This window comes from Pezoporus flaviventris, unplaced genomic scaffold, assembly GCF_033815535.1.
Source record: "Pezoporus flaviventris isolate CSIRO_AGI_PZ_B2104156 unplaced genomic scaffold, CSIRO_AGI_Pfla_v1 ptg000092l, whole genome shotgun sequence".
Taxonomy (NCBI): domain Eukaryota; kingdom Metazoa; phylum Chordata; class Aves; order Psittaciformes; family Psittacidae; genus Pezoporus; species Pezoporus flaviventris.
In genome coordinates, this window is record NW_026892640.1 from 668,374 (window position 1) to 740,462 (window position 72,089).

General features: G+C 42.3%; 2 long non-coding RNA genes across 2 annotated transcripts; one reads left to right on the forward strand and one right to left on the reverse strand.

Moving 5' to 3' along the window:
* Positions 1–8,750: 8,750 nt before the first annotated feature.
* On the reverse strand, positions 8,751–18,248 carry LOC133280923 (uncharacterized). The gene is made up of 3 exons (XR_009747308.1): positions 18,064–18,248; positions 16,859–17,077; positions 8,751–12,477 (listed from the first exon to the last, which is right to left on the reverse strand). It is a non-coding gene; the product is annotated as an uncharacterized LOC133280923 (long non-coding RNA).
* A 214-nt stretch (positions 18,249–18,462) lies between these two features.
* LOC133280924 (uncharacterized) lies at positions 18,463–55,993 on the forward strand. Its single transcript, XR_009747309.1, has 3 exons — positions 18,463–18,760; positions 54,874–55,036; positions 55,593–55,993. It is a non-coding gene; the product is annotated as an uncharacterized LOC133280924 (long non-coding RNA).
* The last annotated feature ends 16,096 nt before the right edge of the window (positions 55,994–72,089 follow it).

A 72,089-nucleotide genomic window follows, 5' to 3' on the forward strand; every position in this document is an offset into this window, starting at 1 on the left:
ATAGAATACAAGGCCACAATTCTGGATTTCCGAAGGGCCAACTTCGGCCTCTTCAATCAATTGCTAAGGGAAGTCTCATGGGAAAGGGTACTAGGTGGTAAAGGGGCTCAAGATAGTTGGTCAGCATTCAAGGACCACTTCTGCCCAGTGATAGCTCAGGATCAGAGTATCCCAATGGGTAGGTGTCGTTGTTTAAAACCAGGCAGAGGGCTCATTCATTCACTTCCCCCCTTCTTTCCCTCCCCCTACTCCCAGAGGGATGGTCAATGGGGCAGAATCTAGCTGGAGGTCTGTGACTAGTGGAGTCCCTCAGGGGTCGGTGCTGGGTCCAGTGCTGTTTAATATTTTCATCAACGACCTGGATGAGGGAACTGAATGTACCCTCAGCAAGTTTGCTGATGATACTAAACTGGGAGAAGTGGCTGACACCAGAGGGCTGTGTTGCCATTCAGCGAGACCTGGACAGGCTGGAGAGTTGGGAGGGGAGAAACTTGATGAAATACAACAAGGGCAAGTGTAGAGTCTTGCATGTGGGGAAGAATAACCCCATGTACCAGTACAGGTTGGGGGCTGACCTGCTGGACAGTAGTGAAGGGGAAAGGGACCTGGGGGGTCCTGGTGGACAGGAGGATGACCATGAGCCAGCAATGTGCCCTTGTGGCCAAGAAGGCCAGTGGCATCCTAGGGTGCGTTAGAAAGGGTGTGGTTAGTAGGTCAAGAGAGGTTCTCCTCCCCCTCTACTCTGCCTTGGTGAGGCCGCATCTGGAATATTGTGTCCAATTCTGGGCCCCTCAGTTCAAGAAGGACAGGGAGCTGCTGGAGAGAGTCCAGCGCAGAGCCACAAAGATGATTAAGGGAATGGAACATCTCCCTTATGAGGAGAGGCTGAGGGAGCTGGGACTCTTTAGCTTGGAGAAGAGGAGACTGAGGGGTGACCTCATCAATGTTTACAAATATGTAAAGGGTGAGTGTCAGGATGATGGAGCTAGGTTTTCTTCAGTGATGTCCAGTGACAGGACAAGGGGCAATGGGTGTAAACTGGAGCACAGGAGGTTCCATGTGAACATCAGGAAAAATTTGTTTACTGTGAGGGTGACAGAGCACTGGAACAGGTTGCCAGGGGGGTTGTGGAGTCTCCTATGTTGGAGATATTCAAGGCCTGCCTGGACAAGTTCCTGTGTGATGTACTCTAGGTTACCCTGCTCTTGCAGGGCGGTTGGACTAGATGAGCTTTTGAGGTCCCTTCCAACCCTTGGGATTCTGTGATTCTTGGTAAATCTGTGCCTTCATAACTACTGCTTACTTTTGTTTCTCTATTGCAGTTTCCACTAAATTGATTTTTTTCTGTTTCTGCACCTTGGAAACTGAATTCTCTGCCACGTAGCACCTTCTGAGTGCAATCGCTGTACAGAGACATCAGGTCAGAGTGGAATGGTACAGATGCAAGACATAAAACATGTATTGGAAATTTTCCGTCCTAGCTAGTTTTGGGGAGAAAATGTGGATTTAATGAAATACAAAATAAGTACAGCACCAACTGGCAGTAAATGCATTATTGTTACTAAAAATGCACCCCACAAAATTTTCTGATGTTGTCTTTTTTTTCTTCTTCTTTTTTTTTTTTTTTTTAACAAAAGGCAATATTTTCCATTGAAACACCTTCTTTCCTTCATTGCTGCTGCCCTGGTTTTAGACCAGAGTAGTTTGGGCTGTATCTCCTGTAACAGGCAGCAAACCCGTCCCTATTCTCACTTCAAGTGTCACTGCTCACAGTCGTTACTTGAAGCTGCACTCGAATTCATCTTCTCTCATTTGTTCCCTACTTATTGATAAGGAGTGGAACAAGAGATGGCTGCTTTCCCATGAGCAAGCAAATAGTATGTCTACAAAATCAGGGTTACATGTTTTCAAATACTTTTTCTGGCTCGGGATCTATGGTATGTAACAAGGGTTTCACTGCGTACTAACAATGTGGAGATTGCTCAGAGGGGTGAAATAAAAAGATGGATTAGTTGACTTTTTGGGGATCTGAGTGTTAATTGGCTCCCTAATAAAATCATCTAGTTAAACTGTCTGCTCAGTGGTATAGCGCGGCAGTGAGGGAATTTTTGAAGGCACCCTGCTAAGCTGATTGTGCTTCTAGATAATTAATTGAAATGAGGAAAAATAGCACATGCAAAACAAAAGTAAGAAAAGGAAATAACAGATTTTCAGCTGTTCTTCCTACATAAAGTTGCAGAGATTAACTCACCTGATAGGAAAGTAAGTATCCTACTGAACAAAGTGTTTCTTCTTCTCAAGCAACAGGTTTGGAGAGCCTCATATTTCTGAAGGCGCAAGGAGGAATTATAAAACCATTAAAATGCTTTGAACAAATATGTAAAGATTTTATGTACATTTTAGTGGGTTTATAATATTTTAAAATTTTGGGAAGGTAGTTTTAAAAATAAGTTTAAAAGTTCCTGTTCTTTCCGGTTCATTTCTTGTTGCTCATATTTGTTTTTTGCCTCCCTGTACAGTAGCCCTCTTGACATATATTATCCAAGGACGATTTATCTTTCTTTCTAATTGTTTTCTAAGTGTTTGTATTTATCCCATTGGTCATCCTCATTAGATTATCCATACTTGGCTATATTCTAATATTGATTTTGTTTCCTTTCATTCTGGTATTAGTTACAAATTATACCTTTATTTTTGCTTGGAATGTTTTCAGGTGATTGATTACTGAATGAAGTGAGTGCACCCACAAGCTGTGGCTTGATTTAATCCACTTAGTGCCAAAGATTTTGGAGCATGCAAACTGAAGTTACAGCACCCTCTGCAAATAAAGGCAGTGGATGTTTTTTCTGGATGTCAGAGAGCTGTGCCTCTGGGTCCACCTCTTGGTCTTGAGTACCCATTCTCACCAAAGTAGTAAGTTAAACCCCAGTTTCTGTTGTGCCAGTGGATTTCTGTGGCTCTCAGAGGAGAGTGAGCTGTTTGCAAACCCTTGAAGACATGAGATGTATAAATTGCAGGCTCTTTAGGGAACATGATTCTCTATGTGTGGGGGATTTGTTCTCTTTATAAAGAAGAAGGGAGTAAGGTTTGATAAGAGGCACTCACATGTATGTAAAACAGTGACTTGGGGTCAGTAGGAAAAATGGTGTATCCTATTATAGCTGAACTGTCCTCTGAAGTCACTTCCCCAAAGATAACACAGCTTGCTTTTATGCAAATGAACTTGCTGTGAGTTTGACATTGAAGACAGTGAGCTTGGAATTATTTTGACTGTTTCCAACCTTTGCTATGAGCTGGGTAACAAATAGATTCAGCGTGTGCTGCAGCAGACTTGATCAGAGACGATGGTGACAAGCAAAGTTCTCTGAACCTGAGCTTACAGGCAGGGTCAGCTGCAATGGCAGGAATTATCTGAGGTGTCCATTACCCTGGCTTCTACACTGTCAGGTGTGGTGTAGAAATGAGAAGACCATTGCAAGCAGAGCTTGCAAGGGGTTGTTGATAACCCTTTCATTCCTGAGGTTTGACAAGCCCTTACAATCGTCATGTCATATGCATTCCTCCTCCTAGCTTTTTGGTTGTTGTAACCACACAGTGCAGAACCTTCAGTGACAAGAGCCATAATTACCTCCATCTCCTCCTGCTGCTGCAAATGAGCAGAAAGGAGAGTTCAGTAATCAATTATCTGAATTTTGGAGAGAACCAGAGCAATGATAGTCTCCTGTTTCCTGGAGATTTCAAATGTGCCTCCTTCCTTCACAGGCAGATGCAGCCCCAGCTGAAACAGGGAACACGGAGAAAAAGGAGGGAACATGGAGGGGGTGCACACTTGACCTGGCAGCCTACAAAATGCTGGTACAGTCCTGAAACTACCCCTACCTGAAATTATACTTGTCTCACAAAGAGTCTGGTGTGTGGATGAGAGAGAGCTTAAGAGATTAAACATCTCTGAAGAGCCGCCTTCTTGTTACACATGATGAGCAGGACTCACTTTATGCATTTTACCTGTCAAAACCTTTTGAAGTTTGTGACTCAGGAAGTTAAGCTTGTATTACTGGTTCTGTTAGTACTTTACACAACTGGTTCCCAGACTGTTTCCCTCCTCTTACCGACTCTCTCCGTCATTTGGCCTTAGTGTCATGTTCCTGCCTTTCCCTTGGTGACCACCATTGTATTCCACCCCTGTGAACACAACCACTGCCTTCTTGTAGGAATCTAGCAACTCTCGAGACCCTCATAGCATCCCAAAGATGCAGTTGCTCTAGAGGGTTGTGGGAAGAAGGTATGGTAAGCAGCTGGCAAAATTTTTCAGTTAAAAATGCAAATGACCAGTGTCACTGAATAAGCTGCCAAGAGCTAGGATATTTATTTAGCTCCATTTAGGAAGCACATACTAATGCACTTCAGTGGGATATCTGCTTGTGGAGCAATTTTTAAGGCCGCAGTGCAATACACAGTCTTACTAGAGGCAGTGACAAGTACATTTATCAATGATAGCAGCAACAAACCAAAGTAAAACACAGTCATTATTACTTAGTCCAAGTTTTAATGCAGCAAAACGTTAAACATGTATTTAAGCCCCACAGGGCTTCCCCCGGTGCTAAGATAAGCACAATTAAGAGATTTGTTGAATTGATGGCTATAACAGGTACCTGCAGATACAAAACTCTGGTACTTTGTCTCTTGCTACATTTCTGTACAGTCCATGTCTCTGTTACATTACATAAGAGATTAGGCTACAAAGAAAGTTAGAAAGAAACTGTAGAAAAAGTCTCTGTTTTCATCAGATCTCTTTTTTATTGTTATTAAAATAAGAAGAAATACAGGGCAGTATAACCTGACAAAATGTTGTATACCGTAGCTCTTTATACAGACTAGGGAAGAAGCTTCCTCTTTAAGTCTTATTTTCATAGCCTTGAATCCCCCTTCTCTCATAAGTTTCTCATATTCCATAGAACAATATGAAAGTATGAAAGTTAACTAATTTAAATGATATAAATATGCATAGCCATTATCTGTAAGATTTTATGGGAATAAGGATAAAATATCAGCCTTAAATTTCAAAGTGTACAGTAGTCAGTTCAGATAGGGCTTGGGTTATATTTTTTATTTAAAATTCTTCAAATCTTTTATTCTCTCTGTATTAAATCCTCTGTATCAAATAGATCACTACATCTTCAATACTTAATTATCTGCACTATAAAAAGAAATCCCCTTTAACAGTTAGGAAAATATTTAAACAGCTCTTTTTTCTTTAAAGAACTGAAACATGATGTACAATGTATGAGCTAATCTTCTACTGATGTATACATGGAGGTCCAAATAAGAGTAAGAGACTTGCTTTCTCTGATCTTGGCAACTTTTGCATTCAGTTTTTAGGCCATCATTTTATGGATGGTTTGGGACTCCAGACAGATTTAGCTGCATGAATTTACTTGCAGAGTCACAGCCTTATCAAGTAGTAGCCGCATTTCTTTACTTTCACAGAAAAATCTAGGTTTGTTAGACCTAAACATGACCACCATCTTCTTTCTCATGCTTGAAGTCACAAGCAGAAGCTTTTGAAGTTGGTGAGGGTGGGATCCTTACCTAAAGGATCCTTACCTAAAGCCTGTGGTGAAACAAGAGAACTCTTTGAGTTCAGATATTCCTGAGGAAGAAGAGCTATTTGCATCCCCTGGGAAGCAGAGGAGTCTGAACTGGACAGGAGTGGGACAGAAAAATGGAACTGAATTTTTTCACTGATGTCAGTAATGTGTTGCCTTAAGGAGATGTGGCAGAAATGTGGTTTTGGAGGTTAGTCCTATTTTTGAAGGTATTCAACATCTCTGTCTTAGACCTGCTAAGGGTCTGAGACGAATGAAACATGGAGCTTCTGGAAGTTTCCCAAGATATACTCAGATTGTGGAGCCAGCTTTACTTGTCTCCTTCAGAAGGGAATGACCTCTCCATGTTGTATGTATTCTCATCAGAGCGTTTTCCTGGTTTACCTGCTGTATAACCATTTCTAGCTTCTCTGACATCCCTTCTCCTTGGCATATACCCTTTCTACATAAAATGGTGTAGTCCTGGAGTGCGTCAGAGGGGACCACACATAGTAAGGTTGGCTCTTTACAGGTTCCAGTACTTTGATTTGATGGATGATCCCACATCAGCTTGGAGCGACCATGATCAGGTATTTAAAAGAAATGCTTGCTGTGCAAGCCACAGGACCTCAGCAAGGCAGGCTTCCAGGGAAAAAAATGAGTTTGGAAATAAATTGAAACATTATAGAATTTAATCTAGGAAGGCAGACAGTGAGAGGGAGTGGGAGTTTTGACATAAACTAGAGGTTTCTAAGGAGCCAAGAGCATTCTTAGAGTAAAACCTGCCTATGCTTTTGCATTTTGATTTCTCTTCTTTCATAGTTCTGAATAAATCAGGTGTAGGCTTACCTTGGGGAGAGAAGAAGGGAAAGTGGTATAAAGGGGTGAATTGTGAGAGCTTCAGTCACCTAATTTGCCCACCTTCTCCTTCAACATCACCTGTACATGTGCAGGGAGAGGCTTCTCACTGCTGCTTGATCCTAGGTACAGGCAGCTATAGGCAGCTGCACAGCAGCTGAGCCAGGGGTCATTCTCCCTCTTCACAGCCCTGCATTCCACTCTGAGGTCGAGCCAGCAGAGCAGAGGCTGGTGGAGGAAAGGGATTTCCACATTCTCACTGAAGTTGCACCCTCTCCTGAAAGCAAACACAATCCAGATAGAATTAAAGTTCTGTACTATATTATGGAGCTGTACAAGAGTGTCTGCTGAAACATCCTCCTCTGAAGCACCACACAAACTATTGGTATACTTGATAAGCTTTGCTCTGATGTCTCCTGGCTCCCTGGTGTGGAATGCATGGGGCAGCCTTGCCCATGTACGTTAACCCAGTCCCCTTCTTTTGCCCTATAGATTAATTCCCAGGACCAGGGATTTATTAACAGCTTTATTAACAATGGCAGTCCTTGCCCTGGGTCGTCATTGTGGGTATTGAAGTGCTCTATGTAGATTAAAGGCACAGGAAGCCTGACACGTCTTTTGCTACCCAGAGGGTGAGGTACAGCCTGATGAGCCCTCTGGGATGATGTGCTTCCCTTCCCGGCCTCCATCAGCATGTGCTGAGTGGTGTCACCCCCTCCTAATGCCCTTCTGCAGGAGGTGGCAGCAGAGGCAGGGTGATACTGGGCAAAGCTGGTGCAGAGGGAAGCTACACCTGGAGAAGTGCTTTGGCAGGGCACCAGCAGTGATTGACTTGCTGGCCTGGAGAGACAGGAGAACAGAATATGCAGGGGATTGGTGGGGAGGGAACAGAGAGCTAGGTGTCATGCAGCAAGGAAGAGTCTTGACAGATCCGTGCTGGCATTTTGTATTTACAAGCCATATTGTGACTGGTGAGCTCCACAATAAAATCCCTACTGACTGCAGAGGCTGCAGAAATGACCCTTTTTTTTGTTAGGGGGAGAAAGTACAAACAAGAGAGGGAAGAGGAGAAATCATATTTCTCAACTCTTCATCTAAGCAGTGTCTTCATTGAAAGAAAAATCTCTCCATCGTTCAGCGCTGTGCTAGCTTTCTGTGATGCAAAGTGAAGGGGACCAGCGTGGGAAGAGCCACTCAGCACTTCAGAGGCTCGGGGAGTATCTCTGTGTGGCAGGTATAGCTGGTGAGGAGTGGGGAGGTGGGGGTAGAGGTGAGCTTACTTGTATTTCCAGCAAGCTACAAGGACCTCAGCTTGCCTCTACCACTTTTATTGTGATGGGCTTTAAATTAGGAAGTAGCTTTGGGATCCCACTTGTCACGCTCAGCAGTCACAGTTCCTTGCTCACAGGGGTGTTCGGGGGAGAAATTACATTTATGTGTGTGCAAGGAAGTGTCAGAGGGGGAGGTGTTACTGCCATACCGGAGAAGTCATTCTAACCTGTCATCCTGCAATGCCATCCTAACCAGCTGTGACGGACACACAGACATGAGGATGGGTTTTAGGATGAGGTAGCTGGGATCTGGGGAGGCATCCTGAAGCGCTGGTGCAAGAGCAGCAGTCCCAGTTCCTCAGAGCAGTTTATCTGTTTCCAAGTCACTACTCTGGAGGTGACAACCCCCTTCCCCTGACTCCAGGGCAGAGCTGTTACACTAATGCCTTTGGTCTGCCATCAGAAGGGAAAGAGCTGTGTCAACACAGAAGGTGCTATTTGCTGACAGGTTGTTGGAGACAAAGGAGACACAGGCAGGAGCAAGAATAAAAACAGAAGTTCTCAAGTAAAATATGGGCAAAAAAGAGAAGATTGATTGTTTAAGTCACAAAAGATAGAAAAATGAAGGGAAAAGTAAGAAGACTATTAAATTGAATATGCCTGCCCTTTAGAATAGCATTGATAAAGGCTGGGGATGTGAAGTGTAAAGGTTGAGACATATCTAACGGAGGGTCACATCTGATGAAACGACAATTTATGGTTAGAGAATAAAATAGATGCTGTGGATGACGTGGGTATCATTTCTAGACTACCAGGTATTAGGAGGCTGGAGGGAACACACATCAGTAGGTACATGAAGCAGGTGTCTGAAGACCATCCAACTATGAAAAGGAAAAAATAAAAAAGCTCCTGCTTATTGCTTTACTTGCTTCCCCATCCAGTCCTGCTTGCTGTAGGGAAACCAAATGGAAAACTGAGTAATGCAATATACGGTCTGTGTTCCCCATTGCCATTGACAATATGAGAAACAATACCTTACTGATGTCTTAGGTTTTTAATGAAGATGCTTGTTAGGCTTCACAGTCTAAATGCAAAAGAAGTGTTTGTTCTCCAAACACAGCCAGGTCAGGATGGGGCAGGGAAGGGTGAGCACAATTAAAAGAAACAAAAATGGTGAGAAAAACCTGGATAGTGACTGAACTAATCAAGACAAGGATGATTACACTGAATGAGCAGACTTCGCCATATAGACATATTAATATTGCAAATCATGTCAGCCAGTGCAGTGGCCCAGCCTCTTGGTGGCTACATCTGTTTCTTTTCTATTAGCTGCAGCATCAAATACAGTCATCAGGAAACGGACACATGCACTCTCATCTCCGGAGTGCATCGTACTGTACTAACTGGAGCCCACAAAAAATAGCTAGATTATTCCCTCGTTCTCCCCCATTTTTTTTTGCCTGTCACTGTTCAACTCTGCACATACCTGCGCTCTGAATCATATGGAACTTTTTCCTGCATTGTATTTTTTTTACTGAAATGTTTCCTTCAAGTCCCATTCAGTGCAATTGCCTCTTACCTCTCACCCCATCAAACTGAGAGTAAATGCAAACCCCAGAGTATAATTTACAAAGACATACTGTTGAATCCCGCATCGGACTCTTTTGCTTGAAGCCTGTAATTGTATCCTGTAGAAAGCCAAACCTAATTTGCTCATTCTGGAGAGCACTAGGTTGTAAAAAATCGAACCAAACTGCTGCACTTAATAACAGGAATAGCTTTCTGTACCTGATGGAGAAGTGATTTGTGTTACGTAATATATGTAATTACTATGAAATTATGGTTTTGTATTATAGGATATCATAGCCTTCAATGAGGCAATTTCATTGCAGCTTTCCCAGGGTCTCTCAAGTGTTTGGTTTGGAGAAGGCGGTCAGCACAACAGTCTTTTGCCAGAGTCCCAGCATCACTGAAGAAAACAGACCGTAATTAAGTGCAAATGTGTACCCCCTTCTTGCAATCACTGAGAGTGTTGGGGTGGTGTTGAGTAGTCTGCAACTTGTTTTTACAGACTCACAAGGGAAAGCCTGATGTATACAAAAACCACATGACCTAGTGAATTAGACTTGCCTCTCACACCCAGATATATCAGTGATTGCCTGATCACTGCAATATTTGTGGGGATGTCTATCTCTGTAAAATGGTACTGATGGTTGCTCACCTACATACGTCTCTGAGAAGGTCAGAGAAACAATGTCCTCTCTGATCTGTATTACTGAGAAACGCAGTGGCTCTGCACTGCTGTGTGATGGGCTCCTCCCTAAGGTTCTCTGCTGTAGATGTTATTCGTAAAGTCTCACTGTCTGACTAGTGCTTCGCTGAAGGGTGCAGTAGCTCAAGATTACATGTGGACATCTTTCTGCGCTGAGGAATTAAGGGTTTGCTACCATTCTGTACCTGTTTTGATCCCAGGAATCAGAAGTGTTTATGTATACAAACCTGTATTGGTGTGCATGTCTGTGCATGTGTGTGTGTGTGAGACAAAGAGGTGGTGATGATGAGCACACCCTTCTTCCTTGGATTCCTCTAGGGATTTTCTGCATGATGTTCTGAAGTGACGGTGAAGTTTCACACTTCAGAGTCAGGGTTTACGTGGTTACCAGTGGGCTTTACTTGTAGTCATCTGGGCTTTCTTTTCTCTTTTCTTCCGATGGTAGGCTCTTTGGGGTTTTTCTTCTGCAGACTTCCAAATAACAGGGCTTATAGCCAGAAATCACTGAAAGCTGACTTGGGTCTTCCTGAGCTAGCTCAAAATGCTGTTGTATTGGCTGAGTTCAGCACTAAGTTATACTTTCTTTTTTGCTGTCCTTTGGGGCCTAGAAGTGAGTTGGCTGCCCAACAAGGGATATTTCTCCTAGCATTGTAACTTTTTACTTGGTCTTAGGTCTGACTGATTTGGTGTGACGGAGATTTGTTGCAAGAAAAGCCATAGCTTCCTGGGTTTTATGAAGTTGGGCCAATTTCACTGAAATACCTCCCAAAGGAAATTACTCTCTTCTTCCTGAATTCTTTCTGTCTGCTATGAATCGTTCACCTCCAGGAACCCATTGTTCCCAAGTTTGGAAGTTTCTGCATCTTTCAAGTGACTTCACACTATTGGAAGCAGCAACTTCTCTTACCTCATTGTGCTTCTAAGACTTAACCTGTGAAGTTCCTGGCAGCTTCCTGCTCTTGTGTCGTCACCATCCTGTCACAGGGGAGTTTTCAGCCACTGCCTCATCCTGCTTTGCATTTGTATGTGCTTCCCGGTGTGAATTGGTTTGGTGTCTTAGGGAAATAGTGCAAGACCTTCAGAGAAAAGAGGAACCCACTCAAGTCATGCCACCCAAGTCAGCAGACTTTTCTTCCAAATAAAGAAAAAAAGGGGAAAAACCCCAAAACCAAAACGACACTGAAGAAACCACAAGCCATTCAAAAGAGAATTATAATTTCAGAGAAAAATGGAGTAACACCCGTACTACTGTTTGCAGCTTCTTTCAGCATGGGAGGGAAGTGTTGCTTGTAGTTCAATCATAAGTGATAATTGGAAAATAGATGTTACAGTTTCAGCCCTTTTGTGACAGAAAGCGTGCGACTGAATTACGTCTCCTGATGACACAAGCCAGGCACAAAACACTTCATGCAAACGTGCTCTGAGGACAGCCTGTTTAGGTTATTTCATCCTTGAACTTTTTTATCACTCTTAGTACTGGCAGATACTTTTCCCTTCTCAAATCACTGTCCTTCAGCCTTTTCCCACCATATGCCTACCCTCTTTTCCACTCCTCCTCTTCTCCTGTGGCAGTCCTTACCTCTTGCTTTCCACTGGTATCGCAACAGCCCTTCTCTCACATCCACTTCGTGTTATCCCTGCATCAGTGCATCTCAGATCTCTATGGCAATGCATTTCAAATTACTTTCTCACCTCTGCCTGCCTCCCTAGTGTCTGCCTTTCCAGATACCATTGCCAGTCACTTAAAATCATTGTGGCAAAAAACGTGTTCCTTATTCATATTCCTCGTTCCATGTTCCCCAGATGCATTACCTTGATTTTCCCCTCTCTAACTCTGCACGTTCAGGACACTGCTAAATCCTAATCCTCAGTCCTTTAAAACTAAAATTTGTCTTCTTACTCCCCAGTTCCCAAACCTGCTGTATCAGTCTGGTGTTGCTTAGGGGGAAGGTTTTGTATAAGCAACATTTCTTGCTAGAAATATAGAACAGAAGTGTTTGGGTTTGACTTTTTGGGACCCAAGAATGAATCTTCAGACTACCAGTTAGGGGGAAATATTAATAAAACCCCTCATTTTCACTTGAACACAAAATAAATTTAATCCATCATTAGGTAGAGAACCCTACAATGTAATTTTAGAGTTATTTTTTATAAGGTTGTAATAGGTATAGCCCCATTCCTAACGCGCTGCAATTAGCTGTGCTGCACATAGATGCACTGTAAGAAAGAACGGGGAAGTTGCTTTTTCTCATTCAGCCTAGCTTGGTTTCAACTGTGCCCTAAGGCCTTGGTTCTTACCCCAGCAGATGCGTAGGTCACTGTCAAATAGCTCTGGGTTTGGTTGCTTGTTGCATTGTGCCATATGTCAGCTGCTGTGCCTGTGCAAAAGCTGATGCAAGCTTTTGTGCTCTCTTAATGCCTCTGAGGTAATTCTCCCCTTACGTGAACTATGTTTGGTTGCAATTTCGCTGCTGAGCTTTGCAAAATTGAGCTGTAATAAAACAAAAAAGAGAAAAAGGGGGTGGTAGCTGTCAAACGGGAAGTAGTGAACAGCAAGCAAAACGGCACTGTCTTTTATTCTGTCCTGATGCAGATGGGCATCTTTGGGACAGCTGTAGAAACAGGAGTGAAATGAAAGTCTAGGGACTGTGTCAAGGGCCAGCAGTGCAGCATACCTGTGGCTGCTGCACTACGCTCCCCAGGGGAGCACGTCTCTGAGCAAACGCCACTGCTCTGTACTTTTTAGGCCTGTTGTCTGATTTGGGGATGGAGTTTGAAGCAGAATACGAGGCAGAGTTTGCTGGCGAACAAGTGAAGAGTGGGAACTGCGATGTACTTGGCTCTGAAAGGGATTTGCCCATTCCTGGAGCTGGGAGATGTGAGAAAGAGGGAAAAGCAGCAGTGCTCTGAGTAGTTGTTGGGCTTACTTAGGAGAAGGCAAGCCTCACTCTGCTTGCTAATGCACTAGCTGTGCATTGTTGCAGGCTTTGGGAAACTCAAAACGGAAAACTCTTCTAAAGCTGAGCCTTTGCTTTCCACACACAATCTGCATTTCCTTTCAGAGGACCTTTTGGGTCTATTTTCCTGCACTGCCGAAAGAGGGTTTTGTTTCCCTCATGATGTTTTTTGAATTCCTCAGATCCTGACAAGAAACCCAGTAGGAGCCAGGGATCGCACTGGTCCTGCAACCCACTGATGCGAAAGCAGTGAGCTGCATGGCTGTGTGCCCCACAACGCCCACAACCCAAAGGAGTCACCTCCTGTTTCCACTTATGCAGCTCTGGCTCGATGTCCCACCTTCATAAGCTTTTTTTCTTTTCTTGCAGCCCGAAATATCCTCTACCTCCTGCAGATGTCCTCTTGAGGGGAACTACAAGTCCTCATCCATTAACGCAGATTCCTCATCTACATTCATCTACAGGTTTCAAAAGCCTGAAGGTAAACTTACTTTTCCTCCCTCCTGCCCACACAGCTAGGTGCTCCTAGAGAGGGAAGAATTCAGATTGGCAACTGCTGACTGAGATGCTTCCTATTATTTTGCTTATCTTCCTGTAAGCGTGTTCAGAGCAAATGTTTAGTACGCTGCAGATGATGTAGTTACTGATAATGGATCCTTGCTGCTAGGGGACGTGCAGTGATTTACCTTCATCAAATTAAATCAGAACAGGTGTTGCCAGCTCACTTCTGAATCAGAAGGTGAGCAGGTGCCACTAAGTTGCATCTGGCAGTGGGAGCAAACAAACCTAGGCCAGAGAACTGTTGAGTCAGGTGATTTTTAATTTGGTGCACACCCTGAGCAATTAGAAGCAGCTTTCCAAGGGTTCTTCTGCACATCGCTCTCATACAGAAATCAGAATTTGCATTAGAGAGCATTGTGACTATTGCCTTCGACACATAAGGCACTTTCTTTGCTTTTTTAACAAGGAGCTGTGCATGTGGAGATTTTCCAAAGTGAGATTCCTCCTTTTGTAAAGGCTGAGGATGGGAGACCACGGGGGAAATTTATGCTCCGCTGTAGCAACTCCACAGATCGGTGGCTGTGGGTCTGCTTCTGCGTCGCAAACTGTCTCCAGTGCAGAAGTGGAGGGTTTTCCGTAGCAACGCCCCGACTCTTCATCACTGCTTACAGGTGGAGGGGTCAGGGCTAGATGTGCAATGAGACCTGTGCTTCTTCCTTAGAAGAACACATCAGGCCACTACACTGGTAATGATCAGAGTGTCTGTATCTGACCCTCCGTATTTGGCTAAAATCAGCATCTTTGAAAGCACGGATTAATTCCTCTCCCTGCTGTATGTAAAAGCATTTTTGACTAAGTCATTTTCAACCAAACAGTGTTCAGCCAGGGCAGTAAATCACACAAACAATATTAATCACTTTTTGGTCATGTTTAATGGCCTTAAATTGCCTTAGAAATTGCTTCACCTAATTTTATTTCAGTGGGGCTCTACAAGGGGTCCAGCTGCAAATAACCTCTCAGAATCAAGGCTGAATTACTGCAGATACCTCTGTAAAGGTAAGAAGGCAGATCCTCAGATCATATAAATTGGTGCAGCCCTGCTGATGACTGTGATGTTATGGTGATTGATACCAGCAGGGCCATAATACAGCTAAAGTAAATGGTCTGCAGATTTAAATGCCTGCTGCTAATGGGTCCCATGGTAAATCAATGGCTCACTTGTTAGTTTCTCTTTAAAATGGACTCAGAAGGTGTATTAATAGAAAAAAAACAACAGAACAATACCAGCTTAGCCAGTGGCCAACACGGGTAGCACTATAGCCAGTTTATTTCACATTTGCATTTAGACATATGGCCTGATTTATTACCATAGAAGATGCTTGTGCCAGTATGCAATAGGTCTAAGATAAAGTCTGAGACCCAGAACAGCCCAGCAAGTAACTTCATGTCTATTTTTCAGCCATCTTAAAGTGAGGCAAGAAACAGTGAGTGCCCTTCCAGTGGACCTGGATGGGAATGAACCTCCTCGCCCTATCGGGGTATTCAAGAATTCCAGTATTTTTCCTATGTCCCACCAGGGATGAAAGGTCCTTTTAAAACTTGGATGAAAATCTCCAAAATAAAATCAAGATGGGGCCAAACTAAATATTTGACTTTAATAATGTTCAAAGAGTATATTTTGATTGTGACCTCTCTAAGCAGTTGCCTCTTTTTAGTACAAAAGGAACATGGGGTTTTTGCTTGTTTCCTTCAATTAGGAAACAAAACTTTTCACTTTAAAAAATGTCAAAACAGCAATTCTTGATCATTCAGAGGTTCTTCTGATTTGTTTTTAAAGCTGAGAGACTTGAAAACAAACCTCTGCCATCAATCAATTTCGGTTTTGACAGATGACTGCTTTCTTTCTGTTGTGGGGGAGGGAGAAGAAGAGTTTAGTCCCGATATTCCTGACCACTTCTAGTAATTTTTACTTCTGTTTTGAAAGCCTGCTGCCTTACATAGGCTTTAGCCCAGTTAAATGAAGCTGCACTGGGCAATGGGGATGCAGTTTTTTAGATGCCTTTATAAGCTCATTTTCAAATGCGTACTTTAATCTTCCTTTTTTTTTATCAGTGACCAACATGATTTATAAAGCCTCGGAGTGATTTATATTCTGTTCACATGATTTAGTGTCCTTAGTGAATGCAGTTTGGTTGAAAATGGCTTAATGAAAAATGGTTTCTTTACAGCATAGATGGAGCTTAATCCGTGTTTTCAAAAATCAGTCTGATTAAAGCCTTATAAGGATGAGATGAAGGCACTGTCTGTTGCCAAGGTATCTGCTAGAAATGTGGTTCTCAGGGAAAGGCCTGAAGGCTTTACATCACAAAAGTTACTTTCCAAAAGACTGTGGTGACGAGACAGCTTTGGGTTCCCAGCTCAGACAGCAACGCAGCAAGGCTTTTAGGGGAAAGCAAGGAAATAAAACCAACCTGATTAAAAAATTAAGCCCCAGAGAAGACCAGCTCACCTGGTATCTCATACCAGGTAAGGTCACTGCCTTTCGCCTAGTTGTTCAAAGTCCGTGCATTTGGCCCTGGGGAGAGGATGTGAAGGTCCTGCCCAAAGATGGGTTTCCTGTCCACAGCTTCTGAGCGGCTGTCCTTCAATGGGAGCTACAGATTTGCAAGTAGTTTTTGGTGAGGTTTTAAAGAAATGAGCTGCACTTAGGCTGACGTTGTCAGTGGGTGGTGATTAGTGATGTGGTTTGTTTAAAAGTGCCTCATCTTCATTTTTGTAGTTGTTTACAACACATTGAATGGCTCCTGGAAGGCATTTGGGCTCCATGAAGTGAAATGGAGTCAGAGGATTTATAGGTTTCCTTCTATTGGAGGCTGTTCTGCAAGGCAGGCTTTTCAGGCCCACGATATACCCTGAAGCCTTACACTTTTTTGGTGGTACAGGCCAAAGTCTAAGGAAGGCTGAGCCATTTCTTCAGCTGTGTCCGCTGACATCATGTTTGTTACAGGCACTTCAGCACAACGGAGCACTCGATCCTGGCATGTTTCTGTGGTCATCCCCCAGGAGCGGTTTTCCCTACCTGATGGTTTTATTTTTGCACACAAGCTTGATGATGCAGGTAGGTTTCTGGGTTTCCCCATTGTTTTCAGGTCAGGCACTCACACATGGATGTTATAAGCTTGTGCCTGATTTTGACACAGCCAATATAAACTGTAACTCAGCTGATCTTAACTAAACCATAGATCTGCATACAGCATGATGTGAAAGTAGAAGAAATTGGCCCTTCTCATACCGCAATCCAAACTATTCTTTTTTTTCTGGACTTCCATGGAAAGAAATGCCTTTAATGAAGTTGCATGTTTGTTCACTTCTAAGCATATGCTTAAGTGCTCTCCACAGTAAGGATGAACTTACCTGCCTCAGTGCTGTCCTGAGGAGAAGCTTAGATGAAACAAATGGTGAGATTATTTTCCCTGAGGCAGCAGAACTTTGATTCACTTTTCACCTTCTTCTCCAGCAGCATGTTTGTTTTCATTGAGCTCTGGCTTGAAGTCCTGTGTTTTGGCAATAACAGGCTTGACCGCTCTCCCCCACCACTGCCACCTCTGAAGCAAAGTCTGTTTTTTGTACTTTCTGTGTTTGGAGATGGGGGAGTGGAGGAGTTGCTGATAGAGGTAGCCAGTGATGGTCACTAAATGTGTCTGCTCCGTTGAAAGTAAGGCAGCATACAACAAATGTTAAAGGGAACAAAATGGATTATTTGTTATCCCTGGGGGAATTCTACCCTTAAAGCGATGTCCCAGAAACCCAGATGGAATGTTAAATTAAAGCCAAAGGCCCCCCACAAGTGTGTTAGCAGAGAAAAAGCTCCTTATAGCGAAGACCTTTGAAAATTAGAACTGAAAAATAATATTCTAGAAAAATAAAAGTTCTCCTAAGAAAACAGAAAGCAAGGAAATTAAAAGCACAATAGGGACCAGCCACAGTACTTAGGATGCGAAGGCTCTGTCAAGCAAAATGCTGTTAACACAACCCCCTGACTTTTTCCACTGTACATGTACACATGCACACACTTTATTTGAAGTGGCCTTAAGTTTGCCTTGAGATCACCAACTGAGTTTTAAATTAACACAGGGGTGTCACACTGTCATGTACCATCCTGATGGCCTTCTGGAAGAAGTGTTCTCTGCGTTCAGGAAAGGAAGGGTGAGTGCTTTCTATCTCTCTTTCTTTTTCCCTGAAAAGTGTAAAGAAATTCAACAAAACATTAGGGAGAAGCACAGGTATCAGTCAAGAGTCTGAAAAATGATTTAATTTTTCTCTCTGCTTTTGGGGTTACCTTGTCTGTCTCCTCCCTCCTCCCAACTGATCCACATTGTCCTACATGGCACAGCACTGTGTTTAGTAAAGAGGCTTCTTGCTGTGTTGATTTAAACACCAGCAAGGTTCTGCCCCATTAAATTCAGCGAGGATTCATCAGTAAGGTACAAAGGACATGGCTCTTTCCTTTACAGGCCAGAGGATCCGCATGACCTAAACACGAAGCCGTGGAATGATAGACCTGGAAAGTTATTATAAAAGTAGACATAGCATTAAGGGGAGTTGTGCTGACTTACTACCTTGCTGATAGGCCCCAAACTCCCTCTGTGTGTGTGAAAATGAACTATCTTTGTATTTGCTCAGCCATAAGCCTCCTTGCTGAGTTTGCTGATAAGTTTACCAGATATTGCCAAGTCAGGTGTTGCATCAGTGACATCTGGATTGGCCGTGACAATCTCCAAGTAATGTGGCTTGTCCCAGTGTCCTGAAGTCCTTTGAACTCAGCCTCGTACCAGTTTTTTCTGCTGGGCACAGGTCTTTTCTTATTTTTTATTCTCGAGCTGCCATGAAACCCATGTATGCATTTTCAGAGGGTTCCACAGAGGGCACATAAAACCCCTGTTCCTGTGTCAGTGTCAGATCCCACAACTGGGAGGTAAAGGGAAGGAGGGCATTCTTCCCATTATAGTGATGCCTACCATCCATCCGTTACTGAAGGAAAAAATAAATTAAGAATCTTGTTAGACTGTTAGGTTCTGATTCATTAATAGTGGCTATACTATGTGTTTGGCTGTTAACTGAGAGAAAATGAAGGTCCATGAGAGAGCTGTGTATCGGCTGCCAATGACTGAGTACAAAATGGGTGTCATGTCTGCAGACAGGCAGATTCTTTTCAGGCAGAAGTGAAATTCACTCACCAGATGCACCATAAGGATAATGAAAGTGGATCTAGACACATGTCTACCAGGCAGTGAACTGACACCATCGATCCATTTGGTGAGAGTCATGAACAAGCCTTCAAATTGCAGGGCTGTTTTGTTACCGACCAAATCAAATCACTGATAGAGCACTTACAATGCCTATTCTCTGTTTGCAGTCGTACAATGACTCATCTGGGTCACCAGGATTAGTAACGTAACAAGTCCTTGTGTAGTTATGAGCTCAGGGTCCTCAATCTAAAATAAACGATGTGGGTTTTAAAGGTATTTTTTAATATCTGTAAAATAATGCTTTAGTAACTCAGACTGATTCCTCAGTATTGCAAATTAATGCTGACATCCTGGACAGAAAGACTGAATATCTGCCTTCCTTATCATAGTTATTTCTAAGAGTCTAAACCATGATATTAGGATTGTGCCATGTGGAAGACATGATATCCCAGAGCCATAATGACTCTTTTTATATGAAATGAAGTATGTTTCAAACTTTGTTTGTGTATCAGCTCAAATCTGTCCTAGAACTTGACATGGAATGCATACTGAACAGTAAGATTTCTTCAGTAGTATATAGTTATGGTATCTATTCAACAACCTCCCAGTAGGTCTAAACAGAAATTCTTAATCCATTCTTTAGAGTTTGGAACAGAGTTTTTTTATGGACTGTATTTGTTGATGAATTAAAGTTGTCGTGTTCATCTGCTGAACTCAGAAACTGATCAGTTTTTAAATAGGTATTTGGACAGTAGATGGCCTAGGAGATGTTGAAGTTGTTAGAGTGCTTAAAGAAAAGTTGTTGGTTATTCAGTGAAATGAATCAATACTCTGCCAAATCTGTAATGAATCAACACCTCAGCATGAGGTTAGGAGTATCCATATTCTACAAACCCCGTGGTGTGTTGTCTTTTGGAGTAGGCATAAAACCCGTGAATAAACTGACTATTAGTCATTGAAGAGCCCCAGGGAACTTTAAGCTTAGAGATCTTGTAACAGATGGTCTGGGCAGAATTCTAACTAACTCATGTCTGATATTCATCTGCTGGTGTAAATCAGCACTGCTGCCCTGGGTTTGGTAATGCAGTAGGGATTTGTATCAAAAAGCTCCCTGGCCCTGCTTGCCTAACCCATCCCCTGTTCTTTTAGCTGAATATGCTATTCCTTTTCCCCTCCTCTACTGCAAACAGAAAGCAGACTGATTCCCAGCTAATGGGAATCAGTCAGTGTATCTTCTGAAGGTCTCCTTATTACCTGTGGTTGAGTTATCTCCCAGGTATTCTACACATTTCAAGAATTTTGGTTGTTGAGAAGCTCAACATGGCCCAGCCCATGTGCTCACAGCCCAGAAACCCAACCATATTCTGGGCTGCATCAAAAGGAGCAGGTCCAGCACGTCAAGGGAGGTGATTTTCCCCTTCTATTCCACGCTTATGACACCCCAGAGTACTGCGTTCAGCTCTGGAGCTCCGCATAGAAGAAGGATGTGAACGTACTTGAGCAAATCCAGAGGAGGGCCACAGAGATGATCAGAGGGCTTGAGCACCTCTCCTGTGAAGAAACAGGGAACTGGGGTTGTTCACCCCAGAGAAGAGAAGGCTCCAGGGAGACCTTAGAGCAGCTTCCAGTACCTAAAAGGGACCTACAAGAAATCTGGAAAGGGACTTTTTACAAGGGCATGTAGTGACAGGACAAGGCATAATGGCTTTAAACTGAAAGGGAGTAGGTGAGACATTAGGAAGAAACTGTATTGTGAGGGTGGTGAGGCCCTAGCACAGGTTGCCCAGAGAAGCTGCGGCTGCCCTGTCCCTGGCAGTGTTCAAAGTAAGGTTGGACAGGCTTGGAGCACCCTGGTCTAGTGGAAGGTGTCCCTGATTATGGCAGGGGGTTTGGAATTAGATGATCTTTAAGGTCTTTTCCAACCCAAATCCTTCTATGATTCTATGAACTTCCATGGGTAAAAAAGTGATACAAAAGCATAATCACCTGACCTTAAAGCAAGCTGTTTTTCTTTATACGCCAGTAGGGAAATGGAGGGCTGAAGTAAATGTCAAGTTCTACTAAATCACACTGTTAGCATTTTAACCTGGTGTATATAATTCAGCAAATTGCAGAGCAGTGCATAGTCAGGCTTCAAATCTCGCCCGCTGCTACTGAAAAATTGTCACTCATAAGAAACTACCTAACTGCTAGTTACTGTGCCAGAGTATCTAAAATGCACAATTAATTATGGGGTAATAATTATAGTATCTCAGATACCTTTGCTGATAACTGAGCTTGACTTTTCAATAGCTGGTACTTCTCCAGTGTCATGATATCCAGCTAGACTACTGTGAACCCTCTGAAGATAAAGCAACCTGCATGCAATTTGGTTCTAAGCCACCACTTAGCATTAAATTGTAGCCTTCTGAGGCTTAGGCATAGTGTGGTGTCATCTGGCATCTCCTGCCATTGCAGAAGTCTCTCTAGAGTCTTCACAATACTTCCCAAGAGAATAAGTAGTTTAGAGGCATTACCTACAACCTAGCTTAGACCTGCTTCACTGCACTAAGGGATCTGCCCCTTTCACAAATACATAAGAATTATAGGTATTATGTAGGCTTATTCTACAGCCGCTTCTTCTTTTCTCTCTGGTTTATGGTGCATTTTGTCCTTTTTTTCTTCTTGCTTCAGATAAATAATACTGAGCTTCTGTCTTAACATTTTCCAAATGAATCCCGACTGAAATGCAAGCATTCAGTGCAATCAGTTGATTGTTTTAATACATTATCATTCCTTATTTTTGAGTACCTTTGATAAAACTTACAGAATCGGTAGCCTGGAGAGGAGTGAGGAGTCATGTCATCTCTAGATCAAGTTTGTTACATGGAATTGGCAAGGCAATGCCTTTTTCATGAGTGCTTCATGACATGGACCTTTCAATAGACTGGATGTGCCTAAAGCAGATAATTGGCAACCTTTCATTTACCCTTAGTTTTACTTCTTTTTGTTGTAAAAGGAAGAGGAGGAGGTTGAAGGTGATGAAAATTAATTATCCTTTGGGTTTAAGGAGGCCACTGAAGATTGTGAGAGAGGCTTCCTAGAACCAGGTTACTCATGAAACTCAGATGCAACAGTAATGTTCAGGAGCCAGAAGTCCCACTTTTTTTTGTGGGCCTTTCCTTATTTTTGGGTTTTTATTCCCACATGGGGTGCCAGAACCACCCTTTGGCAGCCGAGGGTGCTCAAATTTTCATCTGCCACACAGTTCACAGCAATGATTAGCCTCTCAAATGTGGAGCTCACACCTCCCACTTGGCCCCTACTAACTGCTTCCCATGCCACCCCTAACCAGCACAGCCCCTTGTCTTTTTCTTTTTGGTCTGGCACCACAGCACATGCATTATCTTGTTCCTCCAGTGGAACCATGTGGAGCCTGCTTTGAGGAAGAATATTGGCAGCAGAAGGAAGGGAGGGTACTACCTATTGTTGCTTTATCACACTAGTTTTTATACTAATTATTGTAAAATGCTGTGCATCAGAGGAGCTGTATCAGTAGCATAAAAGTTGTTAATACCATTCTTCATGAGTGGCACTGTTCTGTGAGGGACAGTGGATCTTCCAGAGGCGAGATGGAGTTCACCCGAGAAGACTCAATGTTAAATAACTTTCACAGTGTTATTATTTTTGTTACTGTAGTGCGTGGAAGTTGTAGTAACAGAACAGCCCCCCGCTGTGTTAGGGACCTTGCAAACAGAGTACAAAAAGACACTGTTTTTCCCAGAGAGTTTAAAACTAATTAGCCTTCTCCATTCCGGACATGGGCTCTGTACCTACAGCAAAGAAAAATCTTGTTTGCTTATTTATTAAATTTAGAATAGACAGCTCAGTTTATTTTTCCATTAAAAAGATGATGCCAAACTGAGTGCTAACATACATGAACTACAACCCCTCTGGTTTAATAGGGGAGGAAGGAGGTAAATGCTTGTGATTAATTTGGCTCATCCTGGTTGAAAAACAATAGAGATTTGTCTTAGCTGGTCTTAAGTAGAGTGGATACTTTAAACACAAGCAAGCTACCTCTCAGGCTGTGGATGATATATTATGTAGAATATGGTATGAAAAATTAGCCAGCACATTTACCAGACCCTCTAGGAAGCCCTGTGATTAAATTTAACGTAGCTGACCCTGTTGTCCTACATCTAATGAGCCAGAATTGATAGAAATGTCCTTGATCCAGCTGGTGGTTTTTAGTGTCAGATTCTAGTGTTACATAGTTTATCCACCTTAACCCCACCAGTGATGCAATTGCTTAATGCACTGACCTGTCACCTTTCAAATGGTATTTTTGTTCTGCTTGGTGTAAAGTGAAATTAGACTCAGCTGCTTGCATAGGCAACGATATGTGGCTTTAGCCTAAAAAAGCAAAGTCTGGGTTTTGCTCTGAGACCTGTACTCATGCAAAGGTGAGGGCTGCCCACTACCCAGTACAATAAATTTTGCTTCATAAGTGGTGGGAAGCATCTTGAGGACAGCTTCTGCAGGAGCTGCCTGTGGCAAGGTGGTCAGTTCAGTTGAGCCAGATTTTCTATCTTTTCCTTTAGGTGATGGTCTTCATAGGGTGGACACTGCAGGCAGAACAGTACAATACTGCAGAGCAGTATTTTAAAGATGTTTAGATGTCCAATTTAATTTTGAGATGTAGAAATGGCTCTGACCCTGCAGTTTTGAAGTCACTGCTACTTAATCATTGACAGTGTCTATACAATCAAACCTCTGCAGCAGAAGACTTTGAGTGTTACTACCAGTGTGCTACCTACTCTCCATTGAGTCAAAATAGCAACTTCTGGAGCTGGTTTGCTGGTCCTACAATTTTTGTGTGCTAGTTATTGCAGGAATTGTTCTGTATAAAGGCACAGGTGTTCATGGAGGAATTAAGTCTGTTTGGTTTTGGGAATGGCAAATATTTTGACCGATACCATGTTTTAAGAAGGTTTTAGTTTTCAGAGAGTCTCGGGGTCTGCTAGCTTCATTTTTCTAGTATTTATTTTTCAATTGGGATGGTGATTGAAATCCAGGAGTGGCTTTTTGTTCTTGCTGTTGTTTCCTCGGCTTGTTCATTTGCTGTTTGGCAGTCACAGTAGTGCACATCTCCCCAGCAGCTTTCTTGAACTCTGGGTTTAGAAAAAGCTGAAAGGCCTTGGTCCAGCATAACACCTGATTGATTGTGTTCTGTTAAGCAAGTGTGTTTTCTGTCTGAAGATAGAGAGGTTGTTCTTATACTCCAAGTTAGAGTCTAGAACGTTTAAGTAGGAGCATAAGCCCCTCAAAACACTGCGGTAGGGTTTCTGTTCTCATCCATAAATGGTAAAGGACCTGAGAAAACCTCCCTAATTCGGCATAAGGACCCTCTTTGAGTTCATCCATGTCTGGAGCTGAGGCAAATGAAAGGGTTATTTTTCTTGCTAGGCAGCATTTCAGTGGTGATACTGTAACTGTCAGACTGAAGGAGATGATGGAAGGAGGGGCACTGAAAGTAAATGTCAAAGGGATAAAATATGGATAGGAGTAATTTAATTTTCCTTCTTTGTTGGGTCTTTTCATTTCATCTCGAAAGTGAATGCAAGCTCAGCTCCCAGATCTTCGCAAAATCATCCAGACATAATATAATTTGAGAAAATAAGTGGTCCACATTTTCTTGATGTGACGACATATGGATATTAGCATTTTTTCATTTCTCTGATCGATATACATAAAACATGCAGCAGGAAAACAAGTCATGCAATAAGACTCAGATTATTTTTTAATATTGTCAAGATTTTATCAGTCATCAAATGAGATAAAGGAAGGAGAAGTCAGTTTGAAATTGCATTGGACAGCAGCAAAACAGACTCTCTTCTCTTCTCTATTTGTGTCATCTTTTGGATTTCTTTTGTGAAGAGCTAACATTTTAGTAAGCACGGGGAATGGAAAAAGAGCAAGACTCTGCCTTGCTTCTCTGCAGTCCCTTTGCAAGAGCTACTCCTTTAATTTCCCAAAGGTTACCAGCACACTAACATCTTTTTTATTTTAATTTGAATTATGAAGAGTAGGAGCCAAGGGATCTTGCCCAAAGATCCTTCTTCCCCGCTCCGAACAGGAAATTCTTCGCAATTAAGAATGTCTAATTGAAAAGCCTTTATGGTTTTTGTGCTGGCTTTTTTGTTGGTTTTTTTCCCTCTTCCTAACTCACTTCATACGTTAGTTTCTCTGACATGGCCACAAAGGATAAAATTTACTGTGTAATTGGATCATGACAGATGAAAAAAGATAATGGTCTGTATTAAGTTATTACTTTGCAAAGTTCCCAAGCATTTGTTCACCTGAAATGGGTCAAGTGTGGCAAAAGAATTAAGGGAATATAATTTGACTTTTCTGTAAGGAAAACATCAGAACACTCTCCTGCCTTCCAGCAAACAGCACAAATAACAAACAGAGGCAAAAAACGCTGATACAATTAAGGAGATAGATACAATACATGTATCTCAAACTTGTAGTTAGGGCTGACTTAAACAGAATTTAATATACCAGACACATTGCATTGCAAGTGGATTCTCATTTCACCAAAACACTAACAGATGTTTAATCAATAAGATGGACCATAAAGGGCAACACAATTAGTAGGTCCAAGAAATGTTCTTGTGTGATGTTAGAAAGCTGTAATTATGGACCAGATCTCATAAGTGTTTTGCACAGATGACACATAATACCAATATTCTAGCTTGCAGGAAAGACTGCATGGCACTTTTAATATGATTACAGGCACAGAGAGATAACAACCCCGATCTTACAGAATGCATTTAAACAAATATCAAAATTGTCACTGAATTAAAAAGAAAGAACAAAAAAAAAAAAAAAAAAGGCAAAAACCAGCTCCTTGGACCCAGTTCTTTTGCCATGTTTAGCTCAGACAGGCACACACAACTCCCCCATCTTCCCCATCATGCCTCCCCTTATACCTTAAAGCAGAAGACTCGGAACTGCACTATCCTTCTCACCATTATCATGGGTGGCCTTGTACAGCTGCTGTGAGCAGTGGCTCTGCCAGCATGAGATGGGACAGGAGGCCTCAGCGGGAAAGGGAGTATCCAAAGCAGATGAGAGCCTCCTGTGGGTGCTCTAAATTACCTTTGAGGAGACAAGACTTCTAGGTCACACTGTTTTTCCATCACGTAATAATTAGGCTTCCAGCTGATCAACAGCACATCATAGTCCCTATTATCATATTATCTTTTACTTAGCTCTTGTGGTAGAAGGGAGAGGTTTCCTGCACTTGGAGTAGCTAAATAAAATGAAAGTCCTAGTTGTGAATCCTGCTCTTGAGTCTCTCCAGCAGAGAGAAGCCATTACTTAGACAAGTGTTCTCCCATCTGCACCACATTTGGAAACTTAACACTCCTAAATTACTGGGATTTCAAAAAATGTTGCCTTTGTGCATGATTTTGAACTTCCATATTTAATGGTTTAAAGGGATCAATACAGCAGTGTTCAGCAATCTGGAATTGCTATACTTAACCTGTAATTACAGCTCTTTACTGAAACTTATAGCTAGGCTGAAACCCTTCAAATCTTAAATTAATCAGACTCAACATAACACCCCTGCCTATAAATTCCAGAAAGGTAGGTTTATTTCAATATAGTGAATCACAGAGGCTTTGGCAACAATCTGAAGAGTGTATTTTGTCCATGGGAAAGGGAAGGAAGAAATAAGGTTGAATGGATCACGCAGAGGGAAGAAAAATCCCCTTTAAAGGCATGTTCTACAGCATAATTAATAAATAGTCAACTGATTGCCTGGTGCAGTGATAGGCTTCATTGTAGCTAATGAAGCTTCATCAATGTATGCCAGCTGCGAATATGACCGATAATTCTTCATGTAAGATTTATAAATAGCACAGAGGAAATACATTGTCAGAAAATATGAACAGTAGCCCTATTAATGCATACTTTTAATTTAGTTATTCCCAAAAAGCATACATCTCATTGCCATGGGCCTGACATAGTGCAAGTCATTTTACCCTGTGATGGATCCTCTAGGTGCATCCCATAATGAGTGTCCTGTTAAGTGCAGTCACAGGCTAACCCATGCATACACATGAGCCATGCCAATGGCCAGCAGGGCCAAAGCCCCAGTGATAACAGCATCTGAACCTAATGAGCCCCTGCTCAGCCCCACTGACTTCACTCTGGATTGCACCCATCTGCCAGTCAGTAGAGACCCCCACTACTCCGTGGGGTGAGGACCTTCATCCTGACCACCTGCCAGCACGGCACCTAAAAGAAAGGAGATATTGGTCCTCAAGGGGGTGTCACAGCTTCTTACCATAAATCTACAGCTGGCACAGGAACGGGTGTGAGGAAGACTGTGAGGATAATGGGGGGGGGGAATAGAGTGCCTGTCTTAGCAGAGGAGACTGGGGAAAAGTTGGCTTGTTTAGCCTGTCAAAATGAAAGCTGAGATGGGGTCTGATTGCTATCTATAAATACATCGGGATGATAAACACCAAGGAAGGAGGGTGATTTAAGCCAAAGGACGATGCTGGCTCAGGAACAAATGAGTCTAAACAGGCAATGAATAAATTAGGAGAGGAAGGATTCTGAGCACCAGAAGAGGGAGGCTCTGGAGCGTCCAGAGGGGACTAGTGGGAGCTTAACTCCTTCTGACACAGCATGTTGACAAGGGCATGTGCCAGCTGTGAGCTGGACTTGGTAAGGCAAATACTCACTTCCCATTCTCTGTCTGTCCCTTCTTAGCTGTCAAACAGGTGGATGGATCTGTCCCTAGATTCAGCCACTCCCCCTACTCAGAGACCTGTTCTGTGCACTTCTCTAGGTAGCATATGTTTTCTTTCATCACAAATGTCAGCAGTCTTCAGGTGTGAGGCACTCTTGGCTTTGGTAGGAACTGTGCTGTCTTCCAGAAGTCAGAAATTTAACTTACTCTGTGTATGAATATACATATAATTTTAAATAGGATGCCATTTTAAACGGTATCAAGTTTCATTAAATAGAAGTAAAAAAGCAGTTAAAATGTCAGAAGTTTGAAAAAACGATGAAGAATTTAATTTAATTCTGATACTGATTTATTTTCATAAAAGCCTTTTTGGAAGCACTCAGACTGAATTTAAAAATATATTTTTATTATTTTTGATTGTTTGTTTAATGACCTTTTTTTTTTCCTGGTCAGTATATAAAAACATAATTTATTGTAACTAACTCATGCGAACAGCTTTAAATGCAATTTCTGTGAATGGGAGCTCCTTCTAGTATTTCAGATGGCATGTGCTACTAAGCCACAATAGCTGGGATATTTTTTTACCTCCATTTTCCTGTCACTACAGTCCCTAATGAAGAGTCCCTCTCCAGCATCCTTATAAATACTGGAAGGCTGCTATGAGGTCTCCACGCAGCCTTCTCTTCTCCAGGCTGAACAGCCCCAACTTCCTCAGCCTGTCTTCATACAGGAGGTGCTCCAGTCCCCTGATCATCCTCGTGGCCTCCTCTGGACTTGTTCCAACAGTTCCATGTCCTTTTTATGTTGAGGACACCAGAACTGCACACAATGCTCCAGGTGAGGTCTCACGAGAGCAGAGCAGAGGGGCAGGATCACCTCCATGACCTGCTGGTCACGCTCCTTTTGATGCAGCCCAGGATACGGTTGCTTTCTGGGCTGCGAGCGCACACTGAAGCCGGCTCATACTTAGACAGGGATGTTGTGTCTAGTCAGTTGCCTAAGATCAGCAACTCCATACCATTTTGTACATTGCGAGTCTTAGGACATGAAGGCGCTGCACAGTGTTGTACAGTAGAAAGACATTTGAGCTAGCTTTAGTTATCTTGGGTACTGAAGCAGAATAGCCACATTAGCATGATACAAAAGTAGAGTAAATTAGCCCTGGAAATGTTGCACCCATTACTGTCACTACCACTTACAATAATTAATGTTATTCATCTCTAGGCAGCAGATTAAAACTGAACTAACCCATTAGTAACTGAATGTCATTGCAACTGGAGGGTTGTTGGATTGCCTGTGTGAAGGTGGTGATTTCATTTCAGTTCCTATTGGCAAGTGGCCATGTTCTTCAAATGAATAATGAATGAATATACAACAAGCAAAATCTTGGCTCCCTGGAGCTCTCTATTAACTAAAATGGGGTAGGACGCAAACTCATCCGTATCAATTATTGAAAACTTTATCATGATACCAGATATTTCTGAGTTTGAATACAGAAAGGACTTGAGGGTTGAATGGATCATGGAGACTGAGGTGCCCCTTTGGAAAACAAAGGTCTTCACATACCCATTTATAAGTGTCTTAGCAGCTGAATGAATGTGTGCTCTGTTGCTGCTTGTTTGTACTGGTTTCTGTTTGTTTATTAAATAATCAGTTTCAATGAAACATACCCCATGAAGAACTAGTCTTGACAGAAATCACCCCTCAGTCGCAGCACGTGGAGTACTATAGTTAGATAGTTTTATGCATTTCAGTGTAAGCACACACTAATCCAGTCTTTAACACTGTCCCCAAAAATATACCAAAGCTTATGTTTTAGAGACTCACTAGTCACAAATTGCTAAGCATGGCTAGCAAAGAAAACCTCAGCCATATTCAATACTATAAATAGCTACTGCAATTAGACAATAGTTAAGTCTTTTTAGCTGATTTACTTCATCTGTCTCTAGGGCAGTTTTCCAGACCTGACCGTTTTTGTCCTTATACTTAGTTCTTATTTAACATATCCATAGGCAAGCTGACATGCTTTGACCCCCCTGAACGTGGTTGCTTCTTGCTTGCACTTTAATGAATGAGAAACAAGCAAGAGCTGAACTCCTTCTTGAAGGAAGAAAATAAGACTCATGCAGTGTAATAAAGAGAACTATGAAGAAGTTCTGTATGAAGTGTAACTCACTGCATTGATTCCTAGGTTATTTGCCACTGTTGAGTTGGGGTTTTAGTTTCTTGAGGACTTTTGTTGTTTTGTTTTCCTTTTTTTTCTCTTTTTGTTTAATGTGACTATTTCTGCACAGTGTACAAGACTAAAAATGGGCCACAATTTTAACACTAATGTGAGCTAACAACATGTAGCTGTCTGCAGAAAGGTGACTATTTGGGGGGGGGGGGGGGGGTGTTGCTAGACAGAGTAGATAAGATGATAAATCAACCTTGTGGGCCTGGCAGAGCGGTGCTGAAGATGAAAGAATGACCTCTCTGAGCTACCTATAGTATAATTATCATCATTTGTATGAATGTGGAGCAGGAATCAGTTCCTTTGCATCGCACTTGCTGGGTGCCTGGCATGCCACTCCTCTGGGAGAAGATAAACACATGGAAGAAAGTCTACTTCTCATTTACTTTCCAGCCATGGCACCTGATTGCTCCATGCTCTCTTTTTTGACCTCCTCAGCATACAGTCATGTCCTATTAGACTCTTAGGCTGTCATGTAAGCCGAGCAAGATACACTCAGATGTGGAATTTGAGGGAAAATCAATAACACACTGATTAGTGCACATGCTTCTCAAATGCTCAAATTTCCAAGCTGAAGTCCATGAGTTCTCAGAGACAGGATGAAAGTATAAATAATTATGAAACTCCTACTGCTTCTCAGAAGCTTATCTCTGCATTTTGCCTACAGTATTAATAGAGACACAGCCTTCTAATTGCATTATATACATGATGCTACATTTGAGTCTTGGTAAAGCACATTAATCAGCCATGTCTACAAATCATGACTGTGGCTTTTTTAGCTAACTGTGGATCTCAGTCATTTAAAATGTAACCCCTGTGTGGTTTGCAGTATTACCCATGCTCATATTCAAGCAAGATGTTCATGCTGCATGCTGCAATATGTAGACTCAGTAATGCTTTCAATATGTGAGGTGCTAATCCACTAAGATGCTCCTGATAATAATTTTTTTCTATGCTTTATTTGTTCTTACTGAATGACTGAAACCCCTGGACTGGGACGTTGGAATATTTGCTTCTGCCTTTCACAATCCTCTTTAGCTCCAGGAGCTCACCCATAGAATGAAGCTTTAGATCAGAGTTTTAGACCCTGAGAAAGAAAGATTTAGCTGTATCAGTGAAGGCGAGCACCATAGGTTTGTCCAGAAGGCTGCTCAAGAGGCAAGAAGTCTTCAGGGACAAATGGCAGGGCACATTATGGTGACAAAGCTGCACGTGTCTATTTCCCACCAGAGGAAGATGGCGTTAAACTCTTTTTGGGATCTCTTTTGTGGAGACTGCCTGAACATAACGGGCTTGTCTCCCATGTGTCCTGCATTCATCATCTCTGCACAGGTCCTAAGAGCCTTCAACACAGCTCCAGCTGGTAGCCAGTGGCTTTGACTATGCCAGTAAGAATATATTAGATTGCTACAGGGGAGATTAGAGTAGAAAGGTATTACTTTTTCTCCCTGTGTTGCAAGGAAAGGATATGTTTCACAGCCTGTGCCAATTGGAGGCAAACTCTCCTGAGACTGCATTCTGTAAAGGAGTTCATTTACAGCAAAATAGTTACCCAGCAGTCAGACCCCCGACTCAGTCGCCATGCTCTTAGCAGTGCCTATTCAGTGCAGCAAGTTCAGTAAGCTGTAGAAAAAACCCACTGGAGAGACATGGGTACTGTATGACTAACTGAAGCTCTGTCAAAGAGAGAAAAGAAGTTTTCTGTCCTTAATGCGGCAGTAAATCCCATATTATACAAAGTGCAGGAGCAATAGAAGTGGAATGGCACCTCACACCTCAACACAAGGTGGTGGCATGACCTAGTGGGTAGGGAAGCTCTTGGTAATCCTTTCTGCTGTTTTCTTCCCTACAGACACCAAAATGCCTCTGAATTCACAAAGTCCTTGTTGGGATTTTCTTTTTCAGTTGTTCCTTTTGACAAGACACAGCTGGCACTTCTATTCAGCATCCATCAGTAAACTGGTTGCAATGCCTTACTGCAGTGTTTTTGTCTCCATTGTTGCACTGCTTTCTGTTGTGCTGGCTGTAAATGAATCGATTTGTGCAATTATCACTGGAGCTGTGAAGTGCCTAACAACAGGCAAAACAGGAGCCTGTGCGCTGTGGCAACTAGATGCACAAAATGATGCAACCAGGTTGGGGGGTGTCATGTCATGCAGCATCTGACGTTTTCATGAGCAGAAGTAGAATACACTCATTGCAGGTATTTGGAGGTATTATAGCAGTAAAGCTCTCAGCCATCAAATTCAGTAAGTATACGAAAGGTACCACTCATAATAAGTTTAACAAAGATTTCTGTTGTGTGCCGTTTGGCTTCAGTGTGAAGTATGTGCATGAGAATCAGTAGAACTGGTGTTTGAAGTAGTCATTGGCTAATATAAAAACCTTACATAAAACTAAGACCGACCAAGCACTATTTTACCCAAATAAATGGAAGTTGTTCAGTCTGCCTTCAAAGGAAAAAATGGCAATCTGAGCACTTTGCTGGCACAAGGGAAACCATGTGAGAAGGCACACAGGGATAGTGCAATTTGACAACAAGTAGGCTTGCATTTGAAGCCTGTGATAGCTGGAAATTAAAAGGGGCCACAAGCTAGACTCAGGTTGTACACAAATGCAACTAAGAGCATGTTGCAGAGATCCAAGCCTCCAAAACACATGCAGAAAATGCAGGGCCACAGTTCAAAGTCATTGACCTCAACTGTTTGGTGTTGTCCAGCTTAATGAGGCTTTTTTTCCTAGCCCAGGTGGTTTTATTTCATGAATAGTAGGTATTGTGCTGGGAAAGAGTTCTTCAGTCTTGGAGCACTGATAAGGAACCCTGTGCTAAGATGCTGTCCTGCCCTTAAAGAGGATCTCAGACTGAGGTATTCATGCGTGCCTGTCTGCATTTAGGATCCAGCACCAGTAGCCACTAAATAAGATTTCTCATGGTTTTCCACTGAATTCAGTGGAACTGCTCATGTGTGTAACTGTTACTCAGCTGTATGTATAGTGTCAGGACCTCAGACATGATGGACAAGTTAATTATAAATAGGTCAAACTGTGATGAAGCTCAAGTTGCAGTTGTAAAGTTTGCATTAGTTATTAAATATTCAAGTTGCTGTCATAGTTGAACTGATTGCTCTAAGGTTACAAAGCAAGTTTCTAATATTTATGACATCTCTTGTTCACTTCTTCTTGACACTGTCTTGAACTAATGGAGACGAGGTGATGGATTTTCTTGTTTTTTTTTTCAAGCATCTATCACCCTCATGGCTTAATATTAGCTTAGTGCTGTGGAAGGCAAGAATGTGGGGATATACACTTTAGGGTTGAAAAGTTTAGGAGCAAACAGTTCTTATTTTGTGGTAGGTACACAGTCAATACAGTGCAAATAAGTCATAACATATGCTACATTAGAGGACCTTTCAAATTTTTGCTTGTTCTGCTTTTCCTCTTTGTCCTACTCCCATCACACCAAATTCTTTCAACTATAGATAATAAGGGGTGCATGCAAGGTAGATTCCTAAATTGAGCTATCATTTATATGACAAACGTCTGTTCTCTTTTGGCTTTTAAGAAGAGAAACAACCTCAGGCCTTTAGATTTGTACTAACAAACAGCTGACACTGACTGCCCCTCCCATCACCACCAGGTTAAATGATGTTCTGATATGTATGAATGCACAAAGTCACAGGTCTCATTTATCTCCAGACCTGAGGCCCCATTATCATGTCAGCCCACGTGCTCAACCTGAAATCCTTAAGGAGAGAAATTAAAGAAAAAGGTGTAAGAGAACAAATACCCCTTAATCAATTGCCCTCTGACATCTCTCACTCAGAGTTTGTAGGTTGCAAAACGAATTAGTGTAATGAGCTCAACATGTACAGCAGATGGCAGGGACATTGTAATAAAAGTAGATGAAATAAAATCTCAAATAATTTGCTATGATTTATAACCATTGATCCCACTAAAGCATTTCTCTTTCTTCAGGGAGGGGAGTAAAAAAGGAAACATTAGCTAGGTGCTTTACTATATACTGTATACTTATTTTTTCCCCAGCGTACTAGGCTGACAAAAGCATTGCGCAGAGAAAATCCCCAAGCATTCAGGTAAAAAGCCTTTTATATAAAAGTTTAAATAAATTTTCTACCTATTCCAAGGAATTTAAATAAGATTTCAAAGTGATATTTTAAACAAAACTTCTTTATGAAGTGATTTTTGGGGAAAAACTACATATCTAAATCTCTCAGCTTTATGGAGCATATCCATCTGCATCAGTCACATTGCATTATGTTGTTTCACAAAATGTTGTAACATCTGAAAGGACATATTTTGCCTGAAAACCATTTTTACTTAAATGGTAGGGTATGTTGCTCACAAGGAAAGCGAGATTAGCTGACAAGGTATGACAATATAAAGCTGAAGGGAAAAGAGAAAAAACAAAGACAGAAACTTAATTCAACTGTCCCTCAGAAATAATATATTCTGAAGCAAGGGGCAAAAATTTCTAAAGAACAGTATGCTTGCACGTGTATTAGCAAGCACTAGAAGCTATCGAAGCCCTGATTCAAGCAAGCTCAATCTCGGATCCCAGCTCAGAAAACCCTTTTTTCTGATGAGGACTGCACGTATGTCATTGTGATCTCTACAGTGAAGAGTTTCATTTATAAAGCCCACTCCAAAGCCCAGAAGATGTAAGAAATAACATCTATAAAAGGTTTAAGCATACGTGAGTTATCTGCTGGTTACGTGCTTCCCAATTCAGGGGACTGTTTGCAGAGCTTAACTCTGTCTTTATGCTAGCATTTATTTAATACAGCTGACCTCGAAGCTGCTTCAGCACACAGTGAAAGCTACACACCAAATTAAAGCTGTCATGCAGTCTTAGGGCCATTTAAAATTCTTTAACCTATTAGTATAGCTGACAATTAATTTAAGTAAAGAGTACTTACACCGGTTAATTTTCAGAGCTGAACGATGTCTCGTATACAGCAAACAGGAGAGTTAGTCAAAGGTGGTTTAATTCCCCCAAACACAAACAGCCGATTTACACCAACAGCTGTACATCTTTCCCTTGCTGAGAGGAGAGGGGTTTGCAGACCCCCCTTGGACAGGCCCCACTGATATAAATATGGGGACAAAGGTTATAAGTCTACTTGATTGAGTGGTGACTGAATAGCGCCAAATTAATATTCCTGGGTTTATTAACAGTAACATCAGCCACATTAGTATTATGTACTTTCCACATGAAGTTTTCCACTAAAGTTCCCAACTGGAGAGTGGTATCTCATTCTGCTAGGTGCTGCACCAGCCCCTCAGAGGGTCATCTGTTGAAGGACAGCACTTGTCTGAAATGAATTTTACTCTCCCAGGAGCAACTACAACCTGTTCAAAGGAAGGGGACATCATTTCTTAGGGAATTTCGGCGCTGCTTCCCCTTTCCTTGATAAAATACTCCCGCATTTAAAAAAAATAAACTGTTTTGTCACTGGTTTAGAAAGTTTTGTTTGAAGCTCTCACAGAATCATTCTGCTTCCTGTGAGTAAAGATTCAGTACTGAGAAATAATGGCATTTTTCTCACTCGAAACTTCAGTGAGAAACCTTTTCTGAAACCTCTCCCTACCAAAACCAAACAAAAACCAGAAGTGACAGGCTGTCATTACAACAATGCAGGAGAGGAAAATGAAGAAGCAAAAGAGGCTGCAGCACAGGAAGGCTGAGGTTTTGCTGTGTTCACCTCCTGGCATGCTATTTTTACCTAGCCTTGAGGTGAGGTACCGTTGTGCCAGGGGAAGTGAAGGTCCCTCAGACGTGTGAGCGAGAAAGGCAGCAGATCCTGCTGCCAGCATTGCCCCAGAGGAGGGAATGGCCAAGCTGGGCAGAGATGAGGGAAGGACAGTTTGAGTGGGTAGGGTGCCCTGGACAAAGCTCCTTACCTTGTGAACACAAAGAGCAGTAACCAGCACTAACTGGCACCCTGATGGGTACTTGCAGCTGAGCTTCCAAGTTTCTTAATAAATTGAAAGTCTGCCCTTCCTTTTGCTGTCAGTGGAGTGATACCTCCTATGACCGTCATGTTTTGTGCTCTGATATGAAAATCTTTCTTGCCCACCACCATTCCCAACCAAGAGGGAGGCACGAGCACCGGTTGTCAGGGAGAGCTCTGTCCTCTGCTCCTTAGCCAGAGTGGGCATCTGGCATGGAGCTAGCTTTATATGAGGTGCCTCAAAAAAAAGGAATTGGGTTCTGTCTGACCAAAGCTTCCTTTCCAGTAACATTTCAAACTGAAATATTATTGAGAAATGACTGCCTGTCAATTCAGAAGGTTCATTTGGAAGCAGATGGGTGGGAAGAAACTTGCTCAAACTGTTATCAAACAGGTCTGTCAGACCAGCGAGCATCACTTCAGAATACAGAGGTTATCTATAGATGTGAAGGGGCTATCTGAGTGTGACCTGCTACTGTATTTTAGGCTACCTCTGTCTTCTAACCCATGCCTTGAATCTGGATTCTGCAAGTGGCTTTTTTGCAAGGTCTTTGTATTCTGTTTTCTTGATGCATCCTCAGGCAAGCAACTATATACCTGCTGTCTTGTTCCTCACAGCTATACCTATGCCACAGCACACTATGGAAGGTTTGCAGCACGAATGGGGAATGCTGCTGAAAAGCCTTTGTTTTCCAACACCCTTTGTCTCATTTAGAAGTCATAATGAAAATGTAAGAGAGGAGCAGAGCTCCATTCTTTCTTTTTTAATTAAAAAAAAAAAACAAAAATCAAGGCAACAGAGGCCTCTGCCCCCAGGCCAATAAAACAAAAAGGGCTACAGATGAACCTTTAGGAATGAAGAATCGAGGGCAAATTCTGAACAAAACAGAGATGCTTTTAATTTTTCATGAACATTTTATCGCTTTATTCTTTTATCAAACATTTTTACTGCCTTTCCTTCCACATATTTAACCTTCTGTTAAAGTTTTTTTTACAGCAGCTTTTAAAAATTAATGTGTTACAGAGAGGCAAAAATACCCCCAAAACCCCACCCTCGCGTAACCACATTTATTCACACTTCAGTGCAGCCTAAGGATGGTGGTTTTATGACAGTCCTTGAAGAATGTCTCCTGGGACATTGCTCCCAAGAGAAGTGGTGGCTTCAAGGCTGGTATGAAATCAAGCTATGATAAAAGCAAGGTAGCATTGGTTGAGTGCTGGGAGTGCTCCAGCTTATTGTCCTGCGCTGTCTGAACCCTCAGCACACCCGCTTTCATGCAAGTAAGTTTTTACAGTAGCTGAAAAGGTTGTCACTCTGAGATAAGTCCTACTTTTCCAGGACTGGACCAACAAAAACCTCCTGTAGCTTGAGTAAATGAGAGAATTGTTTCTCTGCTTTGGGATTCTTAACAGGTCAGAGCAGCAGAAATCACCAGCAGTTAGGAACAACTGAAAATAAGCCATTGAGAAAAAGACAGAAAGAAATAAGGTAAAGGAAGGGAGCCATAGCTGGGTCTTTAGTATTGTTTAGCTTCCAACAAGCCCTCATGGCTCTTTCTGCAACCTTATTTTTCAGACCTCTCCCCTCCCACTGTGTTAATGAGGCAGAAAGTGACCTGCCTGCTTATTTTCTGGCTTCATACTTAGCAACAGGGCAACATGCTGAACAGCTGACTGTGTGCACTGTATTGTGGCTCAGATCCACGCGCTATGTGACTGACGATTGTAACATCTCTGAAATGGTATGCACCAAGTTAGAGATTTCTCTTTGCTTTGGGTAGATAATGGCATTTTCTCTCGAGCAAGCTTTTCTTTCCTTTCTCCAACAGCGTGATCGTCAGGCATCGCGCTGAAGTGGCACATATGTTATTCTAACTAACTCCCTTAAATTTAAGGAGGAACGCCTCTGTAACTGCATGGAGCTCAATAGAAAACCCCAGTGAACTCCACACATTCCACTTCCATCAATATCTGGAAGCTATGAGCAGCTTGCACACAGGCCAGCTCCATTTGCAGGGCAGCTCTGCACTGTTTCTTGGAGGGAGGCTTTTTACCCCCACCTTTCTTTCTCTTGCAGCCTGTGGCCTTTGTCTCCCATGCTTTTTCCCATTCATGAATGTTACTGGGGAGTCTTGAGTATAGACTGAGGATGGTATTGCCAGTGGTGGTGCCTCTAGGAGAAAGTGCCCGGGATGTCGGATCTGTGAGCACCAGTGGTTCTCTCTCTGCCCCTCTGCAGGAAGTTTTTCTTCTGTCCAGCATGTGTTCATCACCTGCTTTACAGAAGCTGACCGTGTTTGCCTTTGGCATATCTGTGTGGCCACAGTAAATGTGCAGGCTCCAGGCGGTGGGAGAAGCGTGTAACTGGGCAGTGGGAGTTGTGGGCAGCTGATGCAGACACAGAATGAGGTGTGCTCATGACCTAAGTGAGCACCCTGTGAGAAGGAACAGCTAAGAAACAGAACAGAATATAACCCATGGTTTGGAGTAATACTGCTTTTGCCCCAGCTCTGAACACAACTGCATCTTCCTTTTCCTCTTTAGCAAAATCCCAGAGAGATTCCCTTGGAGAGCACAGTGGGCTAGGAAGAAGTAAATCTGCAGCTGGAAACCAATTGCTTTCCATTTTATGAGCTTTCCAGCTCCTTCCAAGATCAACACGGTAAAACAATACAGCTGCATACCTGCAGACAGCATAATGGCAGAGCAAGTTGCTCTCACAGAAGAAATGCTGTGCTGCTGTACCCAGAAGACACTTTCAAAACTCCACGAGAGAGCTGTGTGGATTGCTTTGACACAGATAGGAAAAGCATTTCTTTGTGCATAAGGTGAAGTGAAAGCTTTTAAACCATGAAATAAGCTACAAGTTATATGTTTAAGTCTTCTGAGACATAGCAGGCTTCCAAATCAAGTAACAAGCCTTAAACTAGGGGACCCAATCAGACATAGTTGAGAAAGGAGCTGAACCTAATGCAGGATTCCTCTCCCTAGTGCATACTAAATTACATTTCACATCCATATAGCCTCAAGCTTCAGCATTTCTTAGGTCAAAATATATGAACAGGTTAAATTCTGAGATGACACCAACTTAATGCGATAATTATCTTTGAAAATATTAACTATTTCCTGACCAGCTTTTGTCAAAGAATGTGTACTCAGCAGTGTACTAATGTTCATAGCACTGTGGGCATTCACAGTGTATTCCTTTGGCTACATCAGAAAAGGTTCCCAAAAAGAATCAGTTTTTGTTCCCAGCTCTTTCCTGACATCATATGTTGCCTTGCAGAGGGTACTGGACATTTTGCTTTCCTCAGAGAGATGTTTCTGCTGTGACTGAATTGGGGCACCCTGATCTCCCCTGTAGCATCTCAGTGATTCCAAAACCTAAGCAGCAACAGGAACGTCTCTTAAAAGGCCGTGCTGAGCTGTATGCAACTACTACACATCTAACTGCTACCGTGTGTCACTGCGTGTGCTGTGTAAATACGCATGTGCTGCTTCAGCTTCTCAACCTCCAGGTTCTGAAGTACAGCAAAGGTGACAGCTACGTTGAATCTCTGATAAAGGCCAGCAGAAAAGATCCCTGAGGAATGCTAGCTTCACGTGAAACCCAAAGCATCCATTGTGTTAACTCGGTTTAACTGCACATTGATGAAGAATCATTTGGATTTTTTTTCCCCAGTTAGAGGGTGCCATGTGCAGTGCACCCCACCAAGCAGGAATCAGGGAGAGCTACCCTGGGACTTCTCACTGACAGTAAAGGTGGCAAACTGTCCTCATTAGAATGCAGCCTGCTAAGAGAAGTCTAAGTAAGGCTTTGCATTAAGAAAGGAAAGAGTCTGTGCCCCAGAATACTGATTGCTGTGAACAGCAATGCTACAGTGGAAGGCATTAGGTGGGAGATTGCTTTTGAGAGCAGAGTATAAAGAGGTTTTGGCTGTTTCAGGTCAAACACTTGATTTTAAGGGTCTCCTAATTGATTTGTACTCTGAACCTGGAGTGAGCATCTTTCTACTTTTCACAATGATGGCCTCAGGAATTGTATTTCCTCTTCAGGACTACTGCTTTAAAAATCAGGCATAATCTTGAGCTACCAAGTTCATACCTCAAACTGAACTTGCCTTGCAAGACCACTTCAGAACTTTGGTTTGGCACTTACAGGAATTTAATGGTATGGGAGCAGACCCCAGAGAAACAACTGCCGACCAACAATGTTCACAGCTCAGCCTGATCTCCAGAAGGTCACAGCTTTGAGGGCTTAGGCTTAGCTTTCTCTCTGGTCTCCAAGGAGGTATGACTATGTTAGTCAATCCACAGCTTTTTCATGAAAAGAAGTCCATCAAAAAAGCATCGCTGCCTCTAGCCTGAGTACTGTAGTTGGTAAGTGCAACTGCATACAAATTGCTTCCCCCTCTGCAATATGTCCTTACATCTGTCAGCATTGATGCCTCTGCTCAGATAATGCCAGATCTGCCCAGTGCCACCTGCTCCCAAGGGAGCTGAAAGGAAGGGGAGAGCAGTGGAGGGAAACGTGCTACACATCTTCCCACCCTGCTAAGCTCTCAGACTGTCCAGAGCCTCCAGGAGCATCTGTTGCTTGTTTCAAGTCCTGATAGACATTTTGGATAACACAGTTCAGGTTTGAGACTCAAAATATATGTGTTAATGAGGTAATCTTTTGGGGGGATTTGTGACAAAAAATTACTTTCTGTATTGTACTTAGTCTTGAGATTACTCATGCAGCCAAGATATCTATATGCATATAACCAAGTACTGAATCAGTTACTGTTTTCCACAAAGCATTTGCATTCTGTACCTTGCTATGAATGTAAGTGATCTGCTGGCACCACCAATCAGTATTTGCCTCACATACATAGCCCTGTTGATAGAAATAAAGTCTTCTAATTATTACCTAAAAGCATTTGTACTGCTTTCCCATTGTGATGGTGGTTTCTAACTGGTTTTACTTCTTATGGATGCACTCCTGTAGCAGAGAGTTTTCAGGGTTTCCTTTGGATGTATTGTGCAGAGAAAGCTTTTATGTGATTTTTTTATTATTATTAAAGAAAGGAGACTCTGCAGGTCTTGCTCAGAATTCGTTCTCCATAATCTTTGTTAGCAATGAAGCTGAAATTGAAAGGCGAAGGCCTTGAAGAGGTTCTATCCTACTCATTTATAGGGAAAAAGTTACACATATTGTATGTGGTCCTTCATACACCTCCTACAATTGCCTTTCAAGCTTTTCTACATACTGGTTTCCCTCAGAGGCCACAAAAAAGGCCACAGATGTTGATGTTTGAAGATATCTAGCTGACTTTGTCTTCTGAGTGTCATGGTCTGGGATCCGGGTAAAACAGGCTTTATTTTTAAGTTTCATATGGGTTTGTCTTTCTTTGCAGTGAGGAAGTGCAATAAAACTGTAATAAAACTGTAATAAAAGAAAGTGCCTGTGTAATCTTAGATGCAGCATGCAGCTGCAGATGTAGCAGAATAGAAAGCGGTACCTTCAGCCGCGATTGGAGACGGGGTCTGTGTTTCATTCAGCCCTGGAAGAGGTGGCAGAATGAAACACCTGCCAGAAGTGGTGAGGACTGCCCACCCATGCTGGAGATCCTGGGCTTCTCCAATTTGTGCTGCAGGGGAAGCACAAGGCGTTGTAACGACACCTTGCAGTGCCTCGCAAATGCTCATCATTTCTTGCTGTTCTTTCCCGCAGAATCCAATGAGAAAAGACAGATTTATGGAAATTATCACTGAAGCCTGCTTCTTCTGCACATTTGGAAGTCTCTGCGGGTGTCTATTCTGAGCAAAACATGGTAAGGTAGAGAAACCTCGTCCCAGCTCATTTTCAGAACATGCCTTAATTTTATGCATATGAGCAGTCACACCGAGTTCAGTGAAACTGCAGAATTCTTTAAACGAACCGGAGATGAAGCCTCAGAAACCTGTGAAAATCTGACCAGTGAAATCTTGACCTCTGATTATAGAACTTTTTTTTCCCCCTGTTAACCAAATTATCTAAAATGTCCTGCTATTGAGATGTATTTTTAGAGATGAGTAATAATGTGCCATAGTCATAGATTGCTAACTGCATAGGTAGCTTCTCCACCCTCTACATCTCAGTGCACCAATGAGAAACAAAGTTGTAACCTAGTATAAACTGGCTTATTTGTCCAGTCTTTGCAACACAATGGCTTTTAATGAGCACAGTCTGAAGACTGTTTGTAGGCCATAAAGTAGTGCAGATACCTGATAAAGGATTTTGGAGGTCACAGGTTTTGCAGTCTTTGAGGGGACTGATTTTCAGAAAGCTGAACACTTTCCAAAACTGGGCTCCATCAGTGGGGATTTTAGGGAGTCTCCAACAGGACACTGAAACACCAGGACCTTCCCCACATGTGGCCAGAGCCATAAATTGAAACAGATGGCAGACAACTATCAACAGATCATTCTGCAGCTATATTTATCTTCAGAGACTTCCTAGATATTGCTGTCTTAAAAGTCTCCTGGTACTAGCACTTTTAAGACATTTTTTTGTCTTGATTAAACCGCTTAAATAAAGGAATTATCATTTATAAATGTACCAGGAAAAGATCAGAAAGAGTCTGTGCTTTCATGCACCTCATTTTTTCTGTCTTAAGTTTAGTAGGGATTGGGTACTCAAGCTTTGGTCACAGCTGTGAAGTGCACTGTCAAAATGAAAAGCAGTGAATAACAAAGAGCAATGAAAAAATAGTAAGGGGCTGGCGAAGCTGTTTAGCAGGTAGAATAGGGAGATCTTGACTGACAGGAGAGGTGAGCCAGCAGAATTCTTCAGCACGTGGTTTCACCCCATACTTGTGGTTTCTGACACAAGAAACTGAATACCAACCCTAAGTGCTTTGCAGTTCATTCTTTGTGTTGAACACCCAAGATGGGTGTTAACAGGAGTGCTCTACTGGTCTTAGCTGTCAGCAAAGGGCTCTCAAGAGCACCCAATAGAGCTGATGTTTGAGACCTGTACAACTGATTACAGTTGATCATTACTGATGTTGTTTGCTGTGTATCTTTTTCATTAACCTCTTGCTAGCAGTAACAGAGGCAATTATTGCCCATTTAGTTTTGTACATTACCTCTGGCAGTCATTCATACTTGAGAAAGGGAAACAAAGCCATCAGGTATCTGCCTGACTGTTCAGTCTTGTGTATTTAAGACTTGGGAAGTACTTGCCTGCAGCGGAGTCTCCTGTTGTCTTTAAATGCTGAGAATGTGTAGTCCTGTGCATAAAGATTAGTATTTGTAGCTGATCAGTTTTCCTAGAGCCAGCCAAATTAGTAGTCTCCATTAGTTACCCAGGCAGGAAATTACCCGATTTCTGGTAATTTATATCTCATAATCCACTAGAATAATACGTATTTGAAAATAATTTATGCAAAGAAGTACCAATCCATGCAGTAGTGGTTTTGATTAGCCACCGCTTACTGATATTTTTGAGTCAGTACAGGCAGCTAAATCATATCCTGATATTTCTGCCTGCCTATTGGATAATTAAAAAATGCAAACAGAAGCCTAGTGAAGAACATCTAAAAATACTCTAAACCTTGTGGGTTTGGTCTGAATTTTCAGACTAATCAGCGCAACTAAGGGCATTTCAAATACTTTATAAGCAGCCCCAGAAAACAAGAACAAGAAACCAACTCTAAATTACTGTTGTTAGAGCAGCTCAAAATTCTAAATTCCTGATGCTGTAGAAAGTTCTAAGATAGCAAAAGGTTTGTTCTTATTTTGAAATTCAAATTAAAATACTTACATATCTCAACTTGGAATTATTAAGTATGAAACTAAAGAATTAGCTGTTCTCTACTTGTGTTGTTACCTTGACCATCCTGAAAGATTAAAGAACAGTCTGGAAAGCCTCAGACACAAAGTAAAGAGAATAACTGACATGGAAACCCGAGATGTGACTGAAGTTTCAAGGCATCCAGAATTCCTTCTACAAAGCCAAGAAGCAGAGTTCCTAAAAGCTCTGGCTGAATCAGTATGATTGGGAAGAGCCCTAAGATAATTGGCTTTCAAACCACTCATCAGCTCAGTGAAACTGGGCTATTTCTGTAAGCATTTTGCTTTCAAGGAACAACATTTTTCCCCTTAAAGAAAATTTGTTGTATTGCAAAATATCTGACGAGCACAACTGATGAATGATGTTGATCTACAAATAACTGTGGAGTTATCACTTCACGTTGACTTGCATAAATATTGACTGTCTGTGTAATGAAAAGTTCTAGTTTTTAATATGTATTTCTAATGAAATTTGATTGATTTCTATGTGTTCTCTAGAATTTCGGCTGTGTATTTCAAACTGCATCCTTCAGAAGCATCGTATTTTCTCAAGTGAAAGAGGCTGCCCTTTGCAAAAGCTCTGTTTTGCTTCTTCGGATAAGGTGAATGAGTGTGCTGTTTAATTATTTAAAAAGTGAAAGCTAATGGACTTCCTATAATGTGGGTTCTTATAATTTCCTAGAGCATCTTTCTTGTATACCTGTGTTCCTCTCTGTGCTCATAAATTAAGTCTCATGACCAATTGCAGGAATACCTGGGGAGCAGAATCCAGTGTTGTAAAGAAATTTTGTCTGTATGAGGATATAAATCACTTCTCAAAAACGTATAAATGAAAGAGAAGCACAGCTATATAAGAAGGTTCTTTTCCTATTAACAGTGAGCTTCACTAAGGGCCTCACATCTTTGATCTCTATTCTTGGGATTGTTTTGCTTAAGTGGAATAGACCGTGTTTAACTTTGTAATACAAAACACAGCTGAAATCATTGACACCTCAATCAGTCTTTATTGTGTTGAAATCACAGCAGGATCCCTTACTTAGACTGTAGTGACACCAGAACTGATCTCAGTGTAGAAGGAATGGTGACTGTATGCAAATATACAAATCTTGGTGCAAGGGGAAACATACAAACAAATTTGATGTTGGCAGATTTTGGTTTGACTTTCTAATATCATAAAATAGAGGAGCTGAAAAGAAACAAAGACAAAAGTTAACTAATTGACTTGATTGACAAATCAAGTCGCCTCCTGGCTGAAGTCTTCGAAGTCCTGCTGTTCAGTGGCAGGGAGCATTGAGATCAGTTCCCTGAAAAGCGTGAATGCTGCAGCATAGCTTCTTTTGAGAAAAGCTTCCTCACAACATTTAGGAAACATATCTAATCCTACATGTTCCTGACCCAAACGCTAAACAATTGAGTGCAGATCTGTGATGTGAAAGCAGTAAGGTGGCTTCCATCCACAAACAAATTTAATGTCCAAACGAATCACAATGTTGTCTACAATGCATGTTACAAAAGTTGCAGATGATGTTAAAGCACTCCACAAATGTATAGGATCAAATAATTTCAGAGGAAACCTGCAAGCATTTGCACCTCAAAAAATGCTATATTAACAGCATAGCACAAAAATAAACAATGAAAGTAAGCAAAAGGAAAATGCGAATGTAGTCACAGTCCAAAAATGGCAAAATTCAAATAGTAGAAGCAAGTGGAGATGGCTCAACAGGGAGCTCAGTGGATTACTCTCGGATTACTTTTATATCTGTGTTCAAATCCTAGTTTTAACTGCAACTGAAATAAGCCTGATGACCTGAAATTTGTCTGCAAAGGAAAATAATCCATATCCTAAAGACCTCAAGAGTCAGAAGAGGTTTTCTGTGTTCTTAGGTGACTTACAGCAGGCAGGATCTGCATCTATGTGCAGGCCCAGATGCTCCATCTGTTCTTTGACGTATAATCTTATCTCAGTAGATATACAAACCTGACCATTGAAGTTTACTTACAGCACATCTGTAGGGAAAAAAACATGTAGGGACTGAAAAAGTATTTTTGCATAGCCTGGACAGTAGTGCAGTGTGTGAAGGTGATAAAGTTCCCATTTAAACAGGTGATCTAAGGTGTAATATTAGTATGCAGTTACCCATGCCAAAATGGACTGTGTGTGTCAGTGAAGCTGTATGCAAATGCAGACCCACGTGCATCCACGTACACATATTCTCCTGACTCATCAGCAAGTTTTATCTTCAGCATTCAGTCTGAGCTCCTAAAGGCCTGGCCTCCCTTATCAGCTCTCACTTCAAACCAGGTGTAGATGCCTGTTAAAACCAGGGGACTCCCTGGTTTTGAAAATGATGCTGATTCTTAATACAGCTATTAGCTGCCATTCCTACTCCTCCCATTTCACAGAGGACTTGCTGTTGCCTTCTCTGAACGTTTCACACCTGCCTCCCCTGCTCTCTCCTTCCCCAGTCAGTACATCCCCTGTACCGCCCTGGTGGTCTTGGCACATTATCAGCTCATGTACAAGCAAAACCAAGCAAGCTGTGTGTCAAAAGACACTCATGGCTGTTATGTCAATTTTATTAGGTTGTTTGCTCTCCTATTCTTTGAGAGGAAAAGGGAGTCGGAATTACCCTAGCTAGGAATGTGAGGTTAAAAAAGCCCTTGCTTTTCAGAGGGTCATAGCGATTCCTGCACAAGTTCACAGCTTTTCCACCGCCCTAGAAGCACTCTGGTACCACAGCCTGCTTCTGATCATGCCCCTCATTCCATATCTGCAGGCATCATATGTGAATTACCAATCGAGCAGCAGAAGGTCACAGAAGGGACAGTGCTGTTAGCAAAACTTTGCTCTTTATTCCTTCTTGTGAGAAACACAGCTAGCTAAACTCTATCCCTATCGATATCCCTTTCAACATGGCATGCATGCCTCATAAAGAAAGCTAGGCCATTCTTTGGGTGAAATTGTAGAGCTTGCTGAAGAGGACTTAAAGGAAGATAGAGCTACGAGGTTCTTTTAATCGGTAAGAAACACAAGATCAAAAAATTCAGTCACATTTAAGCTATCTATTGGGGGAAAACGAATGAGTCAACATTGACAGTGCATTCATCTTAATTAGGACAAATATTTATACCAAACAAAATTAACATATCAGAAAATGCACGAGAGGCATATAATTAACAAAAGGCAAGGGAATTGGTATAACACTGATAAATTCTTCATTAATAAAATAACTGTTTTTAAATGTCAGAATGAGTATATTTTATTCATAAATTGTGTAGGATTTAGCACGCTAATTAAAGACACAGGCTCCATAGCTATTTACATGGCAATTAAATCCACAGTGCCAGTGACCCAGCCAAATTAATGTTGGCCCCAACTTAAAAGTAGACACTATAAATAATTCACATCATCACTAGAGTCTTTGCTTAAGCAAACAGTTCAGTGTAGAAAATTCTGGGAATTATGAATGACTTTGATGTGCATTAAAAAACACAACAAAATAAAACGCAAAATAAAACACTCAAATGTTTTATAAGAGACTCAGGTTCCAAGCTAAGTTATATCAACAGTGATGGGAAGAATGTGAGCACAGCAGGTTGTAACGGTCCAGCCGTCTTTTTAAAACAGCTAAAGCTGCTTTAAAGATTCTTGGGAAGCAGAGAACCTGCTCTTTCAGTCCCATACAAGAGTCCTCCAGCTCCCCCAGGTAGTGTCTTTGGTTTTGACTGTGACACTTATCCACATAAGACTTAGCAGCTTTGTGGCTTACTCTAATTCTTGTTCCTAGGTATAAGGGGAAAACCACAGGCAGCATGCAAAGAACTAGGAACAACATAAAGAAGACAGAGCGGAATAGGCACATTCACAACTTGCCATTTGATGGTGTGCTTTCCTGTGGTGGTGTGGGGGTCTCCCCTCTTTCTAGGAATTCAAAATTTGACTGTCAGCAAGGAATAGCAACATGCAAAGTAGCTATATAAATGTAGCTTAATCACAGCTTCCTTGACAATAAAACTCTACAAGGAGATATCCACGCTGGCAATGTTCCTTAAGTATCAGCCACCTGCTTTTAGACTTGGGTGCAAAGTAGGGCAATGCTTCATCTTTGGTGATGGTTGAGAAAAATAAGAATGGTGTTAGATGAAGTTTTGGCATGGCTCATGCATCCATAGGCATGTTGCTGTATGCTGATGCTCTGTACCTACCTTTGCATAATAAGAAACTCAGGCAGAACCATCAACAGGTAAAACAGGTAGCAGCATAAGTGCTGGGGAGACTGACTAACCAAGGGAAGTGTACAGACAGAAGTGCCTTGCCAAGTACAGGTCCCAGTACCATGTCAGGAGGAGTTCAAGCTGCAATAGGAAAGGAAGGGATCAGAGCAGTTCTTGTGTGTACCCTTCCAATTACCAGCCCATCTTTCCTCTTTCCTGGTGCATGACACAAACCATAGCCCACAGGACCCTCAGCAAACCTGCTGTAAAAGAGGGGAGAAAAGGAGAAGCATAAACCTGAATTAACAATTTAGCTTTAATATATGTTGTGGTCAACTTAAACAGAAGTGACGAACTTTTGTATTTATTAGGGATAAACATATGGTCAGTGTAAAGCCTGCAATGCATTCTGAGAACATCTCAGACCTCAAAACAGGTTTCAAATGGAAACTTAAGCATCATGCAGACTATCTGCACCAAGACAAATTTCATCACTGTACCTGTTCTCTACCTGAATTAAACATTAGGCAGACCAGACTAGAAAACATCAGTGAAATGTCTATACTCTTCACAAGCCAAAACAGCTGCAGAGGACCGTGAAACAAGTCCAGCCTGCTTCAAGCCTGAATTTGTGCTTGTTTGGGGTTTTTTTCTAGTCATGTCTCACACGAGGTACAGAATGCTGTTATTCATGCCACAGAGACCAGACCACCAACATCTTATGGCTCAAGGTTACTGGAACATAGCTTTTTCAAGTTTTTGCAGTCACTTACGGGACTTCATAATACAAAATGCTCCTGAAGTAATGATTCACCTAAAGCACTGGATGTAATCCTAGGTCCTTCAATCCCAGAAAGGTATTGATAGGTTGGAAGACGTTCAGAGAAAAGGAACAGATGTGTTTAAGGCACTGGAGGGATTGATTTATGAAGTAAATTACCAGAAATAAATGCAAACATTATGTTGTAGCTTTGACCAACCCAGAATGAAATGGGAGGCTGATGTAACCCAATGTATGGGTTTTTTGAAAGGTGCAAGTTCCACTTATGGAAAGGAATTTGTATGCACGTCGTCCAAGGGCTAGTATAGTGTGATGTAAAATTGTGAGTAGAAGAATCAGCGAAAAAAGAAATCCAAATGATTAGTTAGCAGAGTTTCATCCATGAGAGGTGACTGAACTATCTTAAACAAGCTTTGGCAATACACAAGTGAAAAGTCCTACACAATTAGGGAGAGACAGTTAATAATGTTTCCTCTCTCTAATTTCGGTGACTCAGCACCCCAGCTTCATCCTTTCTACTGTCACAAATATCCTTCTTCTCTTCTGCTTTTCCAGGTCTTTGATGTTAAAAATTCAGCTTTTGGAGTCATCTGCAACAACAACAAAATAGTCTTTTTTATTATCACATACCCCTCAGCTCATAGTTACTACAGTTTTATATACCATTCAGCAAATGGTTTCACAGCTTCTACACTTAAATGGTCTAGCTGTGTGCCAGTCATCTGTCATAGCAGTCCCTTATCCATGAAGAGCTATACCAAGTTCTTAGGGGGAGTGCATGCAGCCAGATCTCTCTCTCCCCATCCAAGCTTTCCTCTTCATGTTTGCCTAGTTGAAGTTAGCTCAGCTTCTAGGCCCACACCAGTGAAATGCGAAGTGTGCTTGGTTTAGGTGCACAGCATCCTTCAGGACTGGCACTTGTAGCCATGCTTCAGCATAGAGAGACATGTCACTAAATCACAGTATATCAAGTCTGGTACTGAATTTATTCCATAAAAAGCTCTTCCTGATACAGCTTTGCTGAGTATTTGTCTGAGTATTTCTTAGGTTTTAATATTTTATCTCCATGATTTGAAAGCTCTCATTTCCAGAATAAGAAAGTTATCCTGATATTGGCTCTTTCTCTGCTTTCAAGCCAGTGCTGCATGCAATTTTTCCTGGAGTATACTTTTCCAGTAATGGATTCAAGCAAACATCATTTCAGCCAAGGTCATAATTTTGGACTGAGCGATGTAACAGATCTGTTTATGTCCAATTCCAACAAAAGCTCTTACAAAGATAGCAGTTTCTGGTGAGTATCAGCAAAGCCAGTTGACCTGATCTTGCAAGTTCACCCAGATTCTGTGGCTTTTTCTGGAGTTCTTGGTACATGAGGGAATCTTTCACTTCACACTCCCAGTTAAAACACGATCCAGGTCCTGAACGGACATTTTGAGAGCTCTTCCAGAAGTAAACAACAAGTAACAATTTCAAACTCAGCTCTTCACAGAAGCTTTATAAAAGCACTTTAGAGAAGAAATTAATATAATTACCTATACATCCCCTCAAGAAATCCACTCTTTGTCATAGAATCATAGAATCACAGAATCATAGAATGGTTGGGTTGGAAGAGACCTTAAAGAGTGTCTAGTTCCCTAGTTCCCCCCCCCCCCCCAGTAGGCGTCCTGCTAGAACAGGTTGCTTAAAGCCCTGGAGGAGCTATCCTGGAGGGAAGATCAGTGGTATTTATCTCAAGTATTGTCTGATCTGTCTGTAAAGAAAGACCTCCAACAGAAGTCATCATCATGAAATCTATTTTGTCACTTCAGTATTCTCAGTTTTACCAAGTTTTCTAATTAAAGGTAATTAGCTGAGTATTTCTAGTCATAATGTAGGCCTGTCACTGCTTCTCTGCCTTACTGTGGGCTTTGAAGAGCCAGCCGTACATTTGCTTTCTGCTACAGTCAGAACTCATTCAGTCTGCTGCCAATGATTGTGGTTTTCTATATTTGTGAACTCTGTGGACTCTTTTCTATTGATTCCTGCATTTCTTCAGGTGTTCTACCCAAAGTGCACAGATGTCAGTCCATTTCACTTATTCCTACTTAAACCTTCTTATGCAGCATTTCCTTTTCCAAATCAACATGAAATTACTGGCTTCTGTTAACCTTCTAATTCACTAATATCCAAGATCTCTTCTATAGAAATGTTACCTAAACAGTTATTTTTCAGCCTGAGTTTATTCATGTTGATGATTCCTGCCTGTGTACCTTCCACTTGTCCTTTTATTGCTCCCGTTCTAGCACCCCTCCATACCCTGTCTCTGACATGCTTGCTGTTCCACTTAGTCTGGATATCATCTCCAAATTTTCACAAGATCATTAATGAAAACATGAAGTATCACTGGATCATAACAAACACAAGCAGAACTCCAGAATCACCACATACCTTGTCCACAAACACTCACATCACATAAAAATACAGCTTTCCAAACAGCTTTGTAACCCCCCAGTGTTTCATCCATTCTGTGATCGCCTAGCTTGCTCATGTGGTTTTTCTGTGATACACCACAAAGAAAAAAACAACCCAAAACCTTTGTTAAAATGAAGTTACATGATGTGTATGCTTTTCCCTAACCAGAAAGGGAAACTGTGCTATCATCTTCCTGAAATGAATGAGTTGACACGGCTCATCTCTAACAAATGTTAACTGGCTGTTGGCTCATCTTTTTGTTTTCTTCCATGTATTTACAGCTCGTTTGTTGGCTGCTTTCTTCCAGTAATTTGTCTTCCTCCCCTTTTTATAATGATAGACACTTTGTTTGCCCTTCTCCTGTCATTTACATATGTTTTTTTCTGTGAATAATTCCTTCCCACAATATCTTTTGTGAGTTTCTTTTATGCAGTTTTTGTCAGATGTTGTAATTTGTCGCATCTAGTCAAGAAAAGACATTGTATGACTTGGAGCATGTTCTCTGTTGAATCAATTTCTGCATGATTTCGAATAAGTAACCTTAATGGAGAAGGCGTCACAAAGCTGCTTTGCCAGGATCATTCTGATTTTCCTGATATTTTTATACGCTGGCTGAAACAGAAGCATTTAAAAAGAATGATCTTTTAAGCCACAAGCATAATACTTCCAGATTACGCTCAAGCATAGCTCAAACTCTTCTATTATTCTGGTATACTTTGGTTCTTTCAGTGCCTGAAACAAAGAAGACAATTATTACTTTTTTTTTGTCAGGAAAATGCAGAACCTATGATATTTTTCTTCAAACATTTCATTAATTTCTAGGGAGGGAGAAAAAGAATCCAGTAAATTGTAATGAAGCACTGCTCCTTTGACAATGGAAGTTGTCATTGCACCCCCAGCGTTACTTTTATAGTTTCAAAACTTGTTCTTGGCCACTTTTCAAATATTTATAGCCCTCAGATCGAGTCTCTTTATAAGTGCTCTCAAGGAAATAGCCAGTCTTGCAAACCCTTGCGCATGTTCTGAACTCTGCTATGTGAGGTAGTTAAGCATGGGAGTGTTAGCAACAGCAGAGCCCCAGTATAGGAAGACTACAACTTAAATCACACTGACAGACCAAAGCAACTGCTGCAAGTTTCACAGACATACGTGAATATCTGTGCAGAACTGGAACCTTTACAAGGCAAGAAGAAAGGGAGATAATGCAGGGCAGTGTGGAAGAAGTCCAGCACAAAGCTGGGAGGCTGAACAGAGTGACTTGACAAATTAGTTCAAGCAGTGCCTAGTTACATTGCTGTTTCTTCTCCTCATGGTCTAAAGTAAGACTGTCATCTTTTGGCTTCATGAGGCACTCAGGATTCAGCAAACTCCACTTCTCATAGGCCACTGAGGATTTTGAAAGTGCCATTCAAGGTAGTCACATCTGTGAAACTGAGTCAAAAAAGAAGTAAATTAAATGCATTTCTCTTTCTTATACAGCTGTGGCATTTCAAAATCTAAATGTTTTCAGCAGTGGTGGTGGCTGAAAAATAGAACAAATGGTGATAATTTGCATCCTGATGGCCTGTGGAGTGCTCAAGAAAGGGCAGCTAGCTGCCTCAGCTCCATGGGCTTGAGGAAAGTGGAGCTGGGTGCCTGGGCTCTCCCCCTCTCAGAGGTCTCGGTGAAGCTGCTGCTGCATTCAGCACTGAAGCATCAGGTCCACATGGCTGACCATGACTCCACCATCTGAGGGAATCTGATCTTTCCTGGCATACACATCATGCAGCTTGCTACCCCATTAACCTTGCCATGGCTGCTGGCTGTGCTCACGTCCATTGATCCATGCGTTGCTGACTTTCCCCAGACAGCTGCTGTCCTTGTCTGGGAGGTAGTGCAGCTCGGCACAAGCATTGTGTGAAGGGTGGACACCCCGTCCTGTTTGTCCTGTGGGTTTCTAAGCCACTGGGCATATTCTATGGTTTAATTCAGGGGTCCCCAGCTCAGTGACAGGTGAGACTTCAGCACAAGAGCTTTGGACCTCACTTTTCTGCTCCTCTGTGCCCTCACACCTTCTCCTATCTGTGACCTACAAACCTCCTTCTCTGCTGCAACTCATCCCCATGCCCCCTTACCCTACACCTTTGCATCCCCTCCTGCTGCAGCCCTCTCTCCCTACCTCCTTGCAGCCTTCCTCCCAGCCTCTCCTTCATGGGTTGCCTTGTCTGAGAACATTGGTCATGCAATGCACCCCAGCTGCGGGCTGAGAAGCAGAGCAGGTATCCCCAGCTTGCTAAGCAGAGCAGGAGAGCCTCCGAGTCAGCCTGAGACATACCTCCTCTTGACTACCTGTCATCCTATGAGACATGCTGCCACTCAGCTGCTAGCAAACCATCTGAGGACCAGATGTTGTGCAGGTCTGGTTTCATTTGGTCTGGGTTGTGTTGCAAGCTTTACTTTTCTGTCTGTTTTTCAAGTGCTTCCTTGTCTTGCTCTGTGATTTTTATACTTCAGTTTCTATTTTAACCCCTCATCTACTGGGCCTATTCTGCCTGTACACTATAGACTGGCGCAAACGCTCTTACCAAACCATTTTCCTGTCTACTAGAAAATGTGCATGCTGCTGGTTTCCTTTCTGCTAGTTTAATGCCAGAGTGTAATGAATTTAGGACCTTTACTTTCAAACTGATGTGTCAGAGCAAAAGCAATTCCTGCAGATTTTTAAAGTCACCTTAGTTACATAGAAGGCTAGGCCTCCCCAGACACTTGAGGGAATCTAAGTGAGAATAAGGAGTTAGCTGTTTCTGTCCAAAAGTGTTCAAGATGTGTAAATAGCTTGAGACCAGAATGAAAAACTCTTTTAGGTATTAAAACGCCTTATCTAGCATCATTTACAAAAGTTCCAGTCAATTTTTTAATCTCACTAGGCATTCATTTTTAGGTATTAACCACTTCAGCCAGAAATGAACCCAGGATCCTTCCGGGAATGTTTTCCTTACCCATTTTTTTTGCCCAGTGTTTGAGGAATGACCATTCCCCCCCCCCGCCCCAGTTTGTGGCCTCCACAGATGTTTAAAATTTCTTCTAGTGTTAGAAGACGGACAAGTCCGATAACAGCAGGTTCTAACCTAATTATTAAATGTTAACTTCTTGAGGTTAAATAATCCCATCTGATGTCATTAAAAATGCCCCCGGAGTCCTGATGTGCTTTCCTTACATTTGGAACACATGTTTCAGGCAAAAAACAGTGCAGCTGCTCCCACTCCAGCCACCCTGCACCAGAGCAGTCAGACAAGAAGTCTCTGTGCCATTAACTCATTTCTGACAATAGCCCCTGCCACACAAACTCTCCAGATCATCTGCAGTTGACCGGGTTCCGAACGTATCAGTGCAGAAAGGTAAATTGTGAAACACAGTAAAGCCGCCCCATTTACCAACACTTAGCACAGAAAATCAGGGACGTTTTCAATCCTTCTGCCAACAATCCCATACCAAGTTGTGCTGCATCCCTGAACAGCTGACCTTCCTCTGGGATTTTGGAAGTCTGCAATGTCAAGAGTGCTTGGTCTTTATGACTATTGAGCCATTTATGACTGTTGAGCCATTTGTGACCGTTCAGCTCTTTGTGACTGTTGAGCCATTTATTCATGTGCCTTTGCTCTGATTTGAGTGTCTCACTCCGATGTGAACAATTTAGCCTATTACTTCCCCCCACCCCAGGAAATGATACATCCATAGACTGACCTTTAATGGTACATTCACCCAGAAGAACAGATGAGATGTCTGAAGCTGTTACAGATATTTTCATTTCTAATAGCATTTGGGATACTGGGAAGGGATGACACATACATCAGCTAAGTCAAACTGCTGGATTTTCCTGATGTGGAAAGGAACTTCTATTACAGCCTCATTGATAGTGTTCAGTAATCTCGCAATGAAGTGCACCGTACACAGTAACTGATGTGTGACCTTTCTTTAGGCTGAAAATGAAGTCCATGAACAAAAGCTGCCTGGGCTGGGCTGCACACCAAGGTTTGTGGTTTAGCTCCACCATCTCTGATTTCCCTCATGCATGCGAAGAGGAATGCCTGTGATTGAAGAAGGCAAGAAGGTCTTGTGGCTAAGGTGTCCTTTTCATGAAGGTGAGGATTTTTGACTGTTTTGTTCTCATTCACCTTGTTTCTGTACTAAGAGCATAAAGCATGCATCACCTACTTCTGAATTGTCAGGGCCTATATTAGCCTTGACAAGCTACAAAGCTGCGTTTGAATTCCTTCACTGGGGTTTTCTCCATGTTGCTATTTTTATCAGGGGTGGCTCTTGCCTGGTTTTCACTCAAAAAGAGTGTTGTAAACCTCAGACATTGTAGCTGAAATGAGGACTGTAACAGAAACATGCTTTTTTGAACAAATGTTCATGAGATTGGAAGTCAGCGCAAAAATTACTGCAGAAGTGTTGTTTGGCTGTCTGACAGATAAACTGATCATTTTTTACTGTTGCAGCAAAATTACCATATAAGGCTGCTTTAAAGTTGTGTACTACATCTAACTTTCTATTTAAGTAACAAGGAGATAGCGAGAGGTAAAGCTGGAGGGTGGGGAACAGCACCGAGACTGTCTGTACTAACGTGCTTTATGATGTTTATATTTTGCTTTAGAAAGAGGAATCAAGTGCCTTTTTTTTTTCTCTCTTTTTCAGAGAGAGGCAAGAAAACACATCCTTCTAAAGCACCTAAGGCCAGGATCAACTTCTGTTCACAGGCATAGACACACCGTTTTCTTTGTATCCAACAGGAGCTGCTTATATATCTAAAGATAGCCCCTAGGCTCTACAAGTTTGAAAACTTCCCAGCCAAGGAGTGAATGTTTCTCTCCTCTCAGTTTTTATCATTCACTGACTATCCTCCAAATACATCCTTTGTTAATTTGAAAGCCTTGAGAGAAGGCCTGGGAGCAATCCACCTTTCTGGAATGCGTTGATGGTAACTTTCTTCTCCATGTGACAGAGGAGCCAACCAGAAGTGCAGTGCTGGACCTTGTTCTCACCAGCAAGAAAAGGCTGGAGGTGAATGTGAAGCTCAAGGGGCAACCTTGGTGGAGTTCATTATCACAGCTTTGGAGGATAAGGGTAGAGCAGCTGACATCATTGTAACTGGACTTGTGAAAAGCATTTGGCACTGTCCCACATGACATCCTTATCTCTAAACTGGAGAGTCATGGTTTTGACCAGCAGCTGGATAAGAATTTGGCTGGATGGTTGCCCTCAAAGAGTTGCATCAGCAGCTCTATATCCAAGTCAGTATTGGGACTGGTGCTGTTTAACGTCTTTGTTGGCGACATGGATGGCAGGATGTCCCCAGTCTTCAACACGTCTCAGATCCTATTCTGAGGTATGGAATTTTTCCTATATACATACCATGTTCCTAGTTTGGATGTCATATAGCCCATAGGTGCTGGAGGTGACTGGAGGTGACTAAGGAATGAGTGTTGCTTGGATAAGTCTCTCAAAACAGGATGATCGTTGTCTCATTAATATTCTGCTGTGGCTAGTATGAGTCTGTATGAGTCTGCACTACTATGGGATTGAAGACATAGACTAGATTTTCAGTCTTACTACAATAATGTGCGTTTCAGTGTGCTTTAGTACTCCCAAAAATTTGCCATCATTTCCTAGCTGGGCAATCTTTTCTTATTCTCTAGCTATCTATATGACAGTAAAATGAATAGTCCATTGGAAGTATACAAAGGAAATTCTGGACTTAAAATATGGAATAATTTTTTTTTTATTTAAGGGAATATTTGAATTTTGTCTTAGGAGATGTGATGCTTTGCAAATCTCTTGGTCATAAGGTATAAAGTCTGAGTAATACATGAAAAGTGTTCAGTATCTAGAAACTGCAGGCAGGGAGTCGCATATCAGAATATGAATAAGAAACCTAGTAGAGCGTTTCCATTTTGTTCAAAATCTGGCATTAAGTTCCTTCTAGCGGAAGATGCTGTGAACTGGAGTTTTCCATTTTTGTGAAGAAACAGACACAACTCAGTCAGTGACAAAATAAACCTCCCACAGATTTTTCTTTCAGGCTGTCTTCGCTAGCTGCAAAAAACCTAAATAGACATGGAGCTGAGAATCTTGGTGGCCCATCAAGGCCCCCTCCTACCTTTTCTACAGTAATATCAATTGTGATTCGGGATTCAAAGAGCCTATTAACACCTGCCAATGGCCCTTCTACTGCAGAAATGAGACCCTAGTCATCTAGTCATGCCTAAGTGTGTTCAGTAAATATGCATCAATTCAGGCACTTTTTTACAGTGAAAATTTTGTCAAGGATGATTACAGATCTGCCTCAGACATATAAGTCTATAGAGTAAGCACTGAAAAGACTCTATGCCAAATGTTTTCATATCTGTTTTAAAGCAACAGGCATTCTTTTGTTGCGTCCAATAGCAGCCAGCATTAGAGTCTTTGCTTGAAGTCACAATACTTATAAAAGTAAATAAGTGCACAATCCATTGCCTTTGAGGGAAGCTTCTTTCTAACCCAGGCAAGCAGAAAGTTGCTTAGGGCCTAGCACAGGAATAAGGATTTTCTTTAGATAGCTATCCCATGAATAATGTGACAGTGGATAATTTTATTATTCTCAGATATGAATAATTTCTTTATTCTTCTTTTGTCAATTCTGCTGAGTTCAGCAAATATACAAATTTTGCCTTTCATCAGTCTGTTATTACCATTTGTATTTTTTTTCAGTATCTCCTTGTTCTTCTATTAAAAGATAGATGGAGCTAAATAAAAGGAGCTCCTGACCTTTGTGGAATCATTCAGTGTCTTGCAGGCTCCTATCTGCATGTCTGCAAGGACTAACAAATGACTACTTTAAAAATGTCTTTTTTGTTGTTGTAAAGGCAAATATCAGCCGTGCTTAATGTGGATATTACATCAAACATTGATCCCCATGGAAGGTGGGTGTCAACTGGAAGTAGCTCAATGAGTTTCTTACTCGATATTAATTTATTTGAATACTGCCTAGAAGAGCATTATCAGTGTCATTTATCTGAACAAGGTCTATTTAGCTTGCACTTCATTTCTAGAGGTGTAGGAAAGAGTTGTCCCTTTAATTGGTTAAGGTCCAGACATGCATTTCACACGCTGTCACCGTTTCTTAGAAAGAATATCAAACTACTTCAGAAATATTAGGGATCCCAGGCTGGAATAGATAATAAAGAAAGATTCTGCAAAGATTAATATATACCTTCATGCTGGCATGGATTGATCCTTGTAAAAGCTAACTATTTTCCTTCCAAGTTTGGGTTTTAAATTTCTCACAGCTTTCTTGAGAGCCATTTACTCATTGAGCCATACTCATACACTCAATGCCTACCAATGCCAATGACTTTTAGAATCAGTCATCTTGTGGGTGCCATGAAATGTATACTCGTGGCAAGAATTTTCAGGTGGCACAGGAAGGTACATACCTAACTACGGCTTCTCTTCTGGCTGGACTTCTTTTTAAGGTCATCTTTAGCCTCAGCCAAAAGGCCACTTCATCTGGTTGACGGGGCTCTAGGTAGATACCTGTTCATTTTAGGTGGTGACTCAAAAGTGACTGGGTTTGATGACGTTGTTATGTTCTAGCTAGTTAGAGAAGGCGGTTTAACCCAACCTAGAGGTTAAACACAGTTCAAGTCAACCTTAAAGAACTAAGAACGCAACTTCCACTGAGAAATCCCTAGAAGATGAAGATCTGCTTACTTTCCTTCTGGTCTTTACACTGATTACAGTGGTCTTTGATTAAGGCCCTGAGTGAATTTTATGTTAACACCAAGTGCATGCTGAGTAAACACTTGTATGGCAGAAGGTCAAGGAGCTCATAACTTGAAAAGCTGAAACTTATGTTTTTGTCTGAATCAAAAGGAGTACCAGCTTCCCCAGGCAGCACTGCTGGATTTGAACTGTGGCTCTGGAAAGTCTGCCTACAGACCGCACAAACCCTCCCCAGGCTGAGCTGTACATCACCTATCCACCCACAAGAAGCTGGTGGGGTTTCACCTGCAGTTTTTCTTAAGCTGGCTGTGCCTCTGCCTGCCTACAGGAGCTCACTGTGGTGGCACCTGTCAGATAACATTCAAACTATCTGGTTTTGGTGTCAGCAGTAGTAACCTTGCTGAGGGCTACCTCAGATAGCATGAGCATCCTTAGCATCCTTCCTTAGCTATTGCAGTCCATGTTAAGCCTATGGTGCAAACCCTTCAGCTGGCTCCAGTTAAATCTGCATAAAAGTCAGTATTACTGCCAGTTGTAGTGTAGGTATATCCCAAGGTTTCCAAACATATGCTACCCTCTATCCTTTGTGCTTGTTTCTTGGCAGGATTTCATTGTAAATGATTCCCCCCTTCCTTTTTATAATCTTTTCTTCAGTCGCGTTAATCTCCAAAGACTCTGTCTCTAAAGAGCAGCCTAATTTAGATCAAGATAGAGGGGGAAAAAAGAGGCTGGAAACAAGTGTATATTAGATTCATAGAATCACAGAATAGTTAGGGTTGAAAAGGACCTTAAGCTCATCCAGTTCCAACCCCCCTGCCATGGGCAGGGACACCTCACACTAAACCATCTCACCCAAGGCTCTGTCCAACCTGGCCTTGAACACTGCCAGGGGTGGAGCATTCACAACCTTGGGCAACCCATTCCAGTGCCTCACCACCCTTACAGTAAAGAACTTCTGCCTTATATCCCATCTAAACTTCCCCTGTTTTAGTCTGAACATATCACCCCATGTCCTACTGCTACAGTCCCTTAGGAAGAGTCTCTCCCCAACATACTTAGAGGCCCCCTTCAGACACTGGAAGGCTGCTCTGAGGTCTCCACGAAGCCTTCTCTTCTCCAGGCTGAACAGCCCCAACTTCGTCAGCCTGTCTTCACACAGGAGGTGCTCCAGTCCCCTGATCATCCTTGTGGCCTCCTCTGGACTTCTTCCAGCATTTCCATGCCCTTCCTGTTGTCTTTCACATCCCTTGCCATATTTAATTGTAACTGGGCCTTAGCTTTCCTGACCTAGTCCCTAGCTTCCTGGACAATGTCCCTGTATTCTTCCCAGGCCACCTGTCCTCGCTCCAATCTTTTCTAAGCTGCTTTTTTCCCCTCCAAGTAGCTACTCACCTCTCCATCTGCCTGGCCTGTCTTTCCTAAAGAGCCTATAAACTTCCATTCCCACACTCCAGTTACAGGAGCCATCCCACCATGTTTCTGTGATGCCAATGATATATCCCTGTAGATGTGCACACATCTCTAATTTCTTGTTTATTCCCCATACTACAGGCGTTTGTATAGAAGCATCCGAGCCTGGAGAGACAGGGAGAAAGCAGAGGGATTTGCCTGCATGCAGCATTCCTAACGTGTTTTCCACCATCTCAGTGTTTAGGTGATACGGTATTTATCGACAGTGCTTCAACCAAAGGGAATGATAAAAGGAAAATAAATCCATAATTCACAAATCAGAGCTAGCCTACAGCCAGCCTGCACAAACGTATGTCAAGAGCTGTGGCTAGGGGAGTGCAGACCAGCTCCTCAAGCAAAATGGCTCCTGCGCCTACCAGTCATGATTAGAAAGCAAAGGACAGACCAGAGTTGCCCTAAATGGAAATGATAGATGGCATATTATGCCTCAATATAAGGACTGTTCAGGTCCATTCTCACCTCACCATCAGTCTTTTCCAGAAGGAAAAAAAAAAGCCTATTCTTGGGTTTGAAAGGGATAATTGCACCAGATTTCATTACAGCCCTTCTGTGGCGGCTTCCTTTGAAGCTGAGCAAATAAACACCGTCTACAGGGGCTCTGCCTAAACTCTTTACACACATTTGTTCAAAATGAAAATGTGAGCTGGCAGCAAGCCAGGCTTCCCCCATCTTTGTTCTTCTTGCTCTCTGATCCCCGAGAGATGCCACGGGTGCGTAGGTACTGCACGTGGGCTTTTCCTCCCGGAACTGTGATCGTCTCGGGAGCTGAGCTACTGCTGGAGAGAGCGCCCAGGCCTTCAGCTAGCGTCAGGATGGCTTTACATCTTACAGCTACTATTATTCCAAATTTACCTTTCCTTTTCTAATTTCATGTCAGCATAAGCCTGTACATTCCAGTGTGTGTGTATGTCGCCTTCAGAGGCAATTTGCACAGCTTCTCTTTCCTGTCATCTGCTTTACCCATCGAGCTAGGTATAAATTCCTGATGCAGGTCCGCTTGATTAATGTGGAAGAGTCAGTGAACAGGCAGAGGGAGGAAAAGCAGGCCATCAATAAAAATAATAACAATTCAGAAGAACTTTTTATGCCCTCTGCAAATCAGTGACACTGTTCTTCGGGATGTCAGACAAAAACGTGTGTTACCTTTTACAAGATAAGCTTGGAGAACAGCTAAAAATCAAACAGGAATTTCTTAACTACCTGTCGTGTCTTGTCAGCTAAGAGCATCACTGAGACCATTGTCAGCAGCATATCTAGTAAGCTTGCTGCATGCAAATAGCACTTGATTTATTTCACAAGGCTCCTGATAAACCCAGTGATCATTTGAATTGCTGTTAGCCTGAAACAGGAGTACTCAGGAAACAAAAACTCAGGGAAATATGTGTGAAATGTAATCCTGTTACCGTTTGCCACATAGTGCACACGTGTCATCAGTACAGGAAATGAATAAGCTGTAGATCAGGAATATGCCCTGGACCTAGGAGAATGTATATGAGTTTGCATTGAGCTATAACCTCACAATCTAGGCAAGCTTTCACAATGTGTAGACACTGCTCTCCTTATCCTGGCAATACTGCCCACATTTTTTTACCTTCCTTCATGTTTATTATTGTGCTTAATTGGCCAAAATGATTGACATGTTTCCTCTTCAGTACAAATTCTCCTGGGTCGAGGGTTGGGGCTTAAGAAGGGGATTAGAAATAGACCTTACCTGATGTTAATGGGTTCCTGTCTAGTACAAACCAAGCAAGGATGAAAGCAGTAATACTGCCTTTTTTCACTGTAATCATCCATGTTTCTTCAATCCCCCAAATTAGGTTTGCTCTTTATATTTCCATTTTCTGCGTGGCATTAAATCATCGGCATTAATGTTTGCCATGATGCAGTTGATTCATTATTTAATGGAGGACTTACTTCTTTTTCCTCCACTCATATCTAGGAAACCATTTTTACATTAAATTGTTAGTTTCTGAAGATGCAACTGACACAAGCACATGGAGCACAAAGCACAAAGCAGATGGGGTTGTCACCTGCAAAGAGGCTGAGAGCAAGTTTTATTTCCCTCAAGTAATCTTCTGTCTGTATGCTGCTATCATGAAAATGTCCATTTCCTGGCTCAAAGCTTAAGCCAAAGGAGCCTGCTGCCAAGTGATTACCAGCCTGTTCTGGCATTCACTGCTTGCTTTCTGTCTCAGAGCCATACATTCCTGGAGATGGGACAGAAAGTTCACAGGTTGGGATTATCCAGGTGTGGCTGACAAAACCAACAGTGCGGTGATTCTTCATCCCATCGTTATTTCTCCTTAGCAATTAGAGGTGCACCACTCCGAATTCTTAAAGGAAAAACTCCAACGGCACTACATGCTATAGCTGCAGCGCTAAATGCGCACAGGGTAAAAGTCATCCTCCAGCTAAGGGTGGATGAACTACTTGACTCCATAGGGCTTGAAACATAGAACTTAAAGCAACCAAAGGTATCTGTATCTGCTACAGTCATCTGTAAAACCACTGTCCTGGTACTGCTAATGTTTCCTGCACACACTGCAGGTGTATACAGGTGTATGTGCATGGAGGTGAAGGTCTGCTCTTTAAAAAGCTGCCATAAATCTTCTGAAATCGCTCAATGGCTGCAAGCTAGATGCTTTTCCATGATTTTGTGACTCTTTCTCTTGTGTTTGAAACTCAAGTGGAATTCTCTTTGGCTGTCTTGAGTCTGCACACATCATGTGCCAAGCAGCAAGGTGCTCAGGGAGGTTTGCATTTGTTTTTGTTTAATGACATGCAGCACTTTCCTGGCACGGAAACACCAAAACACTCAGAAAGGAGCTTGAAGTCTTTAGTCTTTATTTTCTTTCTGAGGTCCAGAGTGGCAAAATCATCTACAAGGCAGGGCTCTGCGCCCCAGTCTCTCCTCTTGGTCTTTCCTCTGGCTGTCACAGAGCTCGCAGACAATAATCAGAGCCCCCCCTTACCTCACCCTTCAGTCCAGACACCCAGCTATAGATAAGAGCTTTGACCTTTGTGTTCAGAGCCTGGGGTGGCTATATAGTAATAATAGCTCCTTAGAGAAGGTAAACTGTGGGCAGGGTGAGCCCTGGCCCTCCTCATTGCTGAGTTGCAGCCTGAGAGCTCTGTGACGTGAGCATCATCCCTCCCAAACGAAGACGATTTGGCTGAAGAAACCCAGATTGCCCCCTTCCCTTGTTGCAGTTTTCTTTGCTGTTTTTTTCCCTGTGTTATCATGAAAATTGGTCACGGATCCTACATTACTAAGCCAGAACTGTTAGGGCAGCCAGACATTTAATCTGACTCAGGATGGCATATATTTGCACTGTCTTCTGCTTAAACTGTGCCGTGTCATTTGTGATGAATAGCTCTAATGGCCCATTTTCAAATCTGCAGATCAACGATACTGTTGGGTTTTGGTGTTCCAAAAAGGTAGGGTAAGGATTATTGAGGCTTTAGAGAGTTAAAGAGGAGATTAAGTGTAACCCACATTGAAAGTAGAGTAAAGAAAGCAGAAACAAAACAAAATACGAAACGAGAAAACCTTGAAGTCTTAAAGCAAACTTACTGGGGGGAAAAAAAGTTGGAATTTTTTTTCCATTTTGTGATACATGAGGGCTTAAAAGGAATACATTTTAAGGTTATAAATTTTAGTCCTCATTGGCAGCAAAACCAGAACCTCTCCAGGAAACTTCTGTGGCCCAGACTGTGCAAAATACACCAGTGAATGTTCCTAAGAGGCCTCACAGCACTGGGTCAATTTAAAACTTGTTTCTGGTGACTGAGCTTTTGTGTCACTTGATACGTCACACCTGATACCCATTTCTTTTTGCTGTGGTCTGTATATTAACATTCAGGTTGCAAGCAGAGGGAGTAGAGGTAGAGATGAACGCGAACAGCCAGGAGTCCCAACCTTTGAAATGACCCTCCCAAGAGCTTTAAGTGAAAACATATGTAGATTCTAAAAGAAAATGTAAACAAATCATTCGCTTTTGTTGTAGAATTCTTACCCTTTCTATTCTGCTTTGCTTCTAGCCAAGAAACTGTCTGCATTCTCAGTCTAAACACAGCCCCCTTGTCTTTAATTTTTCATAATTAAACACACTTTCCATAGTGTGTAATCCCAGTGGGGCAGGTCCAGATGATTGCCTTTCCATGTTGTTATAAATCGAGGCTCTCGCTGCAGAGAGAGGGAAGGAATCTCTGAGTATGCCCAAGTAAAACACGAAACAAAACAAGACCCAAACCAGATTTCAATGTCTCCGTGGTCTGTCTGTGCCTTCTCTGACTCCACAGCACTTGGCTGAAACAATAAACAAGTGCAGGCACATCTGGTTTACTCACTGCAGCCCTGCACGTGCCCGCAGGAGGTGCGTTATGTGAAGGCTGTGAGTAGCCCCTCTGTCTTTCTGCATTTTGAGACCAGTGGAAGTGCTCCCAGAGCTTCCCAAAACAGGAGCTGTGGTTTGCACATTTACCTTCAGTTCTTCCCCGGTGGTGCCAACACTAATGCAGCTTTCTTCTAAGTTTTACTGGCAACCCGCACATATCAGTTTCACTATAGTCTGTGACAGAGATGTCCAAATTAACAAGGCATTTCCTATAACTCAGGAACAGCTGAAAAATGACCCTTGCAGGCTGAGGTTAAGGGAGAAAAGAATGAGAAACATTCATTTGTCTGCTGTAAAGAATTGACTTTGCTCATTGACCATGATTTGAATCTGAATGGAGTTCTCATTAAGCTTTGGAAAAGTTGTGCAGCAGAGACTCTGGAAAGCTTGCCACTTGCCAATGATAGCTGCTATTTGCAGTTAGATAACTAGAGTGTCTGTAATATTCAAGGAATTATCTGTAGTAAGTACAGAAAAGTACAAATGATACTGACAACTCTGTATCTGCTTATTTTAGGTAAAACTGAGCAGCTTTCAAAGACCACTGTTCTTTCTTTGTACCTCTTTACTTCTGGTCACCTAAACACAGAAGTACCAAAATCGAGATCGGCACTGTAAATAAAAAGGGAGGTTTGTGGCATTTCAGGCTTGACCGAAAGCAGGATCAGTTCTGTCACAATTTTTTCACAGAAATCTCAGAAGAATTGAGTATCTATAACAACTTCAAGTCTCTCTAGTTCTGAAAGGACCCTTATCTTGGATCTGCTTATCTTCAGTTGAACAGATTCTCTCTATTGCTTTTAGAACCACTTACTAGTTAGTTCACTCTCTTTATAAACACAATTTCTTTGCTGACACAGAAGATGGTCTTGTGAAACAATGGGAGTGAAGAGGTCTGGGACCCATTCCCAAATAGGTGCTCACTTCAGATGCTCCTTTTCCACAATCGTTAAATGTACACATTGTAGGCTCACAAATCCCCTGAGGAAAACAATGCCGGCCGGTGCTCAGTAACTAGAGCCTGCTAGGGAAATAAGCCGTGTGCTTCAAGGAGCATGACACAAGGAACCAGAGGCTCTTCTCAGGAGAGACATAGGAGGGACAGATTCAAACTTAGCCAAAGCCTGCTTCTTCAACTCTTTCACTTACTCAGGACAGCCACAACAGCATGTCTTCATGTATACTTGCTGTGTGCTTTGAAAGCACTTGCTAACCCCTGTACCTGACTGAAGAATCCTGTGACCAGGGTCACAATCACTGAATCATCTAAGTGTCGATTGTGTAAAATTGGACCACCATCCTTTTGAGATTATTCTATTATTCATTTCTTAATTTAAGCTTTCTCTGTCTCATTATGTTTTCTTGCTTGATTCCCGGGTTTACACCTGCAGCTTTACAGAGATTAATTTTCCCACTGCCATTTCTCAGCTCTTTGTTCTGTCCCACCCTAACTTCACTATGATTTAGCCTTTCTGTTGCTCTGCTTCTATGCAATTTACACAGCATATAGTTACACAGCATATTTCTAATACTTAGCAGGCGCACCTTCAGAGGGAAGGAATTTACCTTCTACATTTTTGATTGCTTTTATTCTTGCTTGCTTCTCATGTGTCTTTATGGTTTTCTTAGGAAAAAGACAAAGCATCCACAATGTACAGTTTGGCACACGGTGTAAAAACGTGTGGTATAATCAGAGATTAAATGATGCAGTGTTTTAAACTGGATCCTTTTTTAACCAGAAAGTTCACCATCCATCATGATGCCTATGAACAACTGCAGACGTTGTGTTAGTTCTGTTAGCAACACCTACATTCAGCAAGGTAGAGGTCAGCTCTCTCTCACACTTTTCAGACTTAAAACTATATTTGAGATACAGTTTATATTTGATGTCCCTGTTTGCATTGTGCTCTTGAAATTTTCAGTGCAAACACAAGTTACAGTAAGTGCCTTTCTCTATATGCAGCTCCCCTTTTTACCCGAACATGCTGCTAAGAAACCAAACAGCCGCTCCTTGCCCCATGAAAGGGGAAGAGGCTGTTCAAGTAGCCCGTGGTGTGTGAGAGCAAACATGAATGACTCGCCAGCTGGTGTGGGTGTGCGGTGGCAGAGGGGAGGTAATCCCTCTTTGACACCAGGTGATGGATTTGAGAGAGCAGACCTTTGTAGATCCCCAGGTCATTTTACAAACAAGCAGGGCAGTTTCCACCCCCACCTGTGTAAGCTAAGCGTGCTTACACTGTAAGTGTGCTGAAACCCAGGAGGCTTTTGCTTATATCCCAGCACTGATCTGGCTTCCTTTCACCAGTGTCTATTAAACTAAGCGCAGCCTCCACTGCGAGAAGTCCCTAAACGGCTGAATGGCAGCAAAAGAAAGTGAATGCCAGAGGAAGGAATGCTCTGTTGTGCTCTCCTTCTCGTGGGTTTTCATTAAGCTGGGCTAACATCAATGGCGTGATGCAGGGCAGGACCCAGTATGCCATGCTTACAACCCACTAAGCAAAACTACATGAATCAGGTGATGTGCTAAGCTAGAATAGTCCCCTTGGCCACTGTAACTCCAGTTCTACCAGTGTAAGATGAAAGAGAGTGAAAAATCAGACCCACTGATCAATATTTAAACCAGTTTGCTTATCCAAAAAGACAATAAGGAAAACCATGGGTAATGAAAGGGTGGAGAACAAACAGAAACTTAGAACACGTGGACATGAATAGAATATTTTCCAGTCCTTCTTTCTCTCTGTTGGTGATGGGTGTTCCCAGTTTTCATTTTGATGTGCAAACAGAAAACTTACCACCTCCAGCTCCGCAGTTGCCTCGTGCTCTTTTCAGTGTCCTGGTCCCATGAATGCTGAGCTGCTTCAGAACAAAACCTCCTGGTTCTTTCAGTGCACCACTGGAAGGGACTAAAGGTGGCTCCTCAGAGGAAGGCAATGTCATGGGACCGTTCTTACAGGCACAGTGTTCAGGCCAGGATTAAAGAGCCCTTAAAGACAGAGTCTGAGCTCAACATCTGAGAAATTGGCTGATGACATTGATGTTCAGTACTTGCTTTCCAGCCCAGGAGGAACTGTGGAAAGATGAGTGAAAATTCAGAGAAATACAGCAGAATGATATACAGAGGGGAAAAAAAAACAAACAAACCAAAGAACCCATCCAATAAACAAGATACAAAACAGACAAGCAAAAAAAAAACCCCAACAACATAAACCAGAAGAATGTCTCTGAAATCTGAATGGCCACAAATGTGATCCTGTTAGACCTTTAAAGGTTATGATTCTGCCTCGGTTAGAAGGGAAACTAAAGAAAATCTTAAAGGCTTTCCAAAGTTTCTTTCATTTCAAAAATGACCAGTAAATTCCAAAAGAACAAAACTGAGTTTTCTCTCCATTTCATTCCCTTTGCTAACCACAGCTTTCTTTGCCCTTTCGTTTACCTGAACCTTGCCTTTACAAGCCCAATTTACTGGATTAACCTTGCCCCTCAGATAGCAAAGTTTAACTCCGAGATAAACCCCACAAGGGGATTTGTGTGAAAAACGACTTTCCTACCTCCAGAGCCTCCCCCAGCTCTGACTTAGCCATGGAGAGTCCATACTAGCTGACCCGAAGGCCATACTGGCTTGGTGCCTGGCTGTAACTCACGTGCGTCTGAGCAGTGGCCAAAGCAGTCTGTCAGAAAGCAAAATGTATAGAAGGCTTTTCCCTCTGAACTGTGGGGCCTGAACACTGAAGCAAGAGGTCCAGCAAACACCAGTATGGCACACCTTCAAAGCGGTAAAGAGAAGAAAATGGTCTCTTGCTATGCCTGAGAACTGCTGGGGTAGCAATAATCTAGAGAATGAAGATCAGGAACTCTGCACCTATGCAGAAATTCGCTGCTGTCAGGCTGTTCTGTTCACACAAAAGGCCAAGCTGCTGAAATGAAGGCGCCATGAGTGACTGCAAGCTGATTTGTGTCTTGATTATGCTAGAAACAGGGTTTCGTGTTTCACACAGTGAACTGCAATGGTTTTGCCTAGATCTGTTGTGAGTTCTGGGTGAGTGGCAAACCACAGCTGTAGCACAAGCCACAGTAAAATAGGATAGACATTGAAGAAATGGCTCTCACAAAGACCAGCAGCTGGAATGCACCAATATGATGGTATATGAATTGCATTTTTCAGCGAGTGAAATATCCCTGAACATCCTTGGGTACCAGTGTTCTTTTATGTCATGATGCAGCAGCTTACAGATGCTGGTCTCAAAAATGAGTATTTAGTGGCCTTCCTTACTCTGACTGCAGATGGTCTGATTAAGATGGTGTCTGTTTAAAATCATGGCATTTTGGAATGGGGAGAAGGAACACCGACCTGTAGCTCTGCCCAACTCCAGCATACAGAAACCCTCAATAACACCTTCTCTTCCTCTCACCTTCTCTTTTCCTCAATCAATCACAGGAGTGACTTAACACCATGAAAGCAGACAATTTCATTTTACAGTCTTTTTATATGTGTTCTGGTGCTGGAGCATTTAGGACTTTCATTTCCAGGCACTGCGGGCGAGAAACACACTCCTTTAAAAATAAAGTGAGATTTTCAGGCAGTAATCTCTATGCGGCAGCTATGGTTTTCAGAAAAAAACCCTGTTCAGACTAAAACTGCAAAGGCTGTGACTGCTCATAGACTCCCTGTCTGCACTGGGCCTTATGCAATAGAGCCTCAGTCTGGCTAACACCCCAGGACATTCCTGAATTCTAAGTGATAATATGATAAAGATATGATAGAACGTTTATCTCTTCGAGATAATCCTGCACGAGCACAGTTCCCTAGCTAAAGAAATCTGTCTTTTTAAGAACAAGAATAGCCAGTGAATCTCCTGTTTGTTAGCTGCAAACTGGCATCTTTCCAGGCTCTCCACCTGTTAACAATAGAGCAATAAATGGTAGATATTTAAGGTTTTAATTTCGGCTAAAATCTGACCATGTGGGAGATGGTCCTGTTTTTTCTGTGATATATTCCTTTTATGTGAGGAAGTAAGATCCAGGAATCTTTGCAAGACGAGTGTTCACTGGTGAGCAATTCATATTTGCAATATCTGCATGATATAAAAATGCCATTAAAAATATACCTCCTTAAAAAGAGCAATTGCCAAATGCCGGTTTCCACATTGCCTTTGGGCCCAGCCACTTTATTTAGTTTTTGTAAATGTTATTTAGCATTTGGCCTGTGCTGCTGCCACAATTCCATTTGGCTGTCACGGTTACTTTAGGTGATGCTAGCCTGAGTCGTCCCATTGCAGCTATTCTGTTGAAGGTGTACCACATCCCATTTTGCAAGGGAGAGCAGAGCAGATGATAGCTTGATGCAAACTAAGGATTATCCTCAGCACAGGAAGCCAAGCGAGAACTCCTAAAAGAAACATTTCCTGATGCCATCTGCAAAGCAATTGTAGCACAAAGGTTCCCTTGCCCTGTACGGAGAAAAAACAAACAGTAGGAACACTAGAAAACATAAAGAGGAAGATATAGAACACCCTAATGGTCTAAACAGCCCTTTTTTTCACTCTGAGCAGGTAAAACAGTATTTAAAGCTAAAGAGGGATACAAGAGGCTACTTCTGGTCAGGGTGTTAAAGCAGCATCATCTGGCTGTATAAAAGAGAAAGGCAGTGGGTAGAAAAATAGTGACTGATTGTTCTGATTTTAGGCTATCCTTCCTAAAGTGTTTAGGTTTGGTCAAACTTTTCCATCATCCAAATCTTTGCTAATGGGGGCTGGAAACTAGTGGTCAGCTGGCTTGCTTTCATGCACATGCATTTCTCAGTGCCTCCCAGTGACAATCAGGGCAAGGGGGGGGGGAAGAAAAAGTATTACAGAGTCATACATTAATTTTTCTATTTCAGATTAAGTTAGAATTGATGTGCAGTGCACATCAGTGCTGTTTCTCTGGAATACTTGCCTGGACTGCGGGAGGAGAGTGTGTGTATTCTTGCATGGGGCAGAGAGAACAACAGTGTCATTTGGTGATGGATGTTTCGTTTGAGTCAGATTATTGGATTAGTGCGTTATGTTCAGCATCTTTTCCTTGATCCTGTCACTGGGCACTGCTGGGAAGAGCCTGGCTCTGTCCTCTTTGCACCTTCCCCTTAGGTATTTGTACACATTGATGACATCTCCCTGAGCCTTCTCTTCTCTTGTCTGAGCACCCCCAGATCTCTCAGCCTTTCCTCCTATGAGATGCTTTTAATTATCTTTGTGGCCTTTTGCTGGACTCCCTCCAGTTTGTCCATGTCTCTCTTGTACTGGGGAGCCCAGAACTGAGCACAGGATTCCAGATACTGCCTCACCAGTGCTGACTAGAGGGAAAGAATCACATCACTCAGTCTGATGCAATATGCCTGATGCAGCTCTAGATACCATTAGACTTCTTTGCTGCAAGGGCACTCTGCTGGCTGGTATTCAACTTGGTGTCCATCAGGACCCCCTCTCTGCAAAGCAGGAAATAGTTTGCCATTCCAGAAACGTCAGCTACTGCTCAAAAGAGGGAGTTGTGTGGTCATGACTCTGTAAAATAAAGGTTGAACCACCATTCTTTGCAGAGGCCTTTAACCATTTTTCTTTCAGTCTTGACCCTACTTTACTGTCATCTCATACAAGGTTTTTCTCCCTAGTATTATCGCCGGTATGCAGTTGCAAATGGCCTCAAGTTCCATTGGGCAGGGATACTAAAATATAGCCCCCAGCACGAGGAAGTGGGCAGGGGTCTCAGGGGGCTGAAACCTGTCCCACTGGGCTCAGCTTCCTCTGGAAAAACCCCAGCCTCACAGAACCACTCTAGGCAGCACTCTGGGATGAGAAAAGCTTCGGCATGCCTCATGTCACATTTGGGGTAATGGTGGGTTTCAGCCCTGCAGCTTGGCATGTCCCCATTTCCCCCTCTAAGGCTGACAATAGCCCCTCCACTCCACTTACCTCTTGGGGGTTAGGAGAAGGACCATGCCCTGGGCTTCTCAGCAAGAAGGAGCTATGCTCACAGCTGCATCCAAGCTGTGCTCAGTGCTGTGCCACAACTGGGCAGCCATGGCACAGTGCTGCTCAAATCTCAGCAGACTGAAGCCCACCTTAATAGAAAAGGCAGGAGCTCACAGCTTGATTAAAATCTTAACTGTTGAGAATTAGGAGAGGAATTTGTCTGGCATTGTGACTGATTGGATAGCCAGGAAGTGCCTCCAGGAAAGGCCAGGCTTAGGTATCTGATTGATGTGCAGATATTTGGGAAATGGGAGCATTCCAGCTGCAAGTAGTTTCAGCTAGTGCCTGTGCTGCCCTTATCAGCCACATGACTGTTTAAGTCAAGGGAGAAGGCAGGAATGAAAAAGTTGTGCAGATACACAGAAGCTTGCACACATACACACATTCATACAGAATCATAGAATCATAGTATCACAGAACAGTTAGGGTTGGAAAGGACCTTAAGATCATCCAGTTCCAACCCCCTGCTATGGGCAGGGACACCTCACACTAAACCATGTCACCCAAGACTCCCTCCAACCTGGCCCTGAACACTGCCAGGGATGGAGCATTCACAA